General features: G+C 51.2%; 3 protein-coding genes across 3 annotated transcripts; 1 reads left to right on the top strand and 2 right to left on the bottom strand.

Moving 5' to 3' along the window:
* Positions 1–18704: 18704 nt before the first annotated feature.
* GLUL (glutamate-ammonia ligase) lies at positions 18705–25503 on the bottom strand. The gene is made up of 7 exons (XM_054165196.1): positions 25374–25503; positions 23923–24113; positions 22452–22613; positions 22028–22174; positions 21430–21557; positions 21056–21255; positions 18705–20044 (listed from the first exon to the last, which is right to left on the bottom strand). Exons 2-7 carry the CDS (start codon positions 24086–24088, stop codon positions 19726–19728), a joined length of 1122 nt encoding a protein of 373 aa, XP_054021171.1. The 5' UTR covers positions 24089–24113; positions 25374–25503; the 3' UTR covers positions 18705–19725.
* A 7198-nt stretch (positions 25504–32701) lies between these two features.
* On the top strand, positions 32702–58794 carry RGSL1 (regulator of G protein signaling like 1). Its single transcript, XM_054165550.1, is given in 21 exon segments — positions 32702–32812; positions 33433–33502; positions 34311–34393; positions 34630–34704; positions 35468–35597; positions 36542–36646; positions 36961–37122; positions 37279–38243; positions 38797–38859; positions 40529–40847; positions 42549–42636; positions 43970–44163; positions 44627–44744; positions 45218–45314; positions 45717–45846; positions 47693–47870; positions 49374–49512; positions 50128–50252; positions 50411–50523; positions 53590–53685; positions 58790–58794. Coding segments are annotated over 21 exon segments (3366 nt in total).
* Positions 58795–58936: 142 nt separating this feature from the next.
* RNASEL (ribonuclease L) lies at positions 58937–69076 on the bottom strand. Its single transcript, XM_009902003.2, has 6 exons — positions 67602–69076; positions 66491–66579; positions 64299–64489; positions 63660–63777; positions 61257–61378; positions 58937–59072 (listed from the first exon to the last, which is right to left on the bottom strand). The coding sequence occupies exons 1-6, from the start codon at positions 69037–69039 to the stop codon at positions 58937–58939; spliced, it is 2094 nt and encodes a 697-aa protein (XP_009900305.2). The 5' UTR covers positions 69040–69076.
* Positions 69077–69814: the final 738 nt, after the last annotated feature.

The raw sequence follows: 69814 nt of genomic DNA, 5'->3' as shown, positions 1-69814 counted from the left end.
TGGCTTCAAGGTAAAAAAGCCTTGCTCCCAGAAGGTCTCTCTTCTACAGTTAAGCCCCTAGATGTCATGTGCACTCCTCTCTCTCTGTTTTTTTTTTTCTCCTAAATACATAAGTTAAAGGCTCCAGCCAGAAGTTGTTTCCAGAGTGCTTGGCCATACCACCTGGGATGCTGAGAACAGTCCAGTACTTGCCAAAGACTGTCACCCCCTCCTACAGCTGCCAGGCTCTGTGGCCTCTGCTTAACCTGACCATTGGAGTTAAAGCAGGCAAATAAGGAGTCAGGAGGAATGCTGTTTATTTGCTGGAGTTCTGCAAACAATTAATATGGCCTTGTCCTTTGGATGAACCTGGTTTGATAAGGATCCTATTCATATTCCTTAAGAGCAGAAAGTTGAATTCAAATGAGCAATCCAGCTCCTCTCTCAGCTGTGCCTGCAAGGGAAACAGTCCTGCAGGATGGTACCCCTGGGAAAAGAGAGATGCTCCGAGCTTTTGAGGTTTTTCTGCACAAATCCAGTGGTGCAGGCATGAGAAGCACCCTATAAATGAGATGGGAGGGACAGGGAGTGTTGGGAGAGCACTCCTAAACAACATGACACAAGGTCATTTCATAAAGCAGCTCTCCTGTGACTGTTTTCCCCCAAAAGCTAGTCAGCCCCAGATCCAGGCCTCTGAATTTGGTCAGAACTGCTGTAGGCAACCACTGCCTCATTGAAAAGCACATGGCTGAGAAGACAGCCTTACTTTCAAAGGCATCTAAGAATAGAAACACCACAACAGCTCTTCTTTAAGATGAATGGCCTAAAAATAGCCCCCCCCCCTTTTTTTTAATATATGTATTCCAATCAGAGCAGTAGCATGATGCAAACAGCCAATTACCCAATTCCATGGCTTATTAAAATCCAGGAGAAGCTGATCCTCTCTGCACACAGCTCCCTAGGGATGAACCGTGTTTCACTGCTCTGTGGCAGGGTTCGAATGCTGCAGGGATGCACAGAAAGCTTTTGAGCACAGCAGGGCTCCAGGAAAACACAAAGGTAGCTTTGTCTGGAGCGTATCAACCTTCTTTTTTTTGTTAAATGCTATTTCTGACTCAAAGATAAATACATAACCTGCCCAGAAATGTGTTCTCCTCTCTAGGAAAGGAGCTGTTAAGTACCTGTGCTGCCATGCACAAGCTAGGAAGAACAGAAACACCTCCAGCTTCATGCTGAAAACCCTTTCCTCATGAATCATAGGATTGTTAGGGTTGGAAGAGACCTCAGGGATCATCCAGTTCCAACCCCTGTGCCATAGGTAGGGACACCTCACACTAGATCAGGTTGCCCAGAGCCACATCCAGCCTGACCTTAAAAACCTGGTTTAGTTGATTAGATGATGTTGGATGATAGGTTGGACTCGATGCTCTCAAAGGTCTCTTCCAACCTGGTCTGGTCTGGTCTGGTCTGGTCTGGTCTATCCTATCCTATCCTATCCTATCCTATCCTATCTTATTCTATTCTACCTCTCCAGCTTGTCCTGGACTTCTGAAGACCTCCAGGGATGGGGCTTCCACCACCTCCCTCTTCCAGTGTCTCACCACCCTCATGGGGGAGAACTTCATCCTAACATCCAATCTAAATCCACCCATTGCTATTTTTGTTCCATTCCCCCTGGTCCCACCACTACACAGAGTACCTGATGCCAGCATAAGGAGCATTGAGTGGATTCAGCGAGGTGCTTGAGCATTTGCTTTGCTAAAGTGTTCACTCATTGAGGGAGAAGGATGGTTGGAAGATGCTGTATGAGAGAAGCATAACACAGATGTAATCAAGCTTAGCTGCTGAAGCTTTGATTGCTCCTGGCAATCTGGGCATACAGGTTAGCTATGTATTTGTATCAACTGACTTGCTCCTACAGTCTCCATTTTTTGCTTTTAAACACTTTTATCGTGTCCTTCCCTTGATCACTCAGTGCCAGGACAGATTCAGCTCTGTCAGAAATGCTCACATCTTCAGATTAAAATGCAGTTCTGCTCCAAAGGGTGGCTGTGGAAATGTTGTGGGTCATTTGATGCCAATGACCTGCAGAAACTGGGTTCATGGCTCCATCAGTTCTGCAGCTCTATCAGGAACTAAAAGGGGATATTGCTACCAAAGCAAGAGGCTGTTGCTCACAAAACTCACTGGGAGCACATCCAAGTTTCATTGGGTCTTTTCTCCATAAAGGTTGAGTCATGCTTCTTCAGGATTAGCTATGCTTGGAGTCCCTAGTGATGTTAGTTTCAGTGGCAACACCTAGAAGCTCCCATCTGCACCCAGGGCAGATGCCAGTCTCATTTCCTGCACCACAGCATGTTCTTAGCACTGAGAAGTCATCAAAACCCAAGGCCACTCCTCAGGAGCCTACCCCAAGCAGGAAAACAGCTCCTACTTCCCTGAGCTCAACAGCCATGCCTGATAAAGGATAGGATAGAGGTACTCAGAGAAAAGGAAATACTCTAGCAAGGTGGGGGTTGGTCTCTTCTCGCAGGTAACAAGTAATAGGACGGGAGGAAATGGCCTCAAGCTGCACCAGGAGAGGTTTAGGTTGGATATTAGAAGAAACTTCTTCACAGAAAGGTTTCTGAAACATTGGAACAGGCTCCTCAGGGAGGTGGTTGAATCCCCATCCCTGGAGCTGTTTAAAAGAACATAGATGTAGTGCAAAGGGACATGGTTTAGCACCAGACTTGGTAGAGTTAGCTAACAGTTGGACTTGATGACCTTGAAGGGCTTTTTCCACCAAAATGATTCTATGAATCTATGAACTCGATTGTTGAACCATGCTAATAAATCCAAAAGGGGAACTACCAAGCTATAGTCATAATGAGAACACAGAATCATAGAATGGGTTGGGTTAGAAGAGACCTTAAAGGTCATCTAGTTGCAACCCCCCTGCCGTGAGCAGTGTCACCTTCCACTAGACCAGGCTGCTCGAAGCCCCATCCAGCCTGGTCTTCAATACTTCCAGAGAGGGGACATCCACAACCTATTCTAGTAACTTACTACCCTCACAGTGAAGAATTTCTTCCTAATAGCTAACCTAAATCTACCCTCTTTCACTTTGAAGCCATTACTCCTCATCCTGCCTCTACACTCCCTGTTAAAGAGCACACACACACACATTTTTCCTGTAGCCCCCTTTTAAGTACTAAAAGGCCACAATAAGGTCTCCTTGGAGCCTTCTCTTCTCCAGGCTGAACAATCCCAACTCTTTCAGCCTGTCCTCATGAAAGAACTGCTCCAGTCCCCTGACCATCTTCGTGTCTCTCCTCTGGGCCCACCTGAGCAGTCTTTATTGCCCCAGGCCACATCTTTGCTTTTGAATGGCAGGAATCCCTGACATTTTGCAAAGGCTTGTTTTGACCTTGGCAACAGGAAAGCATTGCTGGACTTAAGCTGCCTTGGGCCAGGCTCTGTTCTGTAGCTGCAAAATGCCATCCCCTCTCACTTCTGCATGCTTACACAGACATACACAGCAGACCTCCATGAGATCAGCCCTTCCTGCAAGCCATCTGATTTCACACTTTTCAAACAACTGGTAGGCACCGGGGAAAACACACTTGAAATGAGCAAAGGCAATCAGATGGGGGGGGGGGGGGGGAACCCTCACAACTGCATGCCTGGAGCTCATCCCATGGACAAGGGGAAGGGGAGGCAGAAAGCCAACACCAGCCTCGACACCAGCCATGTCCCATCACGAGGATGCCGGCTGGGAGGGCAGCCCAGCACAGCCTGCCACCTCCAGTTGCACCGCAGGCAGCGTTGCTATGGCCCTCAGGTCTGAACCTCTGGAAATTAGGTAAAAGGTCTGAACATGAAGCTTTTTTTTTTTTCTTCTTTCCTTTTTTCTTCTCCTCCCCCTGCGAAGTGGTGCCCCTTGCCTAGCAATCCCTCTTCCTGCTGAGCTCTGGGAGGAAAGCAGCCGGGATGAAGAATTAACTCTCGCAGTCCCAGGGGCTTTCCAAAGCAGGAGCAACAACACGAGACACAAGTGGTGGTCCGTGGGGAGCAGGGGGAAGTATGAGCAGATCTTGCTTCCCACCTGCCCTGTGGTGATGAACTGGAGACAAATATGTGTGTGAGGATGGCTGCATCCTCTCCCACCCCTCAAAAGGCTAAGAGTTTTAAATGGGTTACACGCTGGTGGAACATGCTGCTTGGAGATCCCAGGGGATGGGAGTTTTGCATCTACCCCTGGGTAGAAGTCAGCATTTCTAAGGGTGCATCCTATTCCTGGAAGGACTCCTCTCCTCCCCTTCCAGAGCAAAGGATACCACCCTGCCACCTGCACACGTGGGTCCCTGAGTTTTGCTTTCAGCCCAGCAAGGAGGTGGCTCTGCGTGGCAGAGGTTGGTTTGGCACAGGGAGCAAGGACATCTCTGGCCAAGGTCAGTGTGATGGTGATTACAGGCTGAGCTGGCAACACACCTGCCCACTGTGGACCCATGCACTGACACTCGCCCTGATCCCAGAGGCTGCCTGCCTGCACTGCATGAGCACACCTGCACCCCCCCTGCCCACCCAGCCCATGCTGGGGCATTGCACAGATGTACCTCAAGAAGCCACCAATCCCACTATAGGCATTGAGCTGGGGTGAGAGAGAAAGCGCTGGTCCTGAGAGCAGTTACCCAGTCTGAGCCCCAGGACACAGCTGCCAGGAGGGGGAATGCATAGACAGGTGAGAGAGCAACTCCCATGACATCTCCACTCTGGGAAGCTCTTGGCTGCTCAGCCAGCCTTTCCCAAACCTCTCATCTCTGTAGCAAGCCAGGCACCTCACTGGCATGGGGCCAGGCAGCTCTGCAGGGCAGGGGAACCTAGACAAAGGCATCTTTGTTCCTCCTGCCTGCTAGTTGCTTCACCCCAGCCCTGGTGCAACACCTACAAGGTGGAGTCATCTTTCCACAGAAAGCCTCCAGCAGAGTTTCCTGCATATTGTGTCACCACAGCAGGATTGGGTTCATCACCCCTGCTTACCCAGACTTCACCCCAGTAGCAGAGCAGGGGAGTCAGGAGTGACAGACAAAGGATTTGGCCACTATCTGCTCAAGCAGATGTTTGCATTCATCCTTTCCTTGCGCAGAGTCCCAGCCACATCTCTGCCTGTCTCCCCAAGAGACAGGCTCAGCTCCCACCCAGTACATGGTAGGGTGGGAAGCTGGGAAAAAGCACCACAACTTTTTGTCTCATCTCTTTCAGCCTTGTTTACAAAGGAGAGTTAAGGTGGGCAGACTACAGGTGTCAGCTCCTTCAGGTTTGCAGGGAAAGGAATTCTAGCGAGATAGCTAACAAAGCCCCGAAGAGATGCTGGGGTGCCCCAAATCCATCTTAGCTCTGAGATGGAACAAGAAGCCTTCAAACCGAGGGCAGACCAGGAGCAGAGGTAGCTCACATGCTTAGCCTGAAGCTGCCCAGATCTCTGCTTATGCACCCTTTGTTTTCTTTCCCTTGTGCCAGCATGTCACCTGGTTTTCTTCCAGCCATCCGCTTTGTCTAACAGGATTATTACCTCTCCTGACAAACACCATCTTGCCCATCACCTGAAACCAGCCCAGCAGCCACAACAATGCCACTACTCCTTGGGGAGTAGGACTGCTCAGAGAGCACAGTCCACTTTCCTGCAGGTGACCTCACAGACAAACAAATCTCCGCTTGGCACAAGAGTTATGTGGCCAAACACGACCCCTTTCTTTGCTCATGCTTTCAAGTCCTTGCTTAGAAAAAGCCCACCTGGAGGGGATGAGGAGGGGAATAAAAATGTCCTTGGATATTAAAGACCTGCAACTTCTATAAAACATCAGCTTGGGGCATGAAATGGGAAGCTGACCTGAAGACTCATGCTGCCCATGAGTCTCGTTTGGCTGCTCCCAGCACTGTCAAGCAGTTTGTGAGCTGGCTAAGATGGAAGCTCATGCCTCTCCCACCAGAACAAGCTCACGAGGCAGCCCAGCTCCTGGCCATTCCCATCACTGTTCCATGCCCAGGAGACCAGAAAAAGCCCACTTGGACCCCAGCAGGGTCATGCACCACGTGGCTGTTCAGATTCCCCAGGCTGGGAGCTAGGAAAAACCATCAATTGCCTCACAAACTGCCTTTGACCTCGGTACATTTGGAATGCTACAACCACACACCTTAGGCCTTGCTTTTGCTTTTAAATACAGAGCTGCTTTGCAGAGCAGTGCTACACCACCTGCATAATAGAACCATGGAGTGGTTTGGGTTGGAAAGGATATTTAAAGGTCCCTGCAGTGAGCAGGGACATCTTCAACTAGAGCAGGTTGGCCAGAGCCCCAGCCTAACCTGGAATAGTTTCAGGGATGGGGCATCCACCACCTCTTGGGGCAACCTGTAGCACCAGACTCCCAAAAAATACCAAAAATGCAAACTCCAGAGGACAGCTCAGGCACAGCTTCCCCTGCAGAGGCTGACTACTAGATCTGGGAGCAGGGGGGATGCCTGGGGCTCAGCCTGCCCCACAGTCAGCTGGGTGTGAGGAGGTGAGGCTTGCTGTCAGCTTGGAGGCGTGTGATTAGGGGGAACTAAAGCAAGGGTTAAATGTTGTGTGCTGGCACGGGTGAAACCTACAGTGTACAGCCAGTTGCTCACAACTGCTCACTCCAACAGTGAGTGTGACAGACTTCTTTCCAACCTCCCCACCAAGTTAATCATTTCGTTGCTCCTGCTGACAGCAGACTGCAGAGGCGAGCTCATAGCTGGGCCTCGTTACTCAGCGGTTGCTGTTTGTCCTCCTCTGGGAGCCTCCCTGTGCTGGAACCGGCAGCCTGTGAGAGCATCCCACAAGTCATGGGGACTAAGGCAGGCAGGAGGTTGAACTCCAGGCTGGCCCTGCCCTAGCAAAGGCAGAAATGGGAGCCAGGGTTCACTGGCTCACCAAAGACTCAGCTGCTCAGGGCAGTAATCCAGGCAGCAAGGAAAAATGCACCTTGCCCAAATCCCTCTCCACTTCAATCAGAGCAGCAGCCTCAACACAGGCTAGGATATGAGATAGGAAGCACCATCCTGCCTGAAGCACAGCACCCTTTAGCCCCTGACTCTGTAACAGCCATGCTGCATGGCGGTAGGCAAATAAATAGCATCTCCTTTCCCCCCAGGGCAAGCAAAACAATATTCCTCCCTGCTTCTGCAAGAGGAAAGAGATGGGATGAGGGGAAAGATGCAGGGTGGAGTAAAAACAAACGAGGTGCCTTCCCCTCTCTTGCCACATAGGCTTTAATGGTTGGAAAGCAATCTGAGATCAGCAGATGTCAACAGCCCTGCAAATGAGTCATGAGCCCGGCACAACCAACTGAACCTCAAGACAGAGCAGAAATATGTAAGACAATAAACCCTGTGCAGTTCATGGCAAGCAGAAAACAAGTCAGGCAGAAAAAGCCATCCATTGGTGTGATTTATTCAGTGCCTTCCCCTTAACCCCATTGCCCCTGTCACTGCTGTTTCCACTTTTCCCTGTGCTGATGGCACATTCATGTTGCTCTTAAGAAGCCACCTTGGACCCTGTGGATATTGCAAGCTGGAACCAGTCAGTGTAAGTATTGGGAACAGCATGCCCAGAACAGACGCATTTTGTTTATTCAACAAGGGGCAGAGGGAGGTGCAAAGCAGAGGAAGATCTCTGATAGGAGCAGGAAGATGGACACAAGGCCTCTGACAGCAGAGGTCCCTTCTGTTCCTCAGGACTAAGAATCAAATCTCTGGGAAAAGCAATGAATAAATAAATCATTCAAGGTTTTCTAATGGAGGAAGGCTGCATGTTTCCTCATCACCAGAATATAACAAATGGTCCAAAGGAAAGAAAAAACCAAAACAAACCCACACAAAACAAAATCTCTTATCTGAGCATGTTCCTTCCCCTCCAACTCCTCCCAGCCTTCTCCAGTCCCCCACGTCCTTCTCATCCCACTCTCATGCTAAGCTTCCTGTCAGTACACAGAGCAGAGGGACAGGGGGGCTGAGCTGAGCATCAAGAAGAGCCACTCTTGTAATTCATCCAGCACACAGAGCAGCTTTGCCACCCAAGACCTTCAGTGCAACGGACAGGGGGTCTGGCTGAGAAACCTGGGACAAAGCTGGGGAGTCCAACACGTCCCAGGGGTCCAGCAGCACAAGGGCTGGTGGCTGCAGGAAGCAATGCCAGAGGAATGACTCCTTCCTGTGCCAGGGAGACAGGCCAGCAGTGCCCACAGGCACAAGTGTTCCTGCTTTCTCTCCTTTCCATGGCACTGACGTTCAAAACAAGCTGTTCCCGAGCCCAGAGGAAGGGCTGGCGCCTGCCCCGTGGTACCTGGCAGAGGGAGGTACAGTCTCCCGCGGGACAAGCACACGGTGCTGCCGGCTCTTCCCAGAAGGGCTGGATGTTTTGGCAGGGCTGGTGTGCTCTGCTCTTGCAGCATGTGCAGGCAGAGTGTAGCAACACAAGCATACACCGCTCCAGGTGCCCCAGACACGGAAGACTCTCGTATTTTTCTGTTTCTGGCGTGCTTCAGAAGAGGACAATGCAACAGCAAGTGCTTGGAGACCTCCCCACAACTGAAACCCTGCCCAGCAGCAGCTGCTGCCTGCCTGCCTGCACAGCTCCTCACCTTCCTACTCCAACAGCCACCACTAACAGCACGCAGGACCATATCACCTCTACAAAGGGTGCTCCCCCCCCTTAAAAATCTCCCAAAGCCTCTGTCTGTAAGCCCAGTTCAAAGGTGGTGTAAAGCAGGTCAGCCAGAGTTACACCCATTTCCACTAGCCATGGATCTGGCCCAGCTTTGCTAAGAACACTTGATCTCCTCCCAGAGCTCTGCCAGCTGGTTGAATTGCAGCTGCTGCCTCAATAGCACATGCAGAAAAAAAAGGCCTGAGATGATTCACAACAAAGAGACAAATACTGCAGCCTCTGCTTTGGGTTTCAGATGAGCAGTTTCCACTGGATGTATCCAGGGGGACAGGAGAAGGGGGAGCTGCTGGGTGTCAGAGAGCTCTTTGGGCTAAACTGTTACTAGCTCCCACCCAAGATGTCCCATGACATCAGGGTCACAAGCTGTTTGCACAGGCACCTTGGGAGGGATCCAACTCAGCTACTGCCCATTAAAGAAGTCCATTCACAGGGATCTTGCAGGTGCTCTGCAGAGCCCACATGGCAGCAGGGCCTTCCCCCCACCCCAGACTTGACAGAGATTTCTGGTTTCCTGACACCAGATCTACTTGCAGAAGCTCCCAACTGACAAGCTTCATGACCTTCTCCAGCATGAGCTCCCCAGTAAGCCCAGGATGTCTCTTTGCAAGGCACAACAAAGAAACATAGAATGGCTTGAGTTGGAAGGGACCTTAAAGATCCATCTAGTTCTAACCCCCCTACCACAGGCAGGGACACCTCCCACTGGACCAGGTTGCTCAAAGCCTCATCCAGCCTGGTCTTAAACACTGCCAGGGATGAGAGAAATTGTGGAACTTCTCTAGGCAACCCATTCCAGTGCCCCACTATCTTCATGGAAAGAACTTCTTCCTAATGTCTAATCTAAATCTACCTTGTTCTAGATTAAAACCACTGCCCCTTGTCCTATCATCACATGCCCCTGTAAAAAGTCCCTCTTGTAGGCTCCCTTCAGCTGCTGTAAGGTCACTCTAAGGTCTCCCCCCAGCCTTTTCTTCCCCAAGCTGAACAGAGATGGAGAAGGGCTGTCTATTGTTTCAAGAGGAATCATGTAGGCTCATGCCTACCTTTCTGCAGGCTCAAATTGCACAGCCAGCTCCTTCCTGGGTGCTTTGGAGCCATCATGGGTGGCTTACAGGAGTGACTCAGAGTTCTGCTGCTGCTGCCATGCCAAAGCTTGGCTCTTCATACACAGGGGTGTTGCAGTACCGTCATTCAGGCTGTATTCAATCCCTGCTGCTCTCTGCTGACTGTACAAGCCAGGCAGACACCTTCTATAGGGTCCTGGATACTGCTCTTGATTCTGTGATGTTTCTAAGCTATACTCTACCTTGCACAGGGAGGTGTGAGTAGGCTTTGCCATGCATGAGCCTTACAGCTCACAATTCCAGGATAAGACAGCACAATTGACATCTCTCTTTTCCCTCCCCATGAAAACAGAGACCAAATGACCCAGGTGAAACATCTCACTCTGATCAGGATGTTTCCATGGCACAGACTGGTAGCATGCCACACATCTTTAGGACGCTCTTTCACCCCAAAACTCCATCCATGGAGTGTCCCTGGCTGCTGGTACACAGCTGTGTGCACAGCTCCAAAATAGTGCAGAGGATAGCCTTGCCAGAGACCACCTCCTTCCCTAGCCAGTTTCATGAGCAACTTGGTTCATCCTGGAGAGATTACAGGTAAAAAACTTCCACATCAAAGCAGCTTCTCCTCTTAATGAAGTGCTGGGTTAGGAACTGGCTGGAGGGCTGAGCCCAGAGAGTGGTGGTGAATGGTGCCACATCCAGCTGGCGGCCAGGCACTAGTGCTGTCCCCCAGGGATCAGTGCTGGGCCCCAAGCTCTTTAATATCTTTATCAATGATCTGGATGAGGGCATTGAGTCCATCATCAGTAAGTTTGCAGGTGACACCAAGCTGGGGGCAGGTGTTGATCTGTTAGAGGGTGGAGAGCTCTGCAGAGGGACCTTGACAGGCTGGACAGATGGGCAGAGTCCAAGGGCATGAGATTGAACACATCCAAGTGCCAGGTTCTACACATTGGCCACAACAACCCCATGCAGAGCTACAGGCTGGGGGCAGAGTGGCTGGAGAGGGGCCAGGCAGAAAGGGACCTGGGGGTACTGATTGATAGTAGGCTGAACATGAGCCAGCAGTGTGCCCAGGTGGCCAAGAAGGCCAATGGCATCCTGGTCTGTATCAGGAACAGTGTGGCCAGCAGGAGCAGGGAGGTCATTGTGCCCCTGTACTCAGCACTGGTTAGGCCACACCTTGAGTCCTGTGTCCAGTTCTGGGCCCCTCAGTTTAGGAAAGATGTTGACTTGCTGGAAGGTGTCCAGAGAAGGGCAACAAAGCTGGGGAGGGGTTTGGAGCACAGCCCTGTGAGGAGAGGCTGAGGGAGCTGGGGTTGCTTAGCCTGGGGAAGAGGAGGCTCAGGGGAGACCTTCTTGCTGTCTACAACTACCTGAAGGGAGGCTGTAGCCAGGTGGGGGTTGGTCTCTTCTCCCAGGCAACCAGCAACACAACAAGAGGACACAGTCTCAAGCTGCACCAGGGGAGGTTTAGACTGGATGTTAGGAAGAAATTCTTCACAGAGAGAGTGATTGGCCATTGGAATGTGCTGCCCAGGGAGGTGGTGGAGTCACCATCACTGGAGGTGTTTAGGGAGAGACTGGATGGGGTGCTTGGTGCCATGGTTCAGTTGATTAGATAGTGTTGGATGATAGGTTGGACTCAATGATCTCAAAGGTCTTTTCCTGCCTGGTTAATTCTATTCTATTCTGCTTCCTCATGGGTCTACAGCCCACAGTGACAGTGCAGCATGCTGATCCCTGGCACAGTTATTTGCCAGAAGGGAAGGTATCCATGCTACAGTGAAAGCATTTTAAAGAGCGGATGGAGACCTTGCCAGGAGAGCCAGCCTCAAGGAGAGGTAGAACAAATGGAGCCAGTTAATCACCCTGCATGTGTGATCTGTCTGGGTGGAAAACAGTCTGAAAATACCTCGTATTTCAGAGCAAGTGGTGATTCAGCCAGCTGAAGCCCTAGCCTCCAAGCTTCAGAGACATGCTAAGCCCATCTCTAAGCCCAGCTGTTCCTAGGCAGCTTCCTAAATGGAAACAGCCTTCGGACAACATAGTCCTAGATGTGGCTGTCCCCACCTTGAACTTGGTGGCTTGCTCAGGATCCCCTAAATACAGTGAGGCATTGAGCAGATTGCCTTTGTTTGGTTGAAGCAAACATTGATCCTAGCATTTTGCCAAGTACCTGCTGGCCAATGTGCCTTCCACAATCTACAGGTTCACCTCAATAGGGAGGAGGCTCCTATCCACTCACTTTCCCAGTGCTTTAGGCATTTTGGCCAACCTCTGGCTCAGGACAGAAAGAGCTGAGCAATTCATTCAGCTGCTGAGCATCTCCATAAGCCACATGGGTGGGCTTGAGCCACCCAGATTTGTGATGATAGAAAGCAGTCTAAACCTGCATCTGATTAATAATTCTCATTTTAACAGTGTGTTTGGCACTGGGGAAAGCTGGCAGCAAAAACTGTGGAGTCTAGTGCCTCATCCACCCACAGGACATGAAAACACACAGCAAGGCATCACTGCTGTCATCTTCATCTAAAACCTGAGTGAAGGAAGATGACCTTTCCTTCTGAATCTGTGTGGAGCCATATGGGGCTCCATATGGGGCTCCATGGGGCTCATCAATCGTGAGCTCAGGGGCTTGAGACTGCAGGCTCCGAATCATAGAATCCTTTTGGTTGGAAAAGACCTCTAAGATCATCAAGTCCAACCATTATCTAAGTCTACCAAGTCTGATGCTAAATGATGTCAGGCTTTTGAGGAGCCAAGAAACACCCTGCCACACACTCACTGCTAGTGCCACAGGAGCCCAGAGTGCAGGATCTCCAGAGCTCTTCCAGATCCTTAGTGGCACAGGAGTCACATTCTACAGATGTCTCACCCTGAGAGGACAGTCAGCAGTGGGACAGATGGAGAAACTGTTGGCACCACTGTGGTCTTCTCCAGGCGCTGCAGCCTGCCTGCTTTCTATGCCAGCCTGGCAACCCACCCTTGCCACTGGATTTTGGGCTAGAATTACAGAACTCTCCACTTCCATTTTTCTCCCCCAGCAGCCTCTCTGAGCAAATGCAATCTAAGCCGCAGAGTACAGAGGGTTCAACCAACAAGGGGAGGGGAGGAAGGTCCTGAGGTGTGGTATTCATGCCTGGGCCAACCCTGCCAGTAGCCAAAGAAAGGGCTTGCTAAAAGGAGTCATGGGGAGAACCTGTTGACAAAGGAAAGCAAGACTCCCACTGGAACAAGCTGGCTCCACCTGGGGCAAGGGATTAGAAACCCCGGCGCAACCCTGCGATTCCTCCCAGCAAACCAACCGTGGCTGGAGGCAGGGATTAAACCCAGCAGCAGAGGAATGTGGCTCCTTCCCGCTGCAGAGTCCAAGTTGGCACCACATCCCCACTCAAGACATGGCTTACATAATGCAGCTTATGAAAACAACACAGCCCAGCCGTGCCAGCCTGTGGGCAGGCTGGGATGGAGAAGAAAAAGGGGTAAAAAAGAAAGGAAAAAAGACTTCTTTTTTTTTTTTGTGGAGGTAAAGCCTAGCTGCCTCCTGCACTGCTGTCCCAGCACATGCAGCACTCCCACACCATCTCACCAGGGCAGGGAGGAAAGGAGCAGTGAAGGAGAGGGATCAGGAGAGACGAAGGGCCCAGTACTGCCACCAGCTGAAGCCCTGATGCTCATCCTGGAGTCACAAAACATAGATTTTCCCCCTAGTTTCCCGCTCTGACCCTGTGGCTCAACCCATGCATGCTCTGTGTGCAAAGCCACTGCAGGTTTGGGGAGCTAGCCTCACAAGAATCCCCCAAAGCCAGATCTCATTCCTTCCAAACACAAGCTCCCAGGAAACCAGCACCAGAACAAGAGGATACAGTCTCAAGCTGTGCCAGGGGAGGTTTAGGCTGGAGGTTAGGAGGAAGTTCTACACAGAGAGAGTGACTGCCCACTGAAATGGGCTACCTGAGGAGGTAGTGGAGTCATCATCATTGGAGGTGTTTAGGAGGAGACTTGATAGGGTGCTTGGTTGCATGGTTTAGTTGATTAGGTGGTGCTGGATGATAGGTTGGACACAATGATCTTGAAGGTCTCTTCCAACCTGGTTTATTCTATTCTATTCTATTCTCCTGGAACAGCTGAGAGAGGCTCTGATCCACATCATCCCCCACTGGGGATGGAGACCCTGGTGACACTTCAGTGCAGAGAGCAGCTGAGTTGGGTCTCTCCGGAGCCCTTCATGTATTCTCATCAAAGGTCATTGCACAAGCGAGGGGGACAGTCCCAAAACACCCAGCAGTGGCTCAGAGCAGAGTCACAAGGAGCAAATTGAGATCACCATTTCCTCATGAACCAGGCAATTAACAAGTGACACCTCTAAGCATCCAGATGGGTCATTACTCAATGACTGATACCTCCTATGATCCACATGACCTCAGGAAAAGCTGTTCTTCTCTCCACACTACAAGTCCTGGATGACCTGGCCCCTTAATCAGCCAGCAAAGAGAGTCCCAGCTGGAGAGCCAAGAATAGAATAGAATAGAATAGAATAGAATAGAATAGAATAGAATAGAATAGAATAGAATAGAATAGAATAGACCAGACCAGACCGGAAGAGACGCTCGAGATCATCGTGTCCATCCCATCATCCAACACTATCTAATCAACTAAATCATGGCACCAAGCACCCCATCCAGTCTCCTCCTAAACACCTCCAGTGATGGTGACTCCACCACCTCCCTGGGCAGCCCATTCCAATGGCCAGTCACTCTCTCTATGAAGAATTTCTTCCTAACATCCAGCCTAAACCTCCCCTGGTGCAGCTTGAGACTGTCCTCTTGTTCTGGTGCTGGTTGCCTGGGAGAAGAGAACCACTCCTGGGTGAAGGACCCATTCACAAGCCACCTCAGGTTTGACCCTGCATCTAGCTGGCCAGGGAGACCTAAGATCTTCCCTTTCAAAGGCTTCCATTTGTTTCCTAAGCAGCTGTCTTCAGTTTAATCAGTAACAGCATTTCAAGAGAGCAGAGCAGGGCTGCTCTGATAACTTAAGGTTCAAGCATGAGCAGAAGCTCTTGCAGAGCTCTACAACTCACCCCTTCTGCAGTCTGTGTCTGGCTCCCTTCCTGGGACCATCCCATCAATCCACAGGCAGAAAGAGATGCAGGACAGTCACATAGGCCAGGTTCAGCATCCCAGGAGAAGGGGAAAAACATGGACTTGGAGAAATAAAACCAATTTTGCCTCTCTCCCACCCAGGTAACAGCATCCAAAAGCAGCTCAGCAAAATTTTACTCACCTAAGCCTAGCTGATTTCTCCTCCAGAAGGTGTGTTCAGGAAGGGAAAGGTGGTCAGAGCTAGAGTGCTCCATACAGATTTCATTTCATTCCAGGCTCTTTAACCTGGAAAAGAGAAGACTGATCTTATCAATGCTATCAATAGATACAGGGTGGAGGTCATGAGGATGGGACTGGGCTCTTTTCAGTGGTGCCCAGTGACAGGGCGAAGGGCAACAGGCACAAACTAGAACACAGGAGGCTTCACTTGAACATAAGCAAAAACTTCTTCACTGTGAGGGTGCTGGAGCACTGTACCAGGCTGCCCAGAGAGGGTGTAGAGTCTCCTTCTCTGGAGAGATTCCAAACCCACCTGGATGCTGTGATCTTGGGCAACCTGATCTAGGCATATCTGAGTAATCAGGGACATTGGCCTAGATGATCTCCAGAGGTCCCTTTTCAACCCCCTACCACCCTGTGGATGCAGAGGCTGATCTACCAAACAGAGCCATCTAGGAAGATCAAACAACCCTAAAAAACACACAAAGGAAAAAGAAACACCATAGAATATAGAATTAACCAGGTTGGAAGAGACCTTTGAGATCACTGAGTCCAACCTATCATCCAACACCATCTAATCAACTAAACCAGGGCACCAAGCACCCCATCCAGTCTCTTCCTAAACACCTCCAGTGATGGTCACTCCACCACCTCCCTGAGCAGCCCATTCCAATGGCCAATCTCTCTTTCTGTGAAGAACTTCTTCCTAACATCCAGCCTAAATCTGCCCTGGTGCAGCTTGAGACCGTGTCCTCTAAAGTGGCATGAGGCTACAGGATCAGCATCAGGGCATTCTGAAAGTGTGAGAGGGTAGAAGAAACCAAACCAGGCATATCTGATTCTCCTCAGGAAGAGAAAAGCCTTCCTATGCTGATGGTAATTGGGCTGGCACCAACCCACGCTCAAAGATGCTGCAAGTGTGATCTTGATTAGCTTGTCTGCCCCAGGCTGTATTTGAAGGGAGCTGTGGCTGACCTTATTTTGATTGCCCTCAAATTCAGTTGTAGGGGAAAGCCTGGCATGTGAGCAGATATATTAATCGTCTTGGAGCAGCCTTGTCTCCTACACTGGTGTTTGATTAAAAGGGAGCACAACCAGCAGGCGCTTCAAAAGGCTGGTGCTATTTTTGCCTGCTTCCTTGGCAGCGGTTCCCAATGCTCTGATGTGCCTAGCAGACCCTCTGAGACCCATACTTAAGTCTTCTTGCAGTTCAGTGAACTTGTCTGTAGCGTTGTTCATGTTTGTAAGGCTGTGGGAGTGAACAGAGCAAAAGGATCCCTTCATCCCAAGAGGGTGAGATTAAAAGTCAAAACGTTTTATATCAACACATAAAGCAGACAAAAATCAGCCTCTGGAGGTTTGGGGCTCCACAGCCTAAAGAGGAGTCCTCTCTATCCTACATAGCTGGGAAATGGTGTTTGGGTAGCTGCAAGCAGACCCAGCAGTGAGGCTTTAGGCAAAAAGAAAACAATGTCAGGAGGAAATGAAGGGGTTTTGCCCTTCCACTTCATCATAATCTTTCCTTACATATATTTTTTTAGTAATCATCTAAAAAGCCATTTAGCAGCACAATGTTGTCTCGACCTTGTTTTCAGCTGGGTAATTGTGAAGTGAGTGGATAAATGCTTTCTCAGCTGAGAACAAGAGGAGCCATTAGGCATCAAGCTCCTGTCCTAAATTTAAGTTCAAGGCAGCTGGAGAAGCAAAGGATGGATGCCTGCTCCTGTTATCACCCCGATGGCCAGCCTGGAGATGGCAGCCTCTGCAGGGACATGCAAATGGCACACCATGTCTCTGCACTGAGAGAGAATGCTCTGTGAGACACTGGAAGATGCTGTCTGCCCTCAGGACATACTCTGGCCACCCATCAGCTACTGCTTTCCCTTCTGGAGAAAACCCTGGCCACCCATCAGCTACTGCTTTGCCTTCTGGTGATGCTGGTGAGGCAAAGCTAAGCCATGCCTCCTTTCCCCAATTCCTTCATTCCTCAGAAGAGGCTCCCCAGAGAGACAGGGCTCCAGCCTTAAGGATGCAGAGTGTTTGGAGATACAGAAAGCTCAAGAAAAGCCTTACTAGGTCTTGCCCCTCCTTCTTTGCAAATGCCCTTACAGAAGTTTCCTTAACTTAGATGCCATCCATTTCTTTTCCTCTCTAACATTTTCTTGGAAGGCAGAAAGCATGGCAGCTGCCCTCACCTGCACCCATAGCACCAGAAAGCCCAAGTGTTACTGGGCTCCTGAGTTATTCCAGAGCAGTGTCAACTTCTTCTGACAGCAGTACCCCTGCTGCAGCCCAGACCAAGGCCAAAGTCCTCACGGTCAAGCCATGATCAGAGAGAAGCACACAGTGTCTGTTTTGCTTCTGCTTCTGTGCCATTCCAACCCACTCACTCTACCACCACCCACAGAGATAAGGTAATCTGGGGGCTGTGGTGAGGAAGGGGCTGCCTTGCACATTTCCCAGAAGGGAGATGCAGAAGACCACAAAAATATGATGGCAGGAATGGGCTCATCAGCCCAGCAGGATGGCTCCTGTGCGGTTAATCCACATTTTGAAGTTAGGAATGGTTAAAGCATCCACTCCTGGAGAAAGTGCCTCTTGGGGAGCTGGGAAACAGCACAAGCGAAAGAAGAACTGGGGGAGCAACGTGACACATTTCCACTACCTTGCTTACTGTTCTAGATGCCTGGGTTTATACCAAAGGTGGATGAGCAGCACTTTTTCGATAGGGAAAGCTGGGAAGAGTCCTTTTCCAGAAAGCCCTCCTTTTTTTCCATAAAGTTTGCTACAATTTTGTTTGGTGTGGGATTTCTACATCTACTTGCACGAAGGAGGCTGAGGAAATGCACAAACGCCTCTACGCACCCCACGACGCTCCCTGTGGGTGGCTCACAAGCCCAGTCCCTTTCTCCTACCAAGAGAAAACACACTCCAGGCACAGCTGAGCCTTTACTCACAAGAGAACCAACATCCACCTACAAACCCCCAGTTTCTGGGGAGCACCATGGACTGCAGGACCCCTGCCCCCCAAAAAAACTCACGTCCCAAATGAAAAGCCAAAGTCTACCCACTATCCGAGTCAAACCACCTCCAAATGAAGGCAACACATGTACTGAAGAAGCTGCCAGGATGAATGACAGAAAGCAGGCAGAAGTCAGAGTTCAGGTTTTGTTCTTTTTTTTTCTTCTTTTTTTAATTACAAAAAAAAAAAAGAGACAAAACTATTCAGAAGAAGTCCAAATGCAGAAGAATATAACTGGCACCACCTAAGATACCCAAGTGTAAAACCCTGGAACGTCTGAAACCATCCCAGCACAAGCTGGGAGGTGCCAGGGCTGGCTGGGAGGGCCAGGTGGCCTCTCCCTACTCCTAGCCCCCATCGCAGCTGGATGACAGGCAGCCCAAGAGCCAGGACACAACAGTGACACCAACAGTCTCTGTAAAACCCTTCTGCTTTAGAAACTAAGAACATTATGGGGGGTGGGGGGGAAATAGTAATTCTAAAACTTGTTTTGTTTTTTTTTCCTTTATCAAAAGCCCTGCTTTAGTGACATGCTAGCCCCACCAGAAAGGTACATCACCCACAGCTCTGTCCAGAACACAGTGAAGTTGACCTGTCAACTTCTAGTTCAGGACACCTCCCTCCTGTTGATCTGCACGCTCGTGAGCGTGCGGTGGCTGCTCAAGTTACAGCAAGAAATGCTTCTGCAGGCTGCCCAGGGCTGGGAACCGCCTCCTGCAAACTCCACTCCACGCCGAAACAAATCTCACCCAAGTCTCCTCCACCGAGCCCTCCAAGCTCACCCTCAGTCCCCACCCCGAGGCCCCCTGGCAGCATCCTCAGGAGCAGTGCCTGCTCCAGCCGGGTGAGCGGTGGGAACATCGTCTCTTTTTGAAACAAACAAACAAAAACCACTTTCATATAGAATTTTTTTTTCTCGTTTTTATATTTAAATAGAAAAATACTACTTCACTCTGTGTTATGAGCCAGAGACCAGGTGACTTCCAGCGACAGAACCAGATCTCCTCAACGCTCCTACGCCGAGCTCAAATGCCGGAAGATTCCCAGAAACCTCAGAGGGTGAAGATCTCCCAGACACACAGGCAGGAGCACACAGAGCTCCATCAGGGCCTCTATCTTCCCTTCTCCACAGAAGGGCACCAACTTTAGAGAACCATCAGTCTGCAGAGGAGTCAGCGGTGGGGCTTAACACCCCAAATTTCACTCTTGGGGAAGCCAGCTCTAGTGTTAAGCTTTCCACTCGCCTGCTGGCTTTCTTTTTGTGTGTGCAGTCTGTCCCTGGAAGCCACTGGGTCCCATCAGATGTACACATGAATTAGACAAAAAAAAAACCCCAACCCAAACAAACAAAAAAACAGTGGTTAAAAGTTCTCTAACGCCCTCTCCTCCTCATCCTCCTCCTCTCATCTTCCGAAGAGTCAACGACAAACAGACATTGATAAAACTAAATCTGCCCTCCTCCCCCACCTCAAGACAACAGGAGTTACTGAGACACAAAACGTGTTATCTTGTACCCTCAGGATTACATCTAGAAGGGAAGTTCAGGGGTGCGGGGAGCGCGGGGGGGAGGGCGGCGTCTGCGGGGGGGGGGCAGTCTGCTTAGTTCTTGTACTCAAAAGGCTCATCCCCGGTTTCGTTCAGCAGACACGTGCGGACCAGCGCCTCCGTCACGGCGTAGGGGTCACAGTTGGCGGAGGGCCGGCGGTCCTCGAAGTAGCCCTTCTTCTCGTGGCCCACGTTGCGGGGGATGCGGATGCTGGCGCCGCGGTTGGCCACGCCGGCGGAGAACTCGTTGATGTTGGACGTCTCGTGGAAACCCGTCAGGCGCCTGGCGTTGTCCAGCCCTCCTTTGGGGTCGTAGGCACGGATGTGGTACTGGTGACGCTTGCTCAGCTTCTCAATGGCCTCTTCGATGTGCCTGTGAAGGGAGCGAGGGAGAAGGGAAGGCGCAGTGAGGCATCTGATGGATGGGTACGAGCTGAGCCGCTCGACAAGCACATCCAAGCCATAACGGATATGTGGCTGTCCCCAGGCCACTTCACGGCGAGGCCTGATGCCCTACAAGCCACTTTTCTGATCATGGCAACACCGACACTGCTGACCCAGGCTGGTTCTTGGAAAAGGATCCCCACAGCAAACTCCCACAGAGTCCCTCAGTGGTGCTCTGCATGAGACAACATCAGTTCAGCCCACGGCTAAATCCCACAGGGGAACTTGTTCTCAGAGGAGAGATTTCTTAACATACAAGCATCTATCTGGCAAGCTCACACGGTCATGGGTTGGCTCATTCTCCTGGGGAATGAAGGAGCTGGGAAAAGGAGGCATGGCTTAGTTTTGGCACCACCAAGATTAAGGCAAGAAAACACAGCTGCCCAGAGGAGCCCCTTCATAGAGCTTCAGTGTGACCCAGTGCTGCAAGGTCCGTGCTGGTACTCAACACACCAATCCTGTAAGGAAACTTGGGGTTTACACATCCAGATCTTGCTGCTTCAGAAAATGTGTCATTAGCTACCACAGCCTGGCCTAGACAGAAGCAAATGGTCTTTCTCTTTCATCCTGGTTATACAAAAAAGGTCTACACCAAGTTGATTTGTTTGCAGCACTGGCTGGTCAAGAGCTGGACAGCAGCCTGTTACGGATAGCTGCATCTTAGCCACCCCATGCTTCCACCAACGCTGGTGGAGCTGTACTGCTGGCTGAATTTCCCACCCAGCACTGAGATGGGAGTGTTGTTATCAAAAAATAATTAAACAAATAAAAAAATCCATCAAACAAATGAAACATACACCCAGAAGTTCAAACCTAACACCAAGCACCAGAACGACAGCTCTCATCTCATCAAAAGCTCTGCAGAAAGCTTGCTGCTCCTTACAAAGCCCAGCCTGCTGCCTGCTAAACAGGCACTACTGGCTCATCTCAAAAGACTTACTTGAGACCTCCGTCCTCCCTCATGCTCTTGGTGCTGAAGTTGGTGTGACAGCCGGCACCGTTCCAGTTCCCGGGAATGGGTTTGGGATCGAAGGACACGACGACGCCAAAGTCTTCACACACCCGGTGAAGGATGAAGCGTGCAATCCAGAGGTGATCCCCCATCTCAATCCCTTCGCATGGTCCCACCTGGAACTCCCACTACGAGGAGGAGGAGTCACCAGCTCAGTGGTGCAGAGACATTCACTGCGAGGTACTTCCCACCCCCTTACGCTCTGATTGTTGATAGAGCGACATGGCTCAGAGCCAAAAGCTCCCGCTGCTTGGGATTCTTCTGTACTATCTCACTCCAAGAGGCATCTCAAAACAATTTACCTGAGCTGGCATCACTTCTGCATTGGTTCCTCCAATTTTCACCCCAGCATAAAGGCACGCTCTGTAGTGGGCCTCCACAATGTCTCTGCCATAGGCTTTGTCTGCCCCAACGCCACAGTAGTATGGACCTGCAACAGCACAGGTGAACAACAGTGCAACGTTGAGTTTCCAGAAAGGAAACAGGCTCAAACTCAGCGAAGAAATACCACACACAGAGAACTCCCCAGGGGCACAGGATGTGTGGAAACCCCCAAACTCTCATGGAAACACTAGCAGAGCACTGATAGAGAGCAAGCCTCTCTGATAGCGTGGGCTTGTGCTCTGCCGCACTGGGCAAGACTTTAAGTCACCCAAAGAACAACAAACCACATAGCAAATTTAGATGTGACCCATCACCATCTTAGCCCTTCTTCAATGACCTTAATCTCATGGGTTAATTCATGCCAATGTCCTCCTTGCTGTTGTCCACTTTCAGTTCTAGAAACATCTCAGATCCTTCAGCTGGCCTGAAGCGCTTAAGCTGCATCGCACGGATTACAGTTCAAACGCAGCGTTAAGAAATCCTGACTTGCTCCAGTGCAGATTCCCAAAGGATTACCTTGAGGCCCAGGGAAACCATTGGAAGGCCAGCCAAATGGATGTCCATCTGTGCCCAGAAGAGTGTACTCTTGCTCCATTCCAAACCAGGGGTGCTGGTTGGATACCATATCCATAATGCGCCTGCAGGTGTGTCGGAGATTTGACTCTAGAACGGAAAAGCAACACAAGGCTTTATTGGCATCTCCACCTCCATTCCCTATCTCCATTTTATTTATAGCTTGAGTCCCAGCAGTGTTTGTGAAGCATCCCAGGACCAGCCCTTTCTCCACCATCAGCACTTTGCCTTTTTATACTTTCAGAGGAGCGATTATTTTTGTGTTGTGGATGACGCTAAGGGCACGAACGGCATTAGGGTCGGTCTCCCTTTGCCCTCCCGAGAAACACCACCTCCGCCAGGAGCAGGGAGAAGGAGGTCCATTCACCTGCAGACTGGCGGTTGTATTTGAAGACCTCGCAGAGAACTAGCTTATTGGGATCCTTGCGGAAAGGGTCTCGAAACATGGCAGCAGGCCGCAGGTACATGTCACTGTTGGAGCCTTCAGACTGGTAAGTGCTGGAGCCATCAAAATTCCACTCAGGGAGATCTGGAGCAGAAAGAGAAACAAGCCACAGTGACCCAGGGGCCCTGGTCACCAGGAGGTGGGCTCCCCACCACCCTCCAGTGTGACAGAGGTGAAGATGCTTGCAGAGGACAGGCTTACATTAGGTTTAATACCAGCTCAGCTGATTTTGTTCCAAATGGGGGAAGCAAAGAAAAAGAACAACTCCCAACCACCCAACAAAAAACCCAACAACCAAAAAAAAAACACCAAACCACACAAAAACCCAGAAACAAGCGAAAAACAGGGGAGTGCAACTCCCCAGCCACCCTGAGAAACACAAGGATCTGGGCTGCTGGCCAAGCCCAAGTGAATTGAGCAGCACTAAGGCTGTTTCCCATGTTGCAAGAACCACAGGGATGAGCAGAACATCCAGTCTCCTTGCAGAGGTGGCTGGACAAGCTGGGGGAGGGCAGAGCATAACACATCCTCAAGCTATAGGCACAAGGGGAGCCATGAGATACTATGCATGGCCTGGAAAAGGTGGAAAAGCAAAACACATGTAGGTGGAGTCCCACATGGAGGAGTATGGCCAGCTTGGCCCCCTCGCCCACCCCTCAGGGCTGCACACTGCCCTCCAGGTCAAAGCACAGCGGGAGCAGCAGTGAACTCCACCCGGGCAGTGTTATCTCCTCCATATCCTGGGGGGAAAGAGGGAGGATGGGAAGGACAAAGATTGCAGAGGAGCTGTGCCAACCACTCCCTTAGAGAGAAAAGGGGAAAGGAGAAGGGAAGAGAACAAAAAGGGAAAAAGAAGAAGGAGGAAAAAAAAAGAAAGATAATTCTGCTCAGTCACACACAGTATTTTCATTTCATAACTGTCTCCAGCCAGCACCATGGCAACCTGGGGAAAATCCTAATGCTATTATTGTGTAAGCTGGGACTGTTTGTTCTGAGGGACACAAGCTCTTAATTACACCGGATAGCTCCATTCTTTCCCCTCCACTTTCTTCTGCCAAACTACTTCCGGCCAAAACGAGTACTCAGGGAGTCAATGGGCTGCCAAACCCCTGCCAACAGCCCCCAGCCCCTGCCAACAGCCCCCTCCGCAGCAGAGGCAGTGCCAGGGGCAGCCTCCCAACCCTGGGCATCTCAGTGGAACTCCACATCTGGAGAGCTGGGAACATCCCCCCAAGGGTATCTGGGGAAAGAGGTATCTGGGAGGGGGTAAAGAGTAGCATCTTCCCCAAATATCATCCTTCTGCCATGAAGAGAGCAACGGTATCTGTTCTGCAGAGCAGCCAAGCATTCTCCACCCACTGAAGGGCTGCAAATCCTCCACCTGCCTTCTCACCTTCGAGGCTCTTGGGCTCGTGGTCCAGAGTGCGGGTTTTGCAGCGGAGGTGTTCCCCTGTCCCATCGATCCAGATGTACATGGCTTGGACCTTCTCACCCTGTGGCAGCTTCATGTACATGTGCTTGATAGCTTTGCTCAGGTGGGAGCTCGCCGAGGTGGCCATGGCTGCAGACCGGACAAAGGGGTTCCTGCAGGAGGGATAGAAAAAAACAACCCCAACCATGAGGCCTTCCTGCATTCCCAGACTTCTTCAACCCACAGCCAGGGAAGAGCACAAGATAGCTTGGTCACAGGGCTGGCTGCCATCTCCAGCGCTCCCATACCATTCTGCAAGCCACTAGGTAAAACCTTATTCAAGAAGCAATCTCTTCAAAGTGTCCCATTAATAACCAAACTCCTGCCCACATCCTGCCAATAAACTAGGTCTTATCCACCAAGCCTTTGAAAGTGCTCCTCATCCATGCTCATAACTCCAGAGCAAGACTGACACCCAGGAAAACTTAGCTGGGGCTTCCTTAAACTACTTGCTTCAGTGAGGAGGGCTGGCCAGACCCAACCATTTTCTCGCATCAGCTAGTCTGAAGTTAGACCGGGCTCACCTAGGACAAGAGAGCTCAAAAGAGGGCAACAGGCAGTGTGAAGAACCCCTGAACAACCCATGCAGCGATGAGGAGGCTGAAGGGGCTCTGCTCCCAGAGCTGCAGCATCCTCAGAAAGCCCAGCACAGCCTGAAGCTGGGCTGCCAGGGCCACCCAGCCCAGGACCACGGCAGCCGGAGCCCCGGCACGTTTGCGGGAGCCCCAAAACACCCATTCCTGAAAATTTAACGTGATCCGGAAATTTACTCCCAACACTACTGCCCTTTAGCAGGGAGTCTAGAGGCAGCCCAGACCAGCCTCCTCCTACCCACCCTGCTATGGTGAGGGTCCGCTCGCCCACCCGCCGGCTTTGATGACCCCAGGGAGGCTCCGCTCGCCCCAGAAGAGGCTCTGATGGCTTCGGGGAGGCTCCGCTCGCCCGGGGAGGGCCCCACTGCACTACGAGAAATGTCACCCCCCACGTACATAAAATCATTTACGTTGGAAAAGATCCTTAAGATCCTCGAGTCCAACCGTTAACCCAACGCTGCCAAGTCCACAGACACCTTGCGAAGAAAAAACAGCCCAAACCATCTGTTTTCGAGAGGAAACTGGAGCTGCCTCTCCACTCCCCCACTCCAGAAGGAGAAAAAAAAAATAAGGGAAAAAAAAAAAAAACCAAAACCAACAAAAAACACAACAGAAAAAGAAGAAAAAAAGATAAGAAGGAATTTCCTTTCCACGGTCTGACCGCCGCCAACCACACAGCCTCCGGGGATTCCCGATAAAAGGCAGAGCTGTGTCCCACCACCACCACCACGGGGCTGCACGGGGAGGCCGCGGACACCCCCCTGCCCGCGGGGCTGTTACCTGTGCCGGGCGCCGGTGTCTGCGGGCGGGCGCGGGGCTCCCACGCTCGGTCCCGGGGCCGCGCCCGCCGCCGCCGCTTTAATGGCGCCGCAGCGCCGGCCCCGCCGCACTGATTGGGCAGCGGCGGCCGGGACGGGGGCAGGACGGGGCGGGGGTAAGGGGGGGGATAAGGGGCCACCTCCCTGCCTGTCCTGTTCTTCGGACGGGCTACCCGTGTCCCCCGGGATGGAAGGGGAAACCCCCTGCTTCGCCCCGCACTGAGAGATTAGGGGGGGTGGAGAAGGCCAGAAAGCGGAGGGGAAAGGGTAGGGGTGTGGGGCTTGGGTTCCTTTTGCAACCGTCCTGGCTCTGGAAAAACAAGCCTTGGTCTGGGCTGGTTGTGGGGAGGGAGCAGATCCAGGGCTTTCCGCGGCGTTTACATTAGTGGAGGCTTTTGCATAACGGGCAGGGATGGAAAGCGGCCACTCTGGGTAAACAGGGCAGCGGGGAAAGAGGAACTGGAGCCCCTCCCGAGCCCTGGGCTCAGGCTCTGGCTTGGTGCTCAGATTTGAGGGTAGGGGGAACAGGCAGTGTCTGCTCAATGCCCCGCTTTGCCCTTTGGAGCAGGGGACATCCTCCAGCAACTGGATTTCCAGCCAGGATCCTAGCTCCAGGGTCACTGACAAACGAAGAGAAATCCTTCAGTCCCACCGTGGGTGGGGGAAGCACCCACTTCAGAGGCACGCAGGATGTTGAGGGGTCACCCGGCAAACTGTAGGCACTGCCCAGTATTTTTCCACCCCGGCAGCTTGCTCACTGTCCCATCCCAGCTTCTCCACAGCCCAGTCCGTGTGGGTGAGCTCAATGCCAGCCCTAGGAGAAAGAGCTGCATGTGTGTGCGCACTCAGGTAGCAGGCAGAGCACATGCCACCCACACGCCTGCCTCAGGGTGACAGGTTCCATGCAGGCTTTGCTGAGGTGACACCACAATTTCTACCTCTCCAGAAGCCGGACCCTCCTGACCCATCACACCCAGCCTCTGCCCAGCCAGAGTCAGCGCAGGGACCAAGGAGAGCTGAAACCCCAGCTAGGAGGAGGCTGAATTGCCAGCTAATGCCTTGCCTTGGTTTATTTTCCCATCTCAAGAGCCACATCCCCACCCTCCCTCCTGGGACAAGCCAGCTCATTCTTTAATCACCACACTGTAGTAGCCACAAGTGTGTGTTAATCCCCTCCGGTTATCCAAATGTAAGGTGAAATTCAGATGCTTGTCATCTCATACTGCTTGCCCCTGCCAACATTACAACAGAAACTGCCTTCCCTGAATCCCCCCATCCCTGCACCCTCTATATAGAACAAAAGTTTCAACACAGAAACAACTGCTGTGTTTCCCCCACAGAAACTAGCTCGGTATCTCCTATTTGGACCAAGTTCAGCTGTGGTCACCTCAATCTAACGGCTCCGCTGAAACACAAGGAGGCAGGAGCTGGTGCTGAGATCCAGTCAAGCCAGGAGAAACCCAAAATAGCTCCCAGAAAGAGGAACTGTCAAGCCACAGGCAACGTAAAGCAATGCCCAGCCTTTTTTCCCTGGGTTTGCAGAGAGAGTTTTGCTTAATCAGGACACTGACAGCTCTGATAACTCCGAATTCTTGGAAAGGTGCTTGCGAACCTGGAAATTTCACAGAAACTTTGGCCACCAGAACTGGCTGCAAACAAGCCTGGGGTGTTTATGGCTGGAAGTCTCCGTGGCGTGGGGTGGCCCTCATGCCATCTGAGCCTCGGAGCTGGGCAGCTCCTCCTTTCACCCTTCCCAAAAGGGAAGCAGGCAGCAAAGGCGGCTTGCAATATAAACATCTCTCCATCCAACGAATACATGGCAGCCGGCAAAGCCCAGCCTGGGACAGACCCTCACCCTTTTCATAGCTGGACTGGGGAGTAGGGGGAGATTTGGAGGCAGTGCCATGCCCCTGCCCTTATCCTGCGCAACATGTTTACAAGCCCACGGAGAAGATCTGCGCCCCCTCCCGGGAAGCCAGCCTGGGAAGAAGCGTCTCCTCACCACCTCGCCGAGCTCAAGGCACAGCTTGTTTACAGCCTGCCTTCCCCTCCTCCCCTTGCATGCTGCCGAGGGTTTTTTTTTTTGGAAACACAGCTCAGGCTGTGCCTTCGCCCAGCTGCGTGCTCCAGTGACCCTTATTGTCGCCAGCTTTCAACCAGACAAAAACCTCACAGGGGAGCTGGGGAAGGCACGATGCCAACAGGTGACACCTCCCAGGAGCGGATTTAAATCCGTCTTCAAAGGGCCCCGCTCTAAATGCGCAGCGAGCCTGCCAGAGACAATGCGCCGCTCCAGGGGCGAGTCCCAAATGGCACATGTTTTTCTTTTTTCCTCCTATTAATTCGTGGGAACACCTTTATTTGCCTGCCCCGGCACTTCCCTCCAGCACGCCTTATATCCTGCAAGAACTGCCAGGCTTGGAAAGTGCCTGGTGAGCTGGGAGGGTCAGTCAGGGCTGGACTTTGCAGCCTTCTGCTTCCGAGGCAGCAATGCAAGCCCAGCAGCAACAGGACACGGCCAGGTCACTCATCTCTCCTGGAGAGGTGTGGGGACTGGGATGATTGAGTTTCTCATGGTTAGCATAAGATGTGCCCATTCCTGTCCATGCCCAGCTCAAAATCACCCTGGAATCATGTTTTCAAACCCAGCCAAGGGGTCATGGCTTTCCCTTCTGCTGTGCTGTGATCCATCCCTGTCCATACATCCCACCCCACCCACCCCACCTTGTCCTCGTGTTGCCCACAGCTGCCCTAGGCATTTCATTCTTGGCCCAGGGGCCTTGCATCCTTGTCTGGCTGATTAGATCCCCTAGAAGTGCATCCTTGTGAATTTGGGAATGCCTTAAAGTGCAGAAATGGCACACCCCGGGGCAGGGGGGGAAGTGGGTGGGATGGGCAATTCAAAGGTTAAAAATGCAGAATATGAAACATCCCTGTGGCTCAGACCCTGGGGCAGGTGGCTGTTAGCTTTGTTCCTGCAGTGCTCAACTCTTTCCCAACACCCTGGGGCCATCTCCACGGGTGGCCCCTCAATGCTGGAGAGCTGGTCACCCCTGGGATAATAACCCCAACAGGATGCAGACCTGTCCCCTAAGCCCAGGTAACCATTTGTCTCTTGCTAGCACTAAAAGTTAATTAATAACTTAATGAATGATTTCTTTTTTATTTAAACAGAGCTGCCACACAGGGAGGAGGAGTGGTCCATTTTCTTGACTGGCTAGATCCTAGGAGGAGGCCTGATGCACCTGAAATGCCCCAGCCACCAGCGCTGGCACAGCACTGGGAGGGAGGAGCAACAAGCCTAGAATCACTGAATCATGGAATAGTTTGAGTTTGAAATGACCTTTAAAGATCATGTAAGTCCAACCCCCACCCCTGCAATGAACATGGACATCTTCAGCACAGGGAGAGAAGAAATGCTGAACAGCTAAGACATTCACAGATTCAGATATGTCATTTCCAGTCCCATTCAGAAAAGCACTTGGGGCTGCAAGGTCCCGCATAAGGAACTGAAACACACCAAAGTGGGACCAGACATAGGCTTGATGTCCTGACAGAGCATCACTTCCATCTCTGCCCACCACTGGGCACAGCTGCCTCTATCTGAGCTCATCACAGCATGCCCCCTGCCACTGGGACCTGGGCTCTGGAGGAGCAGCCCCTTTTACCCATAATTAGCAAGAGCCAGAAAAACGAACCTTAGCGAACACTTCATTAATGAGTTGCCCCAGTAAGACCACAACAGCAGTCACCAGCTGAGGACAGGAATCTTGCTGTGGGGCAAGAGAATTCTCTGCACTGGGGTGGGGGGTGGGGGTGGGGCAGGGACTGACCTTGTGCAAGCAGCAGTGGCTGATGGGTCTCCTCTGGAGCGCTTCGGGAGGCTGACGAAACCCCCCAAGGCAGGGAGGCGGTAGCTGCTCGCCCGATAGGTGAGCAAACATTGCAGGCTCCGCAGCAGGACCATGCTCCCTTTGAAGATGCTGCCAGGGTCAAGGGTAGCAGAGGGCTGGTGACCAGAGGATTTTCAGATTACCTGGGCTGCACAGAAGGGCAATTTAGGAAAGCAAATTAATAAAGAAAAACGTGCAGAGGCACATGCAAAAACCCCTCTGCCTCCCTCCTCACGTAACCAGACGTGATGCATTTAGGGTAAGAGGGGCCTTGGACCACCACAGCCAGGAAAACATTGTGCAACCCCCTCAATTGCTTCCACCTCCCTCTCCACCCCTTTCTCAGCCCCCTCAGTTGCCATGCCCAGTGCCCACCTTGCCATTCCTAACATGGCATTGCTTCGTGCCCCAGCAGCCTTGACCCCTGGCTCCCCCCAGGGAGGGCTCTTTGTGGAAGAGACATTGCCTCTGTCAGCTCCAAGCTGGTCTGGCAGCAACCCCAGCAGGTAGCACCTACCTCTTCCCAGCTCTGCCCTACACACGTTCAGACCTTGCACAGAGGCCGAGCGTCTTCAGCAAGCAGGGGCCACCCCTGAGGGGCACATGCTGGCCTTCAAAAGCAACCCAGGGGAAACTGGAAGATGAGAACGCCAGGGACAGGCGGGATTTGAGACCTAGAAATTGTTTGGCTCGGTTTGCTCTGTATAAGGGTGGAGAATATCCCAGGGAGCTCTCAGCACATGCCTTTCCCTGCAGTTGGAAACGGGTCGCAGTGTGCATTGGCAGGGCTGTTTTTGTTGGGGTGGTTGGGGTGGGGTTTTTTCTGTCTTTTCTTTTTACTAGCACTGTTCATGCTGCTAAATGCAGTCCCAGCTAGGTCAGGGCCACGTTAGCTGCGGCCGGCAGATTAATTTCAGCCTAATGTACTTCCCAGCTCCGTAAGTGAGAGTGCAGAAAGCCTCTGAGCGCTGCCCAAGTGGATTAAATGGCAGGATCCCAGCCTGACATTGTTAATTAGCAAAGGTACCCGCAAAGTGCTGTTGTGCATGTCTCCTCCTTATGGGTGAATTAGATCCACGTCCTGCCATGACTCATGCTTAACCTGGACTGGTGAAGTCAACAGACCCAAGCACTCGTCTAAGGTTACCTAAGCCATTTTGCTTTAGCAGGAGGAGAGCCGAGTGAACACCGAGCTTGCTGCAGGGGCTATCAGGTGTAGTGGGTCAGAACCCAGCCAGTCCCAAGCAAGGAAGCTACAGACAGATGGCACCAGGCTCAAAATTATTTCTAATTAACATAAGGAAATGCCAGAGCTGTCCTTGCTTGAGCAAACAAGGCTCATGGACACAGGAAACCCAAGCACAAAAATAACATTTTTTTTTAAAATAATAATCCTAATATGTTCAAGAAAATAATTAATATTTAAGGCTGAACTGCCATACCTGAGACCTCAGACAATTCCAGTTTTAAGGCGTTCTGGGTCCAGAAGGATCATGCCCATTGCTGACAGCCTGTGGGGTGTCCTAAACTATTCATAAGAGAACAGGCTGAGGCTCTGGGAGGTAAAATCCCCAATCTTCACCCCCCTCAAGCTCAATCTGGACATGTAAATACTTAGTCTAGAGAGTGGGTTTGTGCAGCAATGTGCTTGCACTGCTTCCTCCTGCTGGTGTTTCCCAGCTTGCAGGGGCTGTAGACCAAAAGTGTCTGGAGTTGCTGTGGGTCGGTGGGTTGAAACCCCCACCCTCTCCATGGCAACACATGAGGCAGGTTGGGCAGTTCTGGGGGGAGGTTGTCAGTGGCGACAGCAGGCAGGGAAGATAGCCCTGCAGTTGGGCAGCTCTGGGGGGAGGTTGTCAGTGGCCAGTGACAGCAGGCAGGGAAGATAGCCCTGCAGTTGGGCAGCCTTGGACTTCACTGCCACATCGAGCCATGCCAAGTCATGTTGGGCAAGGATAAGAAGCCCAGCCCTGTCCCTTCTGCCACCCCAGGAGTGCAAGGTTCTGCCAGTGGCAGAGGTGGCTTCAAGTCTGCTCAAGGTGGGCTGCTGCCAACGTAGGTAATTTGGGCTTGGACAGAGGGGGAACAAAGCCCTTCTGACGTGTTTGGTGTTGCAACCCTGCCCTTATCTTTGTACAAAGAGTCCTGCCACTCCGCTCCCCATTCCAAGCCCCCTTCCAAATCCAGGCTGGGTTCATGGGTCCACCTTTTCTTTTTCAAAGCCTTTTCAGTGTCCCACAGCCCACCCTCCCCCTTTTTTTCTTTCTTTTTTTTTCATCTCCTTTTTGTTGTTGTTGTTGTTGTTTTGGGTTTTTTTGTTTAATAGCCACACAGCTATAGGCAGTGAACATGAGCCAGCAGTACACCCAGGTGGCCAAGAAGGCCAACAGCATCCTGGCTTAGATCAACAGTAGTGTACCCAGCAGGATCAGGGCAGGAATTATCCCCCTGTACTCAGCACTGGTGAGGCCACACCTTGAATACTGGGATCAGTTTTGGGCCCCTCACTCCAAGAAGGACATTGAGGAGCTGGAGCAGGTCTAGAGAAGAGCAGCAAGGCTGGTGAAGGAGAAGAGGTCTTGGGAGGAGCTGGGGGAACTGGGGTTGCTTAGCCTGTATAAAAGGAGGATGAGGGGAGACCTTCTTGCTCTCTACAACTCCTTGAAAGGAGGTTGGAGCCAGGCAGGGGGTCAGTCTCTTGTCCCAAGTAACAAAGCAATAGGACAAGAGAAAATGGCCTCAGGTTGCTCCAGGAGAAGTTTAGATTGGATATTAGGAACTATTTCTTCTGCAAGAGGGCTGTGAAGCCCTGGAACAGGCCACCCCAGAGAAATGGTGGATTCACTGTCCCTGGAGATATTAAAAAGGCACACAGACATGATGCTAAGAGACATGATTTAGCAGGGACTTGACCGTGCTGAGTTAATGGCTTAACTTGATGATCCTAAAGGTCTTTTCCAACCAAAACAATTCTCTGGTTCTAACATGCTTTCTGGAGTCTGTCATGTAGCACCACTTATCCTCCTTGCACAGGACAACTAAGAAATGAGCTCAGAGTGAGCCCAGCACTGTCACCCTGAGGTCCCCTGCACCGGCTTCACCCGTAATTTGGAGCTGTCCCTGACTTAATCGTGACCGGGGAGTCACCAGCCCACGGCCGAGATACAGAGCCCTGCTGCTGCTGAGGACAGCCTCACATTCCTGGTGTGACAGCGCCACCTGGTGAGGTGGCCACGCTCCTGGGTTCATGCTGGGTGCGGGCAGCTGTCCTGCCCCGCGCTGCCCGCAGCGGGCCCCCAGGCTCCGCGCAGAGGTGCTGCGCACCGCTAGGTGCGCTTGAACCCGCCCATGCGGGCGGTAGGATCGGAGCCCGCAGCCACAGCGACACCTAGGGGCCATGGCGCTCGGCGTAGCACGGCTGCCCTGTGTTAGTGGCCCGGGCAAGAAAGCTCAGGGCTTCCTGGAAAAGCAGGGTTGGCAGAGTCCATCCTTGCAGCCCCACCTTAAGGTACGCGTAGAAGAGATGTCCAGTGCAGGAGAAGCCACAAGAACTCTGCTCCACACGCTGAACAGGACACAAACCCCTTCCCACTCCCACTGGCATCATGGAGCTACAGACAAGCAGACCCACTTCCCTGCTACATGGCACACCAGACACCCCAGGCACAATGGTGCCCAAAACCTGCAGGGCACCAGCAGCCCTGACAGGTCTGACACGGTGACATTAGGGACAGGAGAATCAAATACCTATCTGGGGAGCAGATTCCTCCTCCTGCCAGGCAAACAGGTCACTGCTGCTGCAAGAGAGATGTGGTTCCTTCTTTTCTCCTCTTCTCTCTGGAGAGTCTCCAAGGTTGGCTCTCAACCTGAGATCTAAGCAAGCAGGGCTGCTAATAAGAAATCTGAGGTTGCTGTGTCCAAGGCAGATGTAGCAGGGTCTCCTGTGGAATTTTCATCACCACCTGAACCTGGTTTGAAGGCAAAAAGTTTGCTTAAGTGGGAGAAGAGGGAGGAGTTTGTTTCACTAAGTGTGGTGATGTTAAAAGTTCTATTTCCCTGAAGGATTGCAAGAAGGGAGGTGCTGAGAGCCATCCCAAGGGCTCACCGTGACGATTGTGTCACAAGCAGCGTGACACTCCAGAACGCATCCCTGGGACACAGCAGCCCCTCTTGGGATACGGCAGCACGATGGCCACTGGTGAGTTACCTTTGCTGGAGGCTTCAGCCCCTTTAAGCACACCCCAAATAGGACATCAGGGGGGAAAAAACAACCAAACCAAGACAGTGTTAGGCTTCTGAACTGTGGGTCCTGCCTGTGACACAGCTGTGCCTTCAGACTAGCAGACGTTTCCAAGGGCATCCACCCATCAGAAGGCTGATGCCATCTCACTCTGTTGCATCCAGATCTTTCAGACATGAATAAAACTTCACAGGATAGTGGCACACGGTCTTGATGTCCTGGGTGGATGGGATAGGAGTCTGCAGTGATTGTCCTTCAGAGCTACAGCCTGCCTCTAACCTGATGCTGCCTGCCAGTTTGGGGTAATTTGCAACCAGAACCCAGGCAAAAGGACTCGGAGGACACCAAGGGAGTGGGGCTGGAGCAGCAGCACCAGAGCACAGCACACAGCTGCACTCTGTGATAGTAGGCTTATACCTGGTTTCTGGGTAAGGTAGAGGGGCACAGCTACTCCCCCCCAGCCACACCTCCCTTTTTCTGCCCTACAGATGCCACCATGCAACCTTTTAAGAAGCTACCTTTCAGCCTTTCCTGCTCCTGTCTGCAGCTGAACCTGCTGCTTTCCTAACACCCTGTGCCACTCACCCAGAGCACGTGGGTGCACCAGGACCCAGACTTCATTGACTGTCCCTTCTGCATGTGCACAGGACAAGCCCATAGCACATGTCCTCTAAGGCAGTCCCTCTCCAAACTTATCCTTTAGTTCACACTGACATCACACTTAGCAACACAAAGCCCAGGTCACTTTCTTTTCTCTCCTTTGTAGCAACCTTAGCCTCCATGGACATGGGGCTTCTGCTGAGAGATGATGTTTTTGTCGACTTTTTCAACACATTCCTGAACCTTCCTGTAAGTCTACTCTGCATCATAGAGCCCAGGAACTTCCTGAGGCCCCAGAAAAAAATGGGAACGTGCCATACTCAGGCTGGAAAGTGAGGGAAACCTGGAGACCCTCATCTTGGAGATAGAGCCTGAAAGGGAAAACTGTGTCCTCCTCCATAGTGAGGACTAACTAAAACATCTGGGCTCTGAGCTCCCCTGCCACCCTCCATTTCTTTCAGATCTCCCCTTTCCTTTTGCTACAGGTTTTTGGCCAGACACCCATTTACATCAGCAGCACAGGCCAGTGGGACCTCTGGCCAGAGCTGCCAAGCCACCTGGTGAGAAAATGCCCCTTGAGAGGAGGGTGAGAAGGGAAGAAGAAAGCAGGGCAGGGGAGGGAAGGAGCCCATTTCTCATAGCCAAGGCCAGTCTCTAGCTCTGCTGCTCATGCAGCTCAGGGATTATTTCAAACAGGTGTCATTTTGCTTTTAGGCCCTGGGAGGACCATAAGCCATTTAAAGTCCTGAAGCAGCATATGGGATCCAGCCAACCCTCATAATTGGAGGTGGTGGCAGGGAAGGAAGATATGAACATCAGTCCTTTTTGCCCTGTATTCCTCCCGAGTTCACCAGGCATAAGGTCCTCTTGGTCCTCAAATTGGCTCAGCCCTCCCCCTCTCCATATCCACGAGTGCCATTTGTGGTGCTCAGATCCCATCACAACAGGGAGCCTGCTCCTCTTGGTGCTCAGATCCCGTCACAACAGGGAGCCTGCTGCTCTCAGTGCTGCCAGCAAGCTGCCGTGCCTTCCTGCCTGGGCTCCAGGAGAGCAGGCAGGCTGTGAAGAGAAGCAGCCACGCAGCACCAGGTTTCCCAGGTTTGCAGGCAGAGCTCACAGGCATGCAGGCAGGAGCTACGTAGCTCGAGCATCCTCCCCGCTTTCCCAGCGTGGGGATGGTTTTCCTCACCATCTAACAACAGGGTGCCTTCCCCACCTCCTTACCCCACAGCAAGATCCCACTACTTACCCTAATCCCCAGGCAAGAGACGGCTCCTTCCTCACAGCCTAATCCTCTCCTTGGTGGCGGGGCTTGCAACACAGGATCCCAGCCCCCCGGCTTTGCTGGCTTGGCTGGAAAAGCACCGCCTGCCTCACTTCTGCAAATCCAGCTTGTGCCTCCACCTCGTCCTCTGCCAGAAGCTGCTGGGTTTCATTCGGTCGGGAGAAGCAGGTGAGTCATCTCAGCACAGAGGAAATCAGAGTGGCTTCGCTCCTCTGGCTGGGGCTGTCACCACCCGGGTCGTGCCTCTGCGCCGGGTTAAAGAACAGGCACCGATGGTCCTGTTTGTAGGGATGCAGCAGGTCCTGGGCTTCCCACAGGATAAGTGGGGCTTCAACCCACAGCCCTGGTAGTACAGGGCTCCTGGTGGTACAGTACTGCCTCCATGGAGCTGAGCTGGGAAAAAAAAAATGCTTGACATGCAGTTCAGGGGTGGAGCAGGGCTGGAGAGCATCCTCAGGCATGGTAAACCAAGGTCCTGGTGTTTGGGTCTGTAGAAATGTAGGACACTCAGAGCTCTTGCAGTGTATTGCAATAAGTTCCTTGTCTGATGCACTTTACCCTGCAACAACAGGCCTGTGCTGTGGTCAGTCTTACCAACAGCAAGTGTGGACTGTGCTCAGTTCCCCCCTGAAATGAGTCATCTCAGCCCAGCCAACTGTTTTGTCAGCCCACGTGTCAGCACGAGGGAAGGCTACTGGAAGGAAAGCTATGGCAGATTTTCATTTCCCCAAAATAAGCAATTCATTAAGGCTTGCTCCACTGCTGTTTCTAAGAGCATTACTGCTGCTGCTGCTCCAGTTGGGTTGAACTTTCAGCTGAAGGAGGTTTGAGGGCAAGCTCCAAATGCAGGCAAAAAAAAAGACAGACTGCCAGGGGAAGAAGCTGTCACCAACGTGTGCAGGTTGTCCTTTCAACCACCACAAATGCATCCTCCAACCCTGCCCAAAATCCCCATTTCAGTGTGGTTTGCTGGTCTCCTGGCTCACAGCACTGCTGCTATCTGGCAGCCTCTCTCAAGAAGGCTGGGGAATGCTGGTGGGGTTTGGAGGGCTTTCTTGAGGAACACTGTTGCATGCACCTCCCAATGCTATGCTCTGCACTCTCTCTGGCAGCAAAACTGCTCAACTGGCAAAGTGCAGACCAGTGGCTGCTGGAGAAGTGCATCAGTGGGAGCCAGGGCATGTGGCACTTTCGAGCCTTCATCCAAGGAACGGCAGGTGGGCATGGAAAGCTCTGCAGCCCCTTTTCAGTCAGCCATGGGCAAGCTGGCCAGCAGGACACCAGCACTAAGCTGGGGATGTGGGTAAGCACAGATGGGACAGGAGATACTGCCATCCCAGCTAGAGCTTTGGAAGATGAGCCAGGAGCAGAGCCCCAGAAAGGGCCATACACTGGCTCTTCACTGCACTGGTCCCTCAGTTCATCCAGGCAATCTTTCCTTCTTTCTGCTTTGTAAAAACACAGACTGCTTCACTCATCAGTGGGGCTTTTAGGGGCTCTTTCCAACTCCTGTCCCATGTTTGATCCATAGGTGAGGAGCTCACCAACTTCTGGCTCACCACTGAAAGGCTCCTGGGGCTTGACGAGTCAGATGCAAGGCAGAGGGACCTCTACCTGTCCTTACTCCACAGACTGAAAGCCACTCACCTGCGTGAAGGCTCCAGCGTCGTCATTCTCTGCAGGACCATCATTGGTAAGAAGCATGGGAGCTGGGGATGAGCAGTGCTCTTCCAGCAAGGTGGGCTTTCCCGGATGTTCCAAGGGAGGTGAAATACCATCAGCTTTGTTTGGCTGGGAAATGATCCACATGGAGCCATCTCCTCATCGTAATACCCTGCATCCATTTCAGGGTCACTGCTGAAAGCTGAGCATGTTCAGCCCAGCAGCTCCAGGAGGGAAATCCTAAGCAAGATGCAGGAACGGGTCCTTTTCACAATTCAGAGTTACTGGCTCCCTAAATTCTTCATCCACTGCAAGATGAGCATGGAGAAAGAGAAATCATGCCAGCCTCTGCTGCAGGAGTACCAGGAGCGTTTGTTGCAGGGCAACTCGCAGGAGGCTGCAGGCTTCTCAGAGGATCTCTTCACGATGCACATTAAAAGAAGCCAGGGTTTGTCAGGACCCTACTGCAGCAAGAAGGCCAAAGCAGAGATCTGGACTCTGGTCAAGGAGGGAAAAGACACCAAAGAAAGGAAGATACCCACTTTTCAGGTGCAACCAGAAAGGCAGACAGGGCCAGCTGTGAGCACAAAGGAATCACAACAGGACAAGAATGCTTTGGGATCGAGTCTTCAGCAGCCAGAGCACCCTGCAAACACTGCCTTTGGAGGCAAAGGAGGAGCAACCTCTGCCAACAGACCTAAACCCAATCCAGAGCAGGTCCTTCATCTGAAAGACCTCCACGAAGAGAGAATCCTCTCTAACCTGCATTGCTCTGCATCCCTTGCCCAGCTACCATCCCTGAAAAAGTCAGTGGAGAGCATGAGTTTCCTTCCTTGGGCCCTTAGTGCTGACAGCTGTGCTGGACGGCCCTTCAGGGACTTCCTGAAGCGCCAGGACCGCTACCTGGAGACTCTTCTCTTGGACCTGTGGCATGACCTGGAGGAGTTTCTACCCGTGGTGCTGGACCCCAGCAAAGAAAACAGTTTCTTCCTGAGGCATTTGATTGGGGAGAAGATATGCAAGACCTACCTGGAGGAGGGCACCAGTGGGCACCTTCCCTTGGAGACCAGGACTGTCAGGACCTTGTGGAGCTATCTGATGTATGGAGAGTTCTCCCCCTGCATATTCAGAGCCCAGAAGGAGATTTGCAAGGTAGAGAGCAGTGCTGGAAGTGGTGAGGCTGGGAGGTACAGGTACTGTTGGCACCCCAGAGCTGGTGTGAGGGCTTTGGGCATGTTTTAAGAAAAGAGGTATTTGGAAAATAAAGATGAAAGGAGACTAGGGAGGGAAAAAAAAATCTTACAGCTATGAGCCACCTTGCACTGCAACCTGGAATCAGGATGCACCAGGCCAGTGTAAGGCAACAACCTCACTGGTTTGCTGGCCAGTGGAGCAGAGATGAACAAATACCTAGCAGCTGGTGGCCTCAGTTGTTAAATGTACATGCCAGGGGCCATGGAACAGCAAGGCAGTGGCCATCTCAGCACCCAGTTCCATCACAATGTGACTAAACCACATTTACAAGTCTCTGAGCGACCCAAAGGATTGGCCTGGGTGTAAACCTCCTGGCAGATCTGTCCTGGGCATCTCAGTGAGGTGGGACCTGCCTATACCATAACCACTGCAACCTCAGGGTACAGCAGGTTTGAGGGGTGCTGGCTGCTGCTGGAGCACTAACTGAGGACAACCCACTTGTACTCCTCAGGTGCTCTGCTGCTTCTATGAGGAATTTCTGGCTGCCGATGACAGAACCTTCCTCCAGTTTATGGTAAAGTGGAGGCACAGGGGTTGTGGGCATCCTTAAGGGATGTTCAAGCACCAGTGGAAATATGAAAAAGAAGGGAGGGAGGGAGGAGAAGTCCAGCATTAGCTGCAGTGGTCCAGCATTAGCTGCAGTGGTCCAGCATTAGCTGCAGTGGTCCAGCATTAGCTGCAGTGGTCCAGCATCCCACGATGTCCTCCAACCAATGCTGCAGCAGGATGATACTCCGGTGGTGATGCTCCAGCTGCTGAGAGCAACCATCTTCAGGACCTCCACTGCAGCACCTCTTAAGTCAGACACACTACAGGCATGCCCTGTGAGAGCTCTTGAGAGACAGGTCATGACCTGGCCCAAACCCAAGGAGACACTTCAAAGTAGTTGTCAGGGTAGACAGAGATGAGACCAGTAGCAGGGAAGTGCACTGGTGACTGCCTCATGGGTAAAGCCCTCCTGGGAATCAGCTGCCCTGTTTTTTTCCCTTGTCTGCAACAAGACCTGCTGTTACTGTGACTCATATGTCCCCATCCCAGTAGGACTCCCTGGGCAGCACATGGAGGGGAAGAGGTCGTGCAGCCAACCTAAGCCATTCTATGATTCAACCCACTCAAGTTTTCCACTGTTTATTATCCCCCACTGTGTAAAGGGACAATTTAAGAAAGAGCCATATAAGCACTCATCTCCCAGGAGCATTATCCCTCCTGGCAGTGGGAATCCCACTAATCCCACTTGTTTATGAACACCTTAAATGCTGGCTTTACACTTGGGAGCATCCTCAAGGACTGAGCCCCCCTTAAGAGTGCCACCTTCCTGGCTCCCTGCACAGGCAACCTTGGTGAATAGATGGGTCTCCTCAAACCAACCATTAGGCTTTTCCCCAAGCTGCAACATAAAACCTGCAGCTGATCCTTACAACAGTAAGGAGAGGATGTCAGGGAAACTGTTCCCAAAGACCTAGCTCATGGAGATGCCAGCAGCCCAGTTATCAAGAGCTGAGCATTTGGGAAAAGTCAGCTGGCAAGTGTTGGCCTCCATGTGTGAAATGCTCTTGGTTGACAGTTAATTAACTGCCCAGGTTTTGAAGCATCTCCATCAGGGAAATTACCCCTCGGAGCACAGACCTGGTCTCGGAATGCAGTTAGCACTTCAGCAGGCATCAAGGCCACACTCTCCACAGGCATCATCCCTCAAGCCAAACTCCTCCCAGGCCTCACCACTCTGACATCAGGGGAACTAGTCGCTCAGGGAATGAGCAGGATTATTTTTGGTGCTTGCTCCCAGGGATAGCAGCCAACTGGCAAGGCACACGAGGTTACCTGTCAGCTGGAGACACCTTCAGGGTTGTCTTCAGCCCTCCGGGGTGGATGTGGTCCTCTTAGGAAAGCTGCCACATCTTCTGGCAAGCCATTGCCTAGACTACCTGGAGGACCTGCTGCACATCCCAGTCGCAGGAAGATGTGAGCCAGCTTTAGGCAGCTGCACAGGGAGGTTGAAGGTCTGTGCTGAGCTTCATGCTCATGCAGAGTTCTTCTAGGTGGTTTAAAGCTAGAGTAGGGTAGGTTTGTGCTCCAAGGCACAGTACAGCATACAGCTACCCTGTTTGGCACAGCGCAGGAGCAGCAGCTCCTCAGGTGTGGTGTGTGTTTTGTGCAATCAGCCTCTGCTCTTCTCACCATAGTCTCTACAGAGCAGCGTCCCAGCACCCGAGGAGCAAGGCCATGCTCTTGGGAAAGACGAACATTTCCTCCTGTTCCAGCGACTAAACGAGTCCTTGAGGCTGAGCCAGGCCTTGCACGGCACAAGGAGCTTGGAAGGTCTCTCCTCTGAGCACTGGCAAATAATGGCCACCCAGGACCTCCGCAGAGGCGGCTTCATCCAGGCAGAGGTGGAACTTCTCCGCAGGGCAGGCAAGAGGAAGCTCTGAATTTCTGCCAGGGCTCAGGCCGATAAAGCACATTTCCTGCATCTGTGGTCACCACAGGCTTTGGTGTGTTGCTGTATTGCTGACAGCACATAGCCATCATGGAGTGGGTTGGGCAAGGTAGCTGGAGCCATGAGCTGTAATCCAAGCCCTGGCAGTGACCCATGGGCCAAATTCCCTCTTGCCAAATGCCACATGAGTTGGAACAGGCTGCCCAGGGAAGTGGTGGGAGTCACCACCCCTGGAGGTGTTCAAGCAGCGTGTAGATGTGGCTCCTCATAGAATCAATAAGGTTGGAAAAGACCTCAGAGATCATCAGGTCCAACCTGTCACCCAACACCTCATGACTACTAAACCATGGCTTCAAGTGCCACATGCAATCCTTTTTGAACACCTCCAGGGATGATGACTCCACCACACCCCTGGGCAGCACATTCAAGTGGGAAGTTACTCTTTCTGGGAAGAACTTTCTCCTTACCTCAAGCCTAAACTTCCCCTGGCATAGCTTGGGACTGTGTCCTCTTGTTCTGGTGCTGGTTGCCTGGGAGAAGAGACCAGCCCCCACCTGGCTACAACCTCCCTTCTGGTAGTTGTAGACAGCAAGAAGGTCTCCCCTGAGCCTCCTCTTCTCCAGGCTAAGCAACTCCAGCTCCCTCAGCCTCTCCTCATAGGGCTTGTGGTCAAGACCTCTTACCAGCTTTCAGTATATAGTATAGTGGTCATGGTAGTTGGGTTACAGTTGGACTCAACCTTGAAGGTCTTTTCCAACTTTGATGATTCTATGATCCCTGCACTGGATTGGCTCACCAGACTTTGCTGCAGCAAAGCAACTGAACCTCAAAACCAGCAACTGCCACCAGCAACTGCCAGAGTCCTCTTCCACATCTTGCCCTTTCTCTGGGAACACTAGGGCTGTTCATGCTGGTGCAAAACCTCAGTTTTGTCTTCTTACATCATCTTTTGAGAATGACATGAGGTTTTTCAGCACCTGCTGGTGCACTGACAGTGACAACAGTCACCTGTAGCAACCACTTGTGGGGCTTCTGTTGTACCTGAGAAATGCAGGGTTATGGGTGGGTCATGGGAACAAGACAGAGAAGGGATGAGGAAAGGTGATGTGGTGGTTTTTAATGCTGGGGGGAAACTTCAACCCACCACAGGTGAGTAGCAATCACAATACAAAGTGCTGAAGGGCTGTCATAGTCAGGAGGAGAGTGAACACATTATCTGACCTGGCTTCTCTCTCTGAAGCAGAGTCCCAGAAGGTGGCAGACTCACACCATCCAGATGTGCTGGTTCTCCAGAAACTCTCTTCGGATGTGGATAGCCCAAGCAAGAAAGAAGAGCATCCAGGTCTCAAAAGTCCATCACTCAGCGAGTTCAGTCTGAGCAGGCCAGAAGCAGGGTGGGCCCACAACTTTCATACACTCAAAGGGGCTCCAGCATACCTTAAGGCAGCTGGACAAGCAGGTGTCTTCCCTGCTTGCATCCCTTCAAGTAGCAGAACATCTCCAGAAGGAGGCTAAGGCCAAGACACCCTTGAAAGGCGTATCTTGGGGTGTTAATCCATCTGGAGAAGATGGAAATGGGAAGACTTCTCTGAAGCAGATACCAAGGGCATGAAATCACACAGACACAGAGTTCCCATAGCACCTATAGTGCCTCCTAAGCCAGGCTTGCCATCAGCATGGTGGCTCTGGGCACAGCTTGGGTCTCCTTGGGCTGCTTTGCATTGATGACACCTGAGGAAGGGGCCAACCCTCTTCTATCCCCACAGCCACTGAACCCCAGAAGAGAAAGACAACGACTGCTCCTGTGAGAAAACCATCCCCTGTGCCAGTAAAGAAGCCATCTAGAAGACCCAGGTCTGGTACTCTGCAGCACAAGGCTCTGCTGGGGTTTGCTACTTTCACATTTTCAGGAAGCAGATTTTCCCCAGTGCTGCCCTGCAGTGCCAGTGCTGCCTGCTTCATCATTGGGTTCTCTCGGATGTCAGTATGGCTAACCTGAACTGTCTGAACTGTGGAGTTACTGGGGAAAGGAGAAAAATGCTTTAACCCACCCTCAACCCCATAGCTGAGGTTTACTCCTCACATCTTGTGCATGTTTCATGCCCTTCATCCTCGATTACTCCCTGGCCATCCCTGTGGTACACCTAGGCAGCTCTCAAGATTCCCAGAAGTGAAAAATAAGACTTTAAATCACCCTGCAAGCATACTTAGATGTCTGCACTCACTGACCATGTGAATGTCCTTGTGACTCATGTCTCACCTCCCAGGAATACTCCCAACACAAGCCCTCACAGCTCCACATTGGGATATAAATGGCAATCAGGACAAGTCCTGAGCATGAGCAGCTCTTGCTCATATTGTGTGCTTATTGTGAAAGGCAGTTTCAGGAGCTACACTTAAAAAGAATACAGGACCTAGTCCACTGATCTTCAAATCAGAGCTTGCTAACTTCATAAATGACCCCAAATCCCAGCCCACTCCCAGCTCTGGCTTTCCAAAGCTCTGCTGAATCTTTCAATATAAACATCCTCTGGCTTTACATCTATCAAAAAATTTCCTCATCTACCAGCTGCAAAGGGTTTTCCACTCCAGAACACCCTCTCAGCAGCCAAATGCATGAAGCATTCTGCCATCCAGTGGCAAACTGTTTTATTCACAACCTCTTACTTCCACTAGTCCTTCCAGGTGCCCCATCCTTACCTGCCTGCCTCTCACCCCTGGCCAAGCCATCTGCAGGTTCTGAGGTCTCTATCATAGACCCAAATGCCTACTTGCTCCTTAACTCCCTAGATGAAGCCTCCTCTTCAGACCAAAAGGAGCTACTCTGGATGCAGTGAAGCTGTTGGGCAGGTGCACCTACAGCCAAAACCAAACAACTTACCAGGAGAACAACCCCCCACCCCTGGATTCCAAATGGCCTTGTGGATAATGCTTTTAAAGGTCTTTTTCCAACCTAAACCATTCTAGGATTCTATAGGCAAGACACACAAGGCAGGCTGTGCTCCACCAGTACCCTTGCTGGCCCATCTGCTTTGCAGATCCCACACCCCGCTCCTCTGCTTGTTTCTAGCTCTTCTTCAGGTGCCTCACTCTTGTTGAAGAAGCCAGCACAGAGGTCCTGGCTATGCTATGTTCCAGGTCACTGGTGGCACAGCTGTCACATCTCCTGCTGTCTCCTCCTCTGTAGGCACTTTGTGAAAGTGCTGCACAACTTTGCCCACCTGCAGTACTTCAGGCAGTACCTTGGGGAGCGCAATGCAGATAAACCACTGCATTTCTGGATGGCTGTGGAGAAGCTAAATGCAGAGACCAACCCCGAGAGAAAGAGCTTGCTCATCAACAGCATCGTCAAAAACTATTTCCATGGTGAAATCCCAGCTGGTAGGTGCCCTCCTACCCTGCATTTCAGTCATGCTGAAAGCCTCTTTTCCCTGGGATTGATGCCTGTTGTAGATTTTATATCCTCTCACAGCTACCTGCAAATTGTCCTTTCTCATCCAGGGAGGAATTTATTTGCTGAGGCCTTCCACTGCCACTTACATTCCTAGTAAGGTGGTCATCTAATTTGGCAGGATCTATTGACCAAAGCTTGCAACGTGCAATTCCTGCAATGGCAGAAAGAATTCTTGCCCATTTGTCTCCTTTAGATGCTCTTGGAGTCACAGTTTCACTAGCAACTTATGGAATCAGCACGGTATAGAAAGGAAAAGGGCTGAGACATTCAGCAGACAGGGCAGGCAGAGATGGGGCAGGGAACCACTTGCAGATGTGAGGGTAAGAAGAGATGCCATGGCAGCCCAGGAGTGGCTCACAGGGGCAGGCACTGACCTTACTTCCTTTCCAGAGGAGCTGCTGGACTGTGACTCTTCTATCATCAGTGACATCCGTGAAGCCAAAACAGTCAGCCCCTTCATGTTGATGACAGCACAGGTCCTTGTCCAGAAAGCAATGGAAAAAAGATGGTGAGAACCTGGGTCAAGCTGGTTTCTTAAGCCCAGGGGTTACACAGACATCTTTTCCAACACCCACCCCACCCCAAGGTGACAGGCAGCAGCTGTGGCAAACATTTCCTGATGAACCATTAAGTGGTGCATGGAAATCCCAGCCAGAGCCTCACCCCAGGAGGACTGCTGAGGCATTCAGCTGTGCAAGGCCAGCAGAGCATGTCCCATGGGGACCAAAACACTATAGGGCTTTCAGAGTGCTGGACTGGAAGAGAAAACACAGTGCAGATAAGCAGGACAATTGCAAGTCAAGAGAGGGGAATCCAGCCTGTTCTCCAACCTCCTCCAGAAACTCCTGTCCAATGAGACCCCAACCTCAGGGCCATCCCTATCAGTTGCTCCCCTCATTTCACCACCCTCCCAGCAAACCACTACACTCCTCATGTGTCTGGCTGCCCCTGATGCTCTTTCCCTGATCTCCCATGTGGCAGGTTTAAAGAGTACCAGGACTTGTTCCCCCCAAGCAAGACACACAAGTCTAACCTTGACCTGCAGCATAGGATGGAGAAACTCTCGTCAGACAAGCTGGTAAGGAAAGACCCTCTCTGCTGGCAGGCTGAGGATGTTGTCCAAGTAAGAAAGAGGAGATGCTGTGGGTGCTCACATAAATTGAGTGGTTGGGGTCAGAACTGGAGACCTGCAAAAAAAGCAGCTGATAAAGGCTCTCTCCTACAGGCTCTGAAGTCCTGCCCCACACAGACCTCATGAAATTCGGCCAGGAGTGGCCAAGTGATTCACATTGTCACCCATGGCCACCCCTGAAACTGGGAAATGCCGGGAAACAAAGGCGACTGGGTCACCAATCCCAGCACCAAGGCTGGGCTCTGCTGCTCCAGCTCACAGTGGTGGGTCCAAAAGGGAGGGCTGTGTCTGGGAGCAAGCCTATTGCTGCAGCCAGGGGCTGAGGTGAGCTGTGGCATGTGTCTGCAGCGGAGGGCCTGGAACACCGTTCGTGACCTCATCAGGAGCCTCTGCAAGTTCCGCAGGGAGATGAACAATGCCCAAAGCCGCGTGGAGTTTGAGGACTTTCTACGGCAAGAACTAGGAAACAAGAAGGAAAGTATGGCTAGATCCCTTCCACCCCCTTCTCCTCCCTCCCCAAGACAGTCCTGGGTTTAGGCAGAGAAGTAAATGAAGGAAATCCGTGGGTCACCTCCCATCCCTATATGCTGCCTCAGTTTTCTCGGCTGGAGGCATATAAAGAGCAGGTATCTCAGGATGCCAGGTATTGCTGTGCAGAGGTCTGCACACAGGCACTGGAGGGAATAGAATCATGGAATGGGTTGGGTTGGAAGGGACCTCTAAAAGTTGCTGCAGTGAGCCAGGACATCTTCAACTAGCTCAGGTTGCTCAGAGCCCCATCCAACCTGACCTGGAATGTTACCAGATATGGGGCACCTCTCTAGGCAACCTGGGCCAGTGTTTCACCACTCTCATTGTAAAAAACCATCACCCTTGCATCTAGCCTAAATCTCCTCTCCTTTAATTTAAACCCATCACCCCTTGCCCTGTCACAATAGGCCCTGCCAGAAGCATGCCCACATCTTTCTTATAGGCCTCTTTTAGGTAGGGAAGGGCCATGAAGATCTCCCTGGACCTGAAAGATAAGGTTCAGAATTGTGCACAGGCAACACACACAAACACACCCAAACAGTATCTGATTCTCTGATATGGGTACTCCATGATGCTGTTGCATCTCTCCCAAGCAATATAAAAGCTTGCATCCCTTCCATGAAAACCAGGAGGCATTAAATGAAGCTAAGTGGCACAGGCAAAAAAACAACAAGGCAAAGAAAATTGTTTGCTGCATGGAGAGCTTTGCCAAAGGATGTATATCCTGCAGGTTTACAAACCCACGGGTTCAAGAGGAGGCTGGAAAAGCAGTTAGAACAGAAAGCCACCGCAATTGCCAAACAGAAACCCCATCTAGATCAAGGAGTTCCTGCACATGGAAGTTATGAAAGCTGGAGAGCACTGACATGGGGAAAGTAACACTTGCTAACTTTTCCCCAGGAGCAGTGTGGCCAGCAGGAGCAGGGAGGTCATTCTCCCCCTGTACTCAGTACTGGTTGGGCCACATCTTGAGTCCTGTGTCCAGTTCTGGGACCCTCAGTTTAGGAAAGATGTTGACTTGCTGGAACATGTCCAGAGAAGGGCAACAAAGCTGGGGAGGGGTTTGGAGCACAAGCCCTATGAAGAGAGGCTGAGGGAGCTGGGGTTGCTTAGCCTGGAGAAGAGGAGGCTCAGGGGAGACCTTCTTGCTGTCTACAACTACCTGAAGGGAGGTTGTAGCCAGGTGGGGGCTGATCTCTTCTCCCAGGCAACCAGCACCAGAACAAGAGGACAGAGTCTCAAGCTGCACCGGGGGAGGTTCAGACTGGATGTTAGGAAGAAATTCTTCACAGAGTGATTGCCCATTGGAATGTGCTGCCTGGGGAGGTGGTGGAGTCACTATCACTGGAGTTGTTTAGCAGGAGACTTGATAGGGTGCTTGGTTGCATGGTTTAGTTGATTAGGTGCTGTTGGATGATGGGTTGGACATGATGATCTTGAAGGTCTCTTCCAACCTGGTTTATTCTATTCTATTCTATTCCCTGCTTTCAGCCTCTGTGAGAGACAGGGTAACAGCTAGACCTGCTGTGGCCATGCCTCATGAAAACAGTAAACATAAGCACTCCATGAGTGCAGAGAGGAGGAAGGATGGAGGAGAGGGAAATGTCCCATGCTGGGTGGATCTGAATTTCCTGCAGAGCCCTGTTGCAGGAAGGGCACAGTCCCCATAGGTAGGAAGACCCTCAGCAGGCAGGCAAAGCAAGCACAGGTGAGGTGAAGGAGCAGGGTATAGCTCAGCATCAGTTACCTAGCACTGGGAGAAGCAGGACATAACTGCTCTTCTTCCCTCTCAGATTTACCCATCAGCTCAAGGGTGAGCAGCAGCACCATGCTCAATTTCCAGTCCCACAAGGCCCGTGCCACCCCACCAGACAAAGAGGTGGTACTGGTGAGACGTCTCATGTTTAACCACCAGCTTGTTACCATCAACTTCCTCGTCGATGACCTCCGCTTTTACCTGGAGATGGACAAGTGAGTTCCCTTTCCTCAGGGTGCTCGGGTACCACCAGTCTCCCATCCTGTGAGTAGTGTTTGTTTCTCAGCAAAGGATAAAACCTGGTCCATGGATTCATTAGCACACACTAAGGTCTGTGCAGCCAGCCCTGGACTTCTCTTGGCACCTGTGTGCAAGGCTAGTGTCTGGACATCGCACGACAGCATACAATGCACCAAAGCCTCCTCCCATAGCTCTCTACATCTCAGATAACTCATGGTTATCTGCTCCTAGAGCCCACAAACCCCTCCACTGCAGCCTAAAACAGTCTCCTGGCTAAGGGTTCCTGTTTGGGTATCCTAGAAGTGCTTTTGTTCTCACAGTCCCCAGCAGTTGAACGTTTTGCCTATGTCTTGACATGCCAGTTGTGACATTTCTCTATTGACCTTGTCCAGGCCATGGCCAATGCACAACAGCCCTTCAGTCAGCATACACCCCCAAACCTGGGGCCAGGTTTCAGTCCCTCTTTTCCTGAAGAAGGATGAACACTGACAGGCTGGACAGATGGGCAGAGTCCAAGGGCATGAGAGTTAACATATCCAAGTGCTGGGTTCTGCACATTGGCCACAACAACCCCAGGTAGTGATACAGGCTGGGGACAGAGTGGCTGGAGAGCAGCCAGGGAGAAAAGGACTTGGGGGTACTGGTAGATAGAAGGCTGAACATGAGCCAGCAGTGTGCCCAGGTGGCCAAGAAAGCAAATCGCATCCTGGCCTGTATAAGGAAGAGTGTGGCCAGCAGGAGCAGGGAAGTCATTGTGCCCCTGTACACTGCACTGGTTAGGCCACACCTGGAGTCCTGTCTCCAGTTCTGGGCTCCTCAGTTTAGGAAAGATGTTGACTTGCTGGAACGAGTCCAGAGAAGGGCAACAAAGCTGGGGAGGGGTTTGGAGCACAGCCCTATGAGGAGAGGCTGAGGGAGCTGGGGTTGCTTAGCCTGGAGAAGAGGAGGCTCAGGGGAGACCTTCTTGCTGTCTACAACTCCCTGAAGGGAGGTTGTAGCCAGGTGGGGGTTGGTCTCTTCTCCCAGGCAACCAGCACCAGAACAAGAGGACACAGTCTCAAGGTGTGCCAGGAGAAGTTTAGTCTGGATGTTAGGAAGAAGTTCTTCATAGAAAGAGTGATTGCCCATTGGAATGTGCTGCCCAGGGAGGTGGTGGAGTCACCATCACCAGAGGTGTTTAAGAGGAGACTGGATGATGGCACTTGGTGCCATGGTTTAGTTGATTAGGTGGTGTTGGGTGACAGGTTGGACTCAATCTCAAAGGTCTTTTCCAAGCTGGTTAATTCTATTCTGTTCTATCACATACCCCAGCTGAATACTGTGACCATGAGGCTGGTAGAAGAGGGAAGTGGCTTTTCATCCCACCTGTTTCACCCTGTGCATTGCTATTTCTGACTCGCTCACTGTGGACCTAGAGAGAGCATGACTGTCTAGTTTAGCAGCTTTGTCTCAGAGCAAGACCCCTCATGCCTTTGCAGGTTTTCCAGTCTGGCTGACTCAGTTGAAGCTCAGGCAGCCCACAAGATGCAAAAAGCAAAGCAAGTTGCCTTTCTCAAAAAGAAAGTTGCCATCATCAGCAAACTCTTCCTGAACTCTGACATTCCCCCCAAACTGCGGGTAAGATGCTGGGACCCCCCCAGAAAGCACAAAGGCTGCTCATTGCTCAAGACCATTGCATCACAGCTGCAAGTGGTTGTGGGGAAAGGGGAAGCAGGCAAAGGTTTGGATCTATTCCAGCCAAGCATGCTGCAAAGCCTCAGAGTATACTCTGGAGCTTGGGACCTCCACTTGGGCTCCATGGGATGGACCCATGCTAGCACTTGACCCAGACAGATGGAGAGCAAATGTGTGGACAAGGAGATGGTGAAAACCCCTACCTGCTGCAGAAATGCCAGGCTGAAAGATCAGAAGGGGTTCTGCTCACCACCAATTCAGTCCTTTCATGCTGCAGAGGTTAATGTCACCATCACCCCCTCCACCTCACAGCAGGCTGTCTTCCTTTTGGAAAGCACAGTACAGTGCTTTCCACACAAATCCAGGGGAGATCCCACTCTTCTGCCTGGGACAGGGAGATCCCACTCTTCTGCCCGGGACAGTCAGCCAGGATGTAACTAACATCTCTTCTTAGAGACTGCTAAAATATGAGGCGGGATCAGGGAAGAAACATGCCTCCAGGACCCATCAGGGGTGCCACCAACTGCTTTGGTTAAGCAAGGTCTCTTCTGTGACCAGGTAAACATCCCTGAAGAAGAGAGAAATTTCATCTGGAGCTTATCTTCCAAAGGGATACTGAACCGTGTCCTCTACCACAGGGCCAAGGTCATCATCTTCCCCATCCTGATGCACTTCTGGAGAAGGTATGTATTGCCCTATTCAGGTGAGAGAGGCTCTGTGGATGCCATCCATTTTTTTCCAGCCACTTGTTCCTCTGACATGACGAAAACACAGATGAGAGACTCCCCAGGAGCTCAGATGTCTGCTTGGAGGTTTGCTGTCTTCCATACATCTCACACAGGTTCTGCTACTGGAAGGTGATGAAGAGCTTTCGGGCATCTGCAACAGAGAAGGAGCCAAGCTCTTTGCCCAGTACAACAGCCTCCTCCAAAACATCTGACATTTATAGTCCAGGTAAGCTGAGTGCCTGGCCCTCAGTGCCACATTTGTCTTCAGGCTTGTTCCTCCAAACAGAGAGATGCCCATACCTGGGCTTTTGGTGTCCCACGGGGCTCCCCTTGAAAGAGCCAAACTTCTTCCTTCACACAGCTTTGAGGGTGAATGTGGTGCAGGCATGTTGGGAAAGGAGGAATCTCTGAAATTGTTCCTTTCCATCAAATTCAGTCAAAATTGCCCAGTGAGTTTTCAGATCTTTCTTAGGGGAACAGGGAAGCAGATGCAGAGCAAAGAGCTGTTGCATAACTCATGTTTACTGCAATAACCAAGTTAAAAGTACTCACACACCCCCAAACCAGAAATAAAGCAACTAAAGCAACTAATATTTTGAATTGAAAGTCAGTTGGGAGCAGGAGAATCATAGAATGGTTTGGATTGGAAAGGACCTCCATAGGTCACCTAGTCCAAACCCTCTGCAGTCAGCAGAGGCATCCTCAACTAGATCAGGTTGCCCAGAGCCCTGTTAAGCCTCACCTTGAATATTTCCATGGAATGGGGCCCCAACCACCTTCCTGGGCAACCTGTTCCAGTATTTCACCACCCTCATGGTAAAGAACTTGTTTCTGACATCCAACCTGTGTCTACTCTTCTCTAGTTTGAAACCATTGCTGCCACACACACCCCTGCCACCTATCGCCACAGGCCTTTGTAAGCAGAAGGAGAACCTTGCAGCCCAACACCAGGCTCAGTGGCATTACATGGAAGAGGCTTTGAGCATCTGAAGTAGAGAATAAGCTTCATCAGGATTAGAGATGACAGCCACTGGGACATCTCTGGGGAAAGAGAAAGATATTTCTCCTTCCTCATCTACTTGTTTAGTTTCAGTACCCTGAATAGCTCTGAAAAGCACAAAGAAATCGGTGCTAAGTGCTGTCAGTCTGCCTGACAGCACAGTTCCTGGACTGAATATTCATTTGGAAATTGTCTAATTGATTTTTGATTAAAGGGGAAACCAAAATAGGCACATACTAATCTTGCTTTGACGGTCGAGTGGGTGTCAGCAAGCCACTGTTCTGCTCCCTGTCATTTATCACTGTCAAGTTCTGGATAGAAATCAGCAGAATTTGAGGATTTTGATATCCACAGGCAGGTGCTTGAGATGCAGCTCTGCAACCAAGCTGAGGTACCAGACCCCTGGTTCTGGTATTCTCCAGGACTGCCAAGCTATGTGTGTTAGCTCAAACCACCCAACACAGATTCACAGATTGCACTGGGTTGGAAGGGACCCTCAAAGATCATCATGTCCAACCCTCCTGCAGTGAGCAGGAACACTTCCAGCTAGATCAAGCTGCCCAGGGCCACATCAAGTCTTGGGTGTTCCCCTAGTTAACATGAAACATTCAGCTTGAACCTCCAGCTTGCTACAGAGCCTGACTGCACTTCTAGAGCCTTCTCAAACATAATTGTTTTAATCCCAAAGCCTCTTGCCTCCAAAAACCCCACAAACAAACCAACCAACTAAACAAAACCCCCAACAAAACCCCAAAACAGACAAAATAAACCTAAACAAACCCACACCAGACAAACCCCAACCCATCACATGGGTATTCCCAGCTAGAAACAAAGAGAAGCGTTGTGTCACACAGGAGCTACCTGCTGTGTTATCTGGGATGAAGATGCTTTTGTCCAGGTCTTCAAGAAATGGATGGGGAGAGAGGCATTTGCAGTGAAACACTGGCACAGGTTGCCCAGAGAGCCAGGTTAGCACCAGAGAGGTGGTAGATGCCCCATCCCTGGGAATATTCAGTCAGGTTGGATGGGGCTCTGAGCATCCTGATCTAGTTGAAGATGTCCCTGCTGGCTGCAAGGGGGTTGGACCAGATGACCTCTAAATGTCCTTTCCAACCCAAACCAATCTATAACTCTGTTGAATCAGTGTGAGATGTTGCAGGGGCTGGGACAGTCCCACCACAACCCAAGCAGCACAGCCCATATTTAGCTACAGAGAGCCTCAGAGTGAGACTGCACTGAGATACTGCTCTGGAGAGACAGTTAGGGATGTGTAGAAATGATGCAATCCTACTTATGTGGATATTAAACCTGCAGTGATTGCCCTTGGGGCAATTATGCCCAAGCTACAGCTCTCTGTATTACTTCACAGGGATAAATAACCAGAGGTGGGCTGGTAAAATCCCTCAGCTGGGGAAGAAATGCATGATCTCCCAGAACTGCCTCAGCCCTCATGGCTGACACGTTCAGCCTTGTGGAGTAGGAAGCTCAGATACCATCATGCCTTGGTAGGGCAGAGCTATACCCACAGGGTGCAGCTCAGGCTGGCTCCTGCTGTGCAGCAATGCCAGCCACAGGCAGCCCTGACTGTCAAAGAGCAAACCAAAGCAGCCTGCAAACCAGGGCTAGCTGCTCTTTCTGGCTGTGCTAATTCCCATGCCACCTTTTGCTCAGGAAGCTTTTCTGCACTTCATCCCACATTCACTGATGACCTTTTTCTAAGGGTCTTGCTTTCCCGACCTTAAGATACAAACCTTGCTTTTCAGCTGGGAGAAAAAAAGAAAAAAATGGCCACGTTGTCTTTAAAAGGCCCCAAAGTTGCTAGGGAAGTTACCTGCAATTCCAGAGAAACCCCCTCTGGCCCATGCCTTGCTTCTCTCCTCTTTGGAGGGTCGCTGCTTCGCGCAGCCGCGGCGCAGGCGGGAGGGAGCGGAGCTGAATCGGTCTCCCATCACCAGGCGTCACTGTGGCACCGCCTGCGCTTTACCCAGAGCAGAGGGACCAGTGTCCTGCTGCGATGGACTCGCTGCCCACCCCCCAGCTGAGAGCGCATCTGCCGTGTGCACGCACCCCCGCTCCCCACCTCTCCAAATGCCGTTCTCTCAAGAAGCCTCCAACTGAGAGCTCTCCGACCCTGCAGCAGAGCTAGGCTGGACACGTTACCCCTGCCCTGCAGCCCTCCAAAGTCAAGGAGATCTCATGTCCTTGCTCAGCCACCCTGCCTGTTGGATGTGTTGCCCTCCCTCATTTGCCGTCAGAGTGCACAGTGTCATTTCCTCTCTTCTCCCTCACCAGACAATCACACAGTCATTGTCTTCACACTCCAGAAAGGGATTCAGGTCCTGCTGCCAAACCCCCGGAAGAAAATGGACCCTTCAAGGGAGAAAGAAGGTGAGGCAGTGCTGAAAGGACCATTCCTGCTCCAGGTGCTGGGATGGGAGCTGGGCTTTAGGACTCCCTGCATCGGTCCATGACAGAAAGTTTATGCGTGGTGGTTTTCTTAGATGCAGATAAGAGTCTTGAGAAAAAGCTCTTAGTCAAGAGGGCCTGAAGAGCAGGCAGGTGATTGCAGAGGCAGCCTACCTCCCCCAAACCACACCAGCACAAGCACCCACAGCAGCAGAGCTCTGACCCAAAGGCCAGAGCTGGGTGGGTCTGTGCAGGATGCTGGTCACCCCCGAGTCTCTAGTGAAATCCCCAGCTGCAGCCCCCCCTCTATGCCCTGAACACCTCCAACCAGGAACATCCCCTGTCACCCATAATCTGCCTCCATCAGCACTGATGCAACATCTCTCTCTTCTCTGAAGGCACCAAGGAACATCAGACCGTCCCAAACCACCTATGCTGAGCAGGACAGGGATGTACTCCAAGGAAGCTGAGCAGCTCAGACACACTGCAAAGCTTGCACTTTATCAGCAATAAGACCTAAAAATAAAGCAACTCACAGCATCCTCCAGTTTGCTTTGTAACATAGCACAGCAGCTTGCACCTCTGCAGCTACAGCAGGGACATACTGTGACATATTCCCACCCAAGGACATACCCTTGTCCACCTAACAATCTCCTTCCTCATGCATACCTTAATAAGATTGCATTGCCCATAGCTGGGACCCAGTAACAGTGCAAACAACCCACACTGGGTGTACAGCACACCACCTCCAAGGTCTGTCCCAAGAAACCTGGAAGGGGGCTTAAGGCCAGAAAATACTCACAGAAAACACTTCACCTGGGGAAAGAGCACCTAGAAGACCACCCAACCCTAGAAGCTTCTCCAGCCCTGCTGCACAGAGCCCTCCTTCTCACCAAGGACTGGAACTGCTCTGCTCAATATGACCTACAACCTCAGCCCAGCTACTCCTCCCTCCACACAAATTAAATACCTCCTGTGGGTGGCAAGGCTAAGAAAGTCCACCTGCTTTTCTGCTCAGCTGTGCCTGGGTGGTGAGATGGTTCCTGTCTTGCCAGAGCTTGATTTTCCAAACAAGATCAGCTCCTGCCTGACTCAGGGCTTCAGCATGTTGGGTTTTTTTTAAGCCAGTACTGTTTACAAAGCAGGAACCAAAAGAGATCAAAGCCCTTCATGTTCCCCAGGCGAAACTGAGTCAGAACAAGTGACCACAAAGCTGCAGAAAAGACCATGAACTTTCACCACATCTCACCTACCATAACTCCCATTTGGAGCTATTTTTAGCTACTTTTTAACCCTCAGATCCAGGAGGACTGCATCCTGGGCATAACACAGGTGCACTGAAGGCAGTCAGCAACACATTTTGTATTTGCCAGTTATGATTATCAACACTCCATTTCTGGAGGGTCAGAAAATCAGACCAACCCAAAGCCTAAGAACCTGCCTATAAATGAAGGACTCTGGAAGCTGATACTGCTCCCACAACCTGAACCATGACCAGCACCTCAACATTGCCTTTGTGCTGTAACCTGATGCTCTCAGCCCCCAAAGCTGGCTGCATTTTTGTCTGCTTTGCACTAACTCTTCAGGCTCTGCAGCCTGAGCCCAGCTGAGCCTGCTCCCTAGAAGGCTTCACAGGTGCACCTGAAGCTCAGCACAGCAAAACCATGGCTAAAAGTGATCTTCACTCCACTGCTTCTGTGAACCTTTGTTTTTTCCCTCAGTGCAGCAAGACACATTGACCTGAGGCCATCCCTGTGCATGCAAGCATGTCTTCAGCACACAAGTGACAGGAGGGAGAGCACCTGATCCCATCACTTTGGGTGGAGCCAGCTGCCCCTGGAGTCACCCAGCAGGAGCAGAGGAAAAAGGCAGAGGCACAGCAGAGTACAGGCATGACAGCAGGGGAATGAAGCATGAGGGCCAAATCAGCATGCCCTTGGGCATCACGCATGGCCTGCAAGCCTGTCTGTAAGAGGTAAAGTCAGGCAGCTCCTCCCAGATGGGCACTGATGCTGGAAGCCATCAGCACATCAAGCAGTGCTAACCCTGGCAGCTGGCTCTGCCTTTGGCTCCCCAGGACACTGTTATCCTGAGGCTGTGACATCAGGCACTGCCATACCACCCAGTTTCAATACTGTCCAGCTGTCTTTGCCATTCATTTTTCCATCCTGCTTGGCTTTTCACTGGGCACTCATCCATCCTCCCCAACCCTGCCAGGAGGAGAGGCAGCCTGGTGTTTTACCCAGCACTGGTCCCAGTCCTGCAGTCTCCACAGTTCTCATGGGCTGATACTCTGTGAGCAATAAGTTTTGCAGACACCATGCATGGATCAAGTTTCTTCTCTGGCATCTCAAAAAAGAAAGCAGGATATGGCCCTGTGGTCCACACAAGCTGTCCCTGGAAACTCTTCCCAGCAGTCTGTTTGCCCCAGGGATGCAAGTCACAATCTCTATGAGTTTAATGGCTGCTCTGGTTTGGACATCCTTAAGTGCTGTCCACTTTCAGGAAGGCCTTTCCACAGCCTTTTAAGGCTGCCAAGTCACAGCCCTTTAGCAAACCAAACAGAGCAATTCAAGATGCAAAGGTCAAAGCAAGCCATGACTGTGGCATCTTACAATAGGCTGAAGGAGCCTCACCTCAACTTGTGCAAGAGCAGGAACATGCTGCTATGGTGTGGAGCCACCATGTTGCCTATAGCAGCCCTTCTTGCCACTCTGCTGAGACCTGGACACACACCTCTGGCTGTCCCCCTGCTTTCTGGGCATGAGAAAGATGGAATGAGCAGGAGAGAATGAGCAGAGAGGAAAGGAGAAGAGGAGTCAGCATTCTCCTGTCTGTCTGCACTTTCTCTAATGGTATCTCACCAAGAGTCAGAATCAGAGAATCACAGAATGGTAGAGGTTGGAGGAGAGCTCTGGAGATCATCGAGTTCATCCCCCCTGGTAATGTGGATCTGCCTGGATCAGGTTGCACAGGAATGTGTCTGGACAGCTTCTGAAAGTCTCTAGAGAAGGAGACTCCACACTCAGAGTAAGGAAGTTTCTCCTGAAGTTCAAGTGAAACCTCCTGTGTTCTAGTTTGTACCCATTGCATGGCCAAGCTTTCTGTTGTTACATTTATGTAGTTTAAAGGTCCCCAAGGCCATCAGAAAGACCTTTTCTCTGAGCAAGGGCCACTGATGAAGGCTGGCACAGAGACCTCATGAGCCATGGGCACATGGATGGCAGTCTGCCACCCAACTCATGCCCAGCAAAGCCTGCTGGTTTGCAGATGCCTGCTGGTTTGCAGGTGCCTGCATCTAGAAGCACACAGAGCTGAGGGGACACACAGGGCTTGATAGTGCATTCCAGGTAACTGCCTGTTCATAGAGGAGATGGGTCAATCACATCCACTCCCAGAGTTTCACATGTATGCAACCACATCTTCACACTTCAACTCATCCACAAAATCCTCACCCTCACTCCACAAAACCAATGCAAAACCCCCACCACTCAGCCCAATATTTCACAAGAGACAGCTTGCTCCTGAGGACAGGAAACTTTCACCACTTCCCAATATCTTTTCCCTTAGGCTGGATGTTAGGAAGAAGTTCTTCATAGAAAGAGTGATTGGCCATTGGAATGTGCTGCCCAGGGAGGTGGTGGAGTTACCATCACTGGGGGTGTTTAGGAAGAGACTGGATGGGGTGCTTGGTGCCATGGTTTAGTTGATTAGGTGGTGTTGGATGATGGGTTGGACACAATGATCTCGAAGGTCTCTTCCAACCTGGTCTATTCTATTCTATTCTCATCAGTTACCCATACAGGACAGGAGCATCTGGGAAGTCACTAAACCTTCCCTAAACAACCAAGAGGTATCTCCACAAGGAGGCAAAAATAATCTCAGTCTTTTGGTCATTTTATAGTGCTGCAGACTAACTCTATCTGTGCAGAGGGGATGGGGGAACCTCATTCATAACCAAGTATAGAGTCGGTTTTCCAGACAAGTTTATTCCAAGCTGGGTTCTTCAGAGGCTCATTGAAAGAGTAACAACCTCAGTTTGAAAAGGAAGAAGTAAGAATCCCTTCAGCAGCTGAAAAATATTTCTGTAAGCAGCACATAATCAGAGCAAATCAGAGCCACAGCCAAGGAATGAGCAAACCCTTGGACGACCAAACGCATGCTGTGTGCCGTGGAATAGCAGCATCCAAATTTCAAAGCTCTGAGCTGGCTGCATGGGCACCAGCTCTGTGCCATGGAGCCAAGCCTGGCAGGAGCACAGTGATACACCCACCCACCCACAGTGGCTCTGTTTTGGAGAGAGGGAGCTCTTGTGCGTAGCCCTGCCTTGCAGACGTAGCTTGACACGGCAGAGCTCGTCCCTTCCAGGAGGAGCCAGGCCCTGCAGTCCCTTTGACGTCACTGACCTTTTCCAGGTGAGCCAGGACTACTCATATAGTAGCAGAGTTTTGTGGGATTGTGCTCCCTATGTCTCTCCCTTGTGAAAACATCTCCCACATCCCCCCCAAGAAGTCCTTCAGGTCCCAGGAGGCAGGCCTGAGTGCTCGTCTGCCAGCTCAGAGGGGTAATGGTCCAAGGGCAACTCTGCAGCCAGACCATTGCCTAAGCATCTCCTTTTCTAGCTGCTGTGTTTTCAAAAGGCTGAGAAGAGAGCATCCATGTCTTTTGAGGGGTAGCCTCTCAGTGCAAACTCTAGCAAGCATCAACCCTAACAGGGATTTCAAAGTCCTTTTCCTTTATCAAAGAGTCCCACATTGTCTGGAAATGCTTAAGCTCTTCTCCTGCCTTCCAGATAGGACACTGGCACATTGACACAATTGGGTACGTTGGTGCTGTGCCCCATGTTCCATCTTCCATGAGGATCAAGGCCTTGATCTCCACCTCAGAGAGGCAGGTAAACTCAGAAGGACAGTGGTAGTTGAAAGGGACCTCACCTAGCACTCAGCTTGCTCCCTCTTCAAAGCCTGTTGTTGTTAAACCAAACACCTCTGAAGCATCTTTCAGTTCTTAGACTAAGTCCTCTGTGCTCTGCCCCTTCTTGTGCTCTCTTCCATCTCCTTACCCACTGTTTTCAACTCTTTTGCAGATTAAGAAATAGGAGACAGTGATGATGGGATTAGACGTGGGGCAGGAGACAGTGACACCCTGCAGAGAAGGGTCCCAAATGTCTGCAAAGTTCCTGATTTGGCACCAGAATTGGTGGTTAGATAATGGTTGTAGTTGAAGGCCTTTTTCAACTGGCAGAGCTCTGGGATTCCATTAAGTGTCTGTACCTGGGATGCCTGCGCAGGCTGTTGTAGACATACATGGTGAGTGCTGGGAAGAGCTTCAAGAAATACTCAGCATGGTCTCCTGTTACCTTGCTGATCCTAAAAGAGAACAAAACTAAAATGGATTTTTAAAGCTTGTCCAAGGAGTGTCTCAGATGCCCTGGTTCCTCCCTTGCAGGGAAAAAGCCATTCCAGGGGCTTTCTGAAAATGCAGGAAGGTTTAGAGTAGAATAGAATAGAATAGAATAGGGAATAGAAATAGGAATATACCAGACCAGGTTGGAAGAGACCTTCAAGATCATCACATCCAACCTATCATCCAACACTATCTAATCAACTAACCCATGGCACCAAGCACCCCATCCAGTCTCCTCCTAAACACCTCCAGAGATGGTGACTCCACCACCTCCCTGGGCAGCACATTCCAATGGCCAATCACTCTTTCTGGAAAGAATTTCTTCCTAACATCCAGCCTAAACCTCCCCTGGTGCAGCTTGAGACTGTGTCCTCTTGTTCTGGTGCTGGTTGCCTGGGAGAAAAGACCAACCCCCACCTGGCCACAACCTCCCTTCAGGTAGTTGTAGACAGCAATAAGGTCTCCCCTGATCCTCCTCTTCTCCAGGCTAAGCAACCCCAGCTCCCTCAGCCTCTCTTCATAGGGCTTGTGTTCCAAACCCCTCACCAACTTTGCTGCCCTTCTCTGGACACGTCTCTCCTAAACTGAGGGGCCCAGAACTGGACACAGTACTCGAGATGTGGCCTAACCAGTGCTGAGTACAGGGGCAGAATGACCTCCCAAAGGTTTCCTAGAAACCCTTGAGCTGCAGCTCTTCTATACCTTCCCTAAGCTACTCAATCCATTTTTTCTCCACTATTCCTCCAGCACCTCCAGCACCATCTACCTCATCCCACCTGCATCTTCACTGCAGAGCAACGCTGGCCACAGGAATCAGTGAAACCATCACTGGGAGTTCACACCACCTCTAACCTCACATGCAAGCTCCCATGACTGTAGAGGGCTGGAGACTCTAGCAGTTCTTTGGGAGACAAGACCTCCTAACAGGATTTTCTAACAGGAACAGTGCTTCCTGATCCACATCTCCAAGCACTTCAGGACAGTCAGCATCAGCACTTCAGAAGTACTAGCAAGGTAGATAAGAAGGCTTTTTGAAGGTATAAAAGATGATACAAATATTTAAGAGTGGTCTAAAAACCTTCTTGGAGTTTTGGCAACCAACCCCAGCCCGCAGCAAAACTAAGGGCCCAGAAGTTCATGCTGTCTTCTGCTGCAGAGCCCTGTCCTGCCTTAGCTGTCACAGACACCTCTCCACCCCATGGGCCGCTCTCCAAAAGCAAAGGTGCAGAGGGTCTGCCACCAATTCTCTGAGGCTGCTGCTGTGTCTCTGCAGTGACAGCTCTGGTGGAGGATGTTCTGGTTGAGGATCAGTGGGTGTCAAGAGGAGAGGACCAGTCTCTTTTCACTGGTGCCCAGTGATAGGATCATAGAATCAGAGAATCAGTCAGGGTTGGAAGGGACCACAAGGATCATCTAGTTTCAACCCCACTGCCATAGGCAGGGACACCTCACACTAGATCAGGCTGGCCAGAGCCTCATCCAGCCTGGTCTTAAACACCTCCAGGGATGGGGTCTCAACCACCTCCCTGGACAACCCATTCCAGGGCTTCACCACTCTCACGGTGGGCAATGGACACAAACTGGAACACAAGAAGTTCCACCTCAACACGAGGAAAGACTTCTTTACCATGAGGGTGACAGAGCACTGGAACAGGCTGCCCAGAGAATTTGTGCAGTCTCCTTCTCTGGAGACTTTCAAAACCCACCTGGATGTGTTGCTGTGTGGCCTGCCCTAGGTAAACCTGCTTTGGCAAGGAGGGTTGGACTAGATGATCTCTAGAGGTCCATTCCAGCCCCTACCATTCTGTGATTCATCTGTGGGAGATGATCTGGGAATCAGATTTTGCTTCCAAATCTGAGGTCCAATCCTGTGAGCTAACTTCATTTTCATACCTCTAGGTAATTGTGAGGGCTGACTCCAGACCTCTTTCTGCTGTGATACACAATGTTTCTCACACTGCTGCACTCCTGGAGGAGACAGCCCCCGTAACGAGATGGTCTCTAACAGACTTTCTCCCACCTCCCTGTTCTCTCCCTTCTGGAAAACCATCTGAAGATGATGTTACTCTTGATCTCACTGATGCTTACAAATACCCAGATGCTGCCTGCAATGCAGCTGTGTCAGGAGTGAGGATGTGAACACATACTCGTTGTTTGCATGTTCATCCAGGTTCCTGATGAACCTCAGCAGGTCGATGACGCTGTTGGAGTAATGGATTGGTTTTGCTTTGGGAGGTTTCGTCATGGCAGCCAGAACACATTTGTCAATCTGAAAACAAAACAAAACAACAAAAACAAACACATAGAATTAGAATTAAGAATTACAATTAGCCAGGTTGGAAAAGACCTTTGAGATCATTGAGTCCAACTTATCATCCAACACCACCTAATCAACTAAACCATGGCACCAAGCACCCCATCCAGTCTCTTCCTAAACATCTCCAGTGATGGTGACTCCACCACCTCCCTGGGCAGCACATTCCAATGGCCAATTACTCTGTGAAGAACTTCCTCCTAACATCCAGCCTAAACCTCCCCTGGCACAGCTTGAGACTGTGTCCTCTTGTTCTGGTGCTGGTTGCCTGGGAGAAGAGACCAACCCCCACCTGGCTACAACCTCCCTTCAGGGAGTTGTAGACAGCAAGAAGGTCTCCCCTGAGCCTCCTCTTCTCCAGGCTAAGCAACCCCAGCTCCCTCAGCCTCTCCTCATACAGGGCCTGTGCTCCAAATCCCTCCCCAGCTTTGTTGCCCTTCTCTGGACACCTTCCAGCAAGTCAACATCTTTCCTAAACTGAGGGGCCCAGAACTGGACACAGGACTCAAGGTGTGTCCTAACCAGTGCAGTGTACAGGGGCACAATGACCTCCCTGCTCCTGCTGGCCACACTGTTCCTGATATAGGCCAGGATGCCATGGCCTTCTTGGCTACCTGGGCACACTGCTGGCTCATGTTCAGCCTACTATCAATCACTACCCCCAGGTCCCTCTCTGCCAGGCTCTCTCCAGCCACTCTGACCCCAGCCTGTAGCACTGCATGGGGTTGTGGCCCATGTGTAGAACCCAGCACCTAGATTATTCTCTGCCTATCACACACCACCAAAGCAGCACATCTACCTCCACTCCCCAGAGCCACTGCCTTTCTGCAGGGATGTCAGCTTGCATGGGTGGATCTTGTGACCCTTAAAAGCATATTTCCCAGCAGGGGCAGAGGCATTCACTCTGCAGGACATGCACCAAACAGACCCCTTGATTCTGCCAAGCATTTCTTCTCCTGCCTTGCCAAGGTGTGGCATTCATGTTAGGGCAGTTAACAGGGCACAAGAGATTTTTCATGCATGCCTGGAGGGAAGGGGGGCTCAGGAGGCTTGGTCCAACTGTTTCACTGTTAAGAAGACTGAATGGGCTGCCATGCAGAAGCAAGAAAGTCAGATCTCAAATGATGCAGCATGACTTTCCAGGATGTTACCAGAAAAAAACAAGCCTGGTCTCACTGGCTTTGAGCCAATCTGACAAAAAACTTTAGCCAGAAAGTTACTGGTAGCAAGGGCTGGAAGTGCTCAGCTTAAGGGCTCACCAACAAACACATGTGAAGGCTTGCCAGCTAATTCTGTAATGACTGAAACAGGCTGACCAGAGAAGTGGTGGAATCACCATCCCTGCAGGTGTTCAGAAAACATGTAGGCATGGCACTTTGAGACATGGTTTTATTGGGGTAATGGTTGGACTTGATGATCTTAGGCATCTTTTCCAGCCTTAATAATTCTGTGATTCCCTGACCACCCCTTACTACTATCCCAGGCAACAAAGCTCCCTTTAGGAGCAATGTCTTTAGTCCTGAGGATTGTGCCTCTGTACTCAGCACTGGTTAGGCCACTCCTTGAGTCCTGTGTCCAGTTCTGGGCCCCTCAATTTAAGAAGGACATTGAGACTCTTGAACGTGTCCAGGGAAGGGCAACGAGGCTTGGGAGAGGCCTTGAGCACAGCCCTGTGAGGAGAGGCTGAGGGAGCTGGGGTTGCTTAGCCTGGAGAAGAGGAGGCTCAGGGGAGACCTTATTGCTGTCTACCACTACCTGAAGGATGGTTGTAGCCAGGTGGAGGTTGGTCTCTTCTCCCAGGCAACCAGCACCAGAACAAGAGGACACAGTCTCAAGCTGCACCAGGGGAGGTTTAGACTCAAGGTGAGGAGAAAGTTCTTCACAGAGAGAGTTGTTAGCCATTGGAATGTGCTGCCCAGGGAGGTGGTGGAATCACCATCCCTGGAGATGTTCAAAAGGGGATTGGATGTGGCATTTGGTGCCATGGTCTAGTAGTCATGAGGTCTGTGGTGACAGGTTGGACTTGATGATCTTTGAGGTCTTTTCCAACCTTATTGATTCTATGATTCTGACTACATGACTACTTAGATTTAATCCCCCCAGTTACCTGTATTGGGGGGGGGGGGGGGGGGGGGGTGTTCTCTTTTCACTTATGGTTTTAAACAGGCACTGTGAAACACTTGGGAACAACTTCTGCCTTCATGTCCTTGTATAAATCCAAAGCAAAGAGGATTACCTTCGTGGTCCACTGTGGATAAGGAAAACGTTCAGCAGCATTAGGAGCTTTAAAGACAGCTTTTCCATCAAGGAGAATTTTGATTCTGTTCCATATTGTCTTCAGGAAATCAAGCCTGCTGTGGAACAAACAACTTCATTAGCTGCAACAGGACAGAACCACAGAATGGTAGAGGTTGGAAGGGACCTCTGGAGATCTAGTTCACCCCCCAGCTAGAGCAGGTACTTCTAGAGCAGGTTGCATAGGAATGTGTTCAAGTGGGTTTTGAAAGTCTCCAGAGAAGGAGACTCCACAGCCTCTCTGGGCAGCCTGGTTCAGTGTCCCCACACTCAAAGTAAAGGAACTTCTCCTTAAGTTCAGATGAAACCTCCTGTGTTCCAGTTTGTACACGTTACCCCTTGTCCTATCACTGGGCACCACTGAGAAGAGCCCAGGCCCATCCTCATGACCCCCAGCCTTTAAGTATTTATATGCATTGATAAGATCCCCACTCAGTTTTCTTTTTCCCAGCCCAAAGAGCTCCAAGGCTGTCAGCCTCTCCTCACAAGAGGGATGTTCCAGACCCCTCACCATCACTGTTCCCAGCGTTACAGGCAAATCCCACACTGAAAACTTCTCCTTTGTGCTCCAGGGACTTACCGCTGTTTGTTCCAGAAATAGGGGTGGTTGCTCAAACCTTCCAAGCCTCCTTCATCATGACAGTCCAGGCTTTTCACAAGGTCCAGAGCCTCCTCATAATCTAGGGGATCACAAGCCAAATCCTCTTTACTGACTTGCTCAAGGGGTTTCCTACCCCCAGTTAAAACACACAGCACGAGCCTGCCGAGAGCCTGCAAAGAAAGACATTGCTGCTTGTGTGCCAGGTGCATGACACTTCCTTACCAAATGAGAGAGGACAGTACTCCTGAATGAGCAGACTGTGTATATGGGTGCACACATAGAATGGCAGGGGTTGGAAGGGACCTCTGGAGATCACCATGCCAAAAGAGGATGACACAGGGCAGGTCACATCAGAGTGTGACCAAGTGGGTCTGGAAGGTCTCCAGAGGAGGAGCCACAACCACTCTGGGCAGCCTGTTCCAGTGCTCCAGCACCCTTACAGTAAAGTTTTCCTCATTGTGAGGTGGATCTTCCTGTGTTCCAGTCTGTATCCGTGGATTCTCATCCTATTACAGACAGGACAGCACTGAAAAGAGACTGGCCCTATCTTTTCGACACCCACCCTTCAGATATTTGTAAGCATTAATAAAACCTCCTCTCATTCTTCTTCAGACTAAAGAGCCCCAGGTCTCTTAGCCTTTCCTCACAAGACAGATGTTACAGTCCCTTAAACATCCTTGTAGCCCTCTGTTGGACACTCTCTAGTATTGCCTTGTCCCTCTTGAACTGGGGAGCACAAAACCGGACACAATACTCCAGATGTGGTCTCACCAGGGCAGAGCAGAGAGGAAGGAGAACCTCTCCTAACTTGCTGGCCACATTCTTCTTAATGCACTCCAGGATACCATTAGCCTTCTTGGGCACAAGGACACATTGCTGTTCCACAGACAATTTACCCCAAGGTAAATTGCTTTCCAGCAGGCAAACCCCTAATCTGTACTGGTGCATGGTGTGGTCCCTCCCTGGGTGCAGGACGCTACATTATTCTTGTGGAAACTCATTAGAATAGAATAGAATAGAATAGAATAGAATAGAATAGAATAGAATAGAATAGACCAGACCAGGTTGGAAGAGACCTTTGAGATCATCAAGTCCAACCTATCATCCAACACTATCTAATCAACTAACCCATGGCACCAAGCACCCCATCCAGTCTCTCCCTAAACACCTCCAGAGATGGTGACTCCACCACCTCCCTGGGCAGCACATTCCAATGGCCAATTACTCTTTCTGTGAAGAACTTCTTCCTACCATCCAGCCTAAACCTCCCCTGACACAGCTTGAGACTGTGTCCTCTTGTTCTGGTGCTGGTTGCCTGGGAGAAGAGACCAACCCCCACCTGGCTACAACCTCCCTTCAGGGAGTTGTAGATGGCAGAGAGGTCTCCCCTGAGTCTCCTCTTCTCCAGGTTAAGCAACCCCAGCTCCCTCAGCCTCTCTTCATAGGGCTTGTGTTCCAAACCCCTCCCCAGCTTTGTTGCCCTTCTCTGGACACCTTCCAGCAAGTCAACATCTTTCCTAAACTGAGGGGCCCAGAACTGGACACAAGACTCAAGGTGTGGCCCAACCAGTGCAGTGTACAGGGGCAGAATGACCTCCCTGCTCCTGCTGGCCACACTCTTCCTTGTACAGGCCAGGATGCCATTGGCCTTCTTGGCCACCTGGGCACACTGCTGGCTCATGTTCAGCCTACTATCAATCAGTACCCCCAGGTCCCTTTCTGCCTGACTGCTCTCCAGCCACTCTGCCCCCAGCCTGTAGCACTGCATGGGGTTGTTGTGGCCAATGTGTAGAACCTGGCACTCAGATGTGCTAAACCTCATGCCATTAACATTTCTCATTGCCCAGCTCTCCTGTCTGCCCAGCTCTCAGTGAACATGTTCCTACAGGTGTGCAGATGTGCAAATACAAACACAAACTTTGAAGCTGCATGCACAGAGACAGAGGAGACACCCTGTGAACATGATTTTGGTGAACATGATCTGTGGATACCCTCCGCCTCACATCCATATCATCCTTACACAGCAGCTATTCTTCTATGGGCCTTCCCCAAAACATCAGGCTGTATTCTAGTTGAGGATGCAGGGAGGCTTCCCCTAGGATTCACAGCAACAGAAAGTACTAGAGAGAGCCTGAAATTTTAATCCAGGTATTGATTCTTGGAGGAGTTACCTTTAAATCTGAGTTTACAAGTTCCTTTTGGTCTTTAATCAACTTTCTTCTATTATCGAAGTCTGCCAAGTATACTTTGCCATCTAAATCTGTGGAAATAAGAGAAACCATTAACAAATAATGATGGAAAGCCTTGATACAGCCTGTTACTGACTTCTGGACAGCCCTTTCTTGAGAAAACAATTCTCTGAAGAGATCTGTTGTGGGTTGACCTTTCTGCAAAGCCCCAGAATCATGGAATCATTTTGGTTGGAAAAGACCTTCAAGATTATTGAGTCCAACCAGAAAGGATGGCAGGTCTAATGAGACATGTGAAGTTGCTCTGTCTGGCCTCTGTGGCTGCCTGTAAACATATCTGTCCTTATTCCAAGAGGAGAGCTAATGCCACATTCATCCCATGATGAACAAAAACACCCCCTGGGTTCTTAAGAGACAGTTATGAAACATAGAATCATAGAATTGTTAGGGTTGGGAGGGACCTCAAGGATCATCTAGTTCCAACCCCTCTGCCACGGGCAGGGACACCTCACACTAGAGCAGGTTGCTCACGGCCACATCCAGCCTGGCCTTAAAAACCTCCAGGGATGAGGCTTCCACCACCTCCCTGGGCAACATGTCCCAGTGTCTCACCACCCTCATGGGGAAGAGCTTCTTCCTAACATCCAATCTGAACCTACCCATTTCTATTTTTGTTCCATTCCCCCTAGTCCTATCATTACCTGATACCCTAAAAAGTCCCTCCCCAGCTTTCTTGGAGGCCCCCTTAAGATACTGGAAGGCCACTATACAGTCTCCTCGAAGCCTTCTCTTCTCCAGACTGAACAGCCCCAACTCCCTCAGTCTGTCCTCACAGGAGAGGTGCTCCAGCCCTCTGATCATCCTCATGGCCCTGCTCTGGACATGTTCCAGCATGTCCAGATCCTTCCTGTAATAGGGGCTGCAGAAGTGGACACAGTACTCCAGGTGGGGTCTCACCAGAGCAGAGTAGAGGGGGAGAATCACCTCCCTGGACCTGCTGACTATGCTTCTCTTGATGCAGCCCAACATTTTCTTTTCTAAGCTACAGGCAACAGGCAAACAAAATGAAAACATTGAGAAAGCAAGAAATAACCTATGAAAAAGTTCCTGGGATGTAGATCCTGGTGAGCAAATCCAAGGGAGTGCAGCTCTCCCACTGCCTGGAAGATCATCCTCAGAGTATCTTTGTAATCCATTTGCTCTGCTGGCTCCTGCAGATGTTCTTCCAGGCTTTTCTCCCAGAGAGGGAAGCACAGATACAGGTCATCCTTGTGCTTCTCAGACTGAAAGAGCTTCAGCAGGTGTTTACAGCTACCACAGTCTTCAAAGAACTTCTTCTCTTCATCACCCTCCACGCTACGTCTTATTCTTACTGCCACCTCCGTGCCGCCGTGGAGCCCCAGGTAGATGCCACCCTGGGCAGTGTTCAGAATTCTGTGCTTGATGTACTGGAAGGTCTTCAGTTTGCCAACCATAGGGCGGTACATTCTGTGAAGATTTTTCAGCTGGTCCCTCCAGCGTTTGCTGCTCGGCTCCCAGTCCTGCAGGGCTGCCGGCACAAACCTGGCGTTGTGTCGTCGGAGGAGACGCGCCGTCTCATGAGCGCGGTTCCTGTTGGCGACCTCAATCAGGTTCCCAACGTCGGTCCTCGCCCCGTTTTCACACAACAACTTGACTATCTCGTAATCATTTTTCTCTACAGCTACCATCAGCGCCGTGTTGCCCTCCTCACCTGCATCATCGATGTCTATTTCGCCTTTCTTCAACAAGGTTTCCACCAAATCTTTGCTTCTCAGTTCAACAGCTAGGATGAGGGCACTTTTCCCGCATTCATCTTTGCTCTTCACGTCGACACCATGGTCCAGCAGGAAATGACCTATGGAGACAGCCGACTTGGCACAGCCCTCCTTGAGGGCGTGGATCAAGGCATTCCTGTCTTTGTTGTCACAAATGTTCACATCAGCCCCCATCTCTTGGACAAGAGTCTTTACAACTGAGAAGTGGCCCTTTTTACAAGCATCCATCAGCGCTGTCTCACCTCCCTTAAGCAGTTTTGCTTTCTCCTCATTAACTTCCCTCCTCAAATTCACATTTGCTCCTTTGCTAAACAGGAATCTCAAGGCTTCTTCATTCCCATAACAAGCAGCCTCCATGAATGCAGTGAAGCCGTTGTCATCATGGTCATTAATATTTAAGCCATGACTAAGAAGGAGCTCCAGTATATTCACATTTCCCACCATCGCTGCCTCGGTAAGTGCAGTGCCACCGTTGTCCTTCCTGGCGTGTGGACAAGCACCCTTATCCAGCAGAAGTCGGACCAGGTCCTCATTATTATCTTGCACAGCGCTCTGCAGTGGTGTCCAGCCATATTCTGCTTTGGAGTTCACATCTGCCCCTTTCTCCAGCAGCTCCAGCACATCATCTATATTATGGCTCCTCACAGCAGCATTTAACTTGGAGGCAAGGTCTTCTGCTGTCTCCGTGCTGGAAGGGGTGGATGACTCCTGCTGAGTGTGAGCTTCGGGCTCCATGGTGGTCAGACAGAGTTCTGTACCTCTGATGTTCCTCACTTGAGCCCAGGGATCCCACTGAAGGATGAGAAAGATGCAGGGCTCAGTGACTTACTGTGGGGGATGCTCTGTGTTTGGCTGATGAAACAGGTTGCAAAGGACAGGCTGCTGCTTTAACAGCTTCAATATCTTCACCTAATCAATAAACAGAAAGTGTGTTATTAGGCTGTGAAAGCTTCTCATTTGCATTTAGTGTCCTGCAGGTCTGTGTGAGGGGCACATAAGGACAGGAATGCCAGTGCCAGCCAAGAGAACTAAGGCTTGGCAAGAAGCATGACTTCAGCAGTTGCCCAAACATAGGTATTTATGATGTTTGCTTGCCTGATCTCAGTACCAATCACAACCCAGGCAGGTGTCCCCTGGGGCATCTGACTGAGGGGATGGGCGAGAGCCCAGGCTGTTATCTCAGCCTTACTACAAGTTACCTAATAAGGGTGGAGATTGCAGCGGGTAGGCAGAAACAGGCATTGCCCTTTGGTTTTGGGTGGCACCCACACACCCCATCTCAGAAAGTCCCTATTCCAATATCTGGAATGAGACAGAAAGCCAAACTTAACTCCTCCTGCTCCAGAGGCAATTAAGACACTCTACCTGACCAGAAGCCTTTCCTAAGCTTTTCATGACATGAAGAGGTAAATTAGGTAGGACCTGATCTATCCACATCTATTGAGCACATGGAAAAGCTGGAGTTCCAACACCCATTTTCCTGACTGCAAAGGCTGGTTCAAGTGATCAG

The sequence above is a fragment of the Dryobates pubescens genome, chromosome 11 (genome assembly GCF_014839835.1).
Source record: "Dryobates pubescens isolate bDryPub1 chromosome 11, bDryPub1.pri, whole genome shotgun sequence".
NCBI lineage: Eukaryota > Metazoa > Chordata > Aves > Piciformes > Picidae > Dryobates > Dryobates pubescens.
Note: the sequence above shows the minus strand (reverse complement) of the source record. Positions and strands in the feature narration are given on the sequence as shown.

Coding starts and splice junctions, on each gene's coding strand:
- GLUL (XM_054165196.1), bottom strand. CDS start 24,088: ATGGCCACCTCGGCGAGCTCCCACCTGAGCAAAGCTATCAAGCACATG. Junction 22,614..23,922: donor CGAGCCCAAGAGCCTCGAAG/GTGAGAAGGCAG, acceptor TTTCTGCTCCAG/ATCTCCCTGAGTGGAATTTT. Junction 21,256..21,429: donor CAGAAGTGATGCCAGCTCAG/GTAAATTGTTTT, acceptor TCCTCCTCGTAG/TGGGAGTTCCAGGTGGGACC.
- RNASEL (XM_009902003.2), bottom strand. CDS start 69,039: ATGGAGCCCGAAGCTCACACTCAGCAGGAGTCATCCACCCCTTCCAGC. Junction 63,778..64,298: donor TATTTCTGGAACAAACAGCG/GTAAGTCCCTGG, acceptor TTTGTTCCACAG/CAGGCTTGATTTCCTGAAGA. Junction 59,073..61,256: donor GATGAACATGCAAACAACGA/GTATGTGTTCAC, acceptor GTTCTCTTTTAG/GATCAGCAAGGTAACAGGAG.